The sequence below is a fragment of the Rutidosis leptorrhynchoides genome, chromosome 2, assembly GCF_046630445.1.
Source record: "Rutidosis leptorrhynchoides isolate AG116_Rl617_1_P2 chromosome 2, CSIRO_AGI_Rlap_v1, whole genome shotgun sequence".
In the NCBI taxonomy this organism is placed as follows: domain Eukaryota; kingdom Viridiplantae; phylum Streptophyta; class Magnoliopsida; order Asterales; family Asteraceae; genus Rutidosis; species Rutidosis leptorrhynchoides.
The window spans coordinates 285,105,931-285,178,019 of NC_092334.1; the positions used below are offsets into that span (position 1 = coordinate 285,105,931).

The 72,089-nt window shown below is 33.8% G+C and overlaps 3 protein-coding genes across 3 annotated transcripts; all 3 read right to left on the reverse strand.

Annotated features, from left to right (window-relative positions):
• Positions 1 to 22,828: 22,828 nt before the first annotated feature.
• LOC139888704 (secreted RxLR effector protein 78-like) lies at positions 22,829 to 31,550 on the reverse strand. The gene is made up of 2 exons (XM_071871698.1): positions 31,078 to 31,550; positions 22,829 to 22,856 (listed from the first exon to the last, which is right to left on the reverse strand). The coding sequence occupies exons 1-2, from the start codon at positions 31,548 to 31,550 to the stop codon at positions 22,829 to 22,831; spliced, it is 501 nt and encodes a 166-aa protein (XP_071727799.1).
• A 102-nt stretch (positions 31,551 to 31,652) lies between these two features.
• LOC139888705 (uncharacterized) lies at positions 31,653 to 32,675 on the reverse strand. Its single transcript, XM_071871699.1, has 2 exons — positions 32,451 to 32,675; positions 31,653 to 32,336 (listed from the first exon to the last, which is right to left on the reverse strand). Exons 1-2 carry the CDS (start codon positions 32,673 to 32,675, stop codon positions 31,653 to 31,655), a joined length of 909 nt encoding a protein of 302 aa, XP_071727800.1.
• Positions 32,676 to 32,705: 30 nt separating this feature from the next.
• LOC139888706 (uncharacterized) lies at positions 32,706 to 35,113 on the reverse strand. Its single transcript, XM_071871700.1, has 2 exons — positions 35,012 to 35,113; positions 32,706 to 33,491 (listed from the first exon to the last, which is right to left on the reverse strand). The coding sequence occupies exons 1-2, from the start codon at positions 35,111 to 35,113 to the stop codon at positions 32,706 to 32,708; spliced, it is 888 nt and encodes a 295-aa protein (XP_071727801.1).
• Positions 35,114 to 72,089: the final 36,976 nt, after the last annotated feature.

Genomic DNA, 72,089 nt, shown 5'->3' on the forward strand with positions numbered 1-72,089 from the left:
ATCAAACTTGTTAAGACTTGATTAATTGAAATAGGTTACATATAGACAATTGACCACCCAAGTTGACCGGTGATTCACGAACGTTAAAACTTGTAAAAACTATACGATGACATATATATGGTTATATATATAGTTAACATGATTTTATTATAAGTATGTATCTCATTAGGTATTTTAACAATGAGTTATATACATAAAAATGAGACTATTAATTTAAGAAACTCGAAAACGATATATATAACGATTATCGTTATAACAACGTCTTACTAGGTACATATGAATCATATTAAGATATTGATACACTTGGTTAATTATTTTAAATTATAAGTAAATATATTATTAAGTGTATTAACAATGAAATACATATGTAAAAATAAGACTACTAACTTAATGATTTCGAAACGAGACATATATGTAACGATTATCGTTGTAACGACATTTAACTGTATATATATCATACTAAGATATATTATATATCATAATATTCATGATAATATAAAAATTTAACATCTCATTTGTTATAATAAACAATGGGTTAACAACATTCAACAAGATCGTTAACCTAAAGGTTTTAAAACAACATTTACATGTAACGACTAACGATGACTTAACGACTCAGTTAAAATGTATATACATGTAGCGTTTTAATATGTATTCATACACTTTTGAAAGACTTCAAGACACTTATCAAAATACTTCTACTTAACAAAAATGCTTACAATTACATCCTCGTTCAGTTTCATCAACAATTCTACTCGTATGCACCCGTATTCGTACTCGTACAATACACAGCTTTTAGATGTATGTACTATTGGTATATACACTCCAATGATCAGCTCTTAGCAGCCCATGTGAGTCACCTAACACATGTGGGAACCATCATTTGGCAACTAGCATGAAATATCTCATAAAATTACAAAAATATGAGTAATCATTCATGACTTATTTACATGTAAACAAAATTACATATCCTTTATATCTAATCCATACACCAACGACCAAAAACACCTACAAATACTTTCATTCTTCAATTTTCTTCATCTAATTGATCTCTCTCAAGTTCTATCTTCAAGTTCTAAGTGTTCTTCATAAATTCCAAAAGTTCTAGTTTCATAAAATCAAGAATACTTCCAAGATTGCAAGTTTACTTCCAAGTTTTCTAAATCCATTCCAAGTAATCATCCAAGATCAAGAAACCTTTGTTACTTACAGTAGTTTATCTTTCTAATACAAGGTAATAATCATATTCAAACTTTAATTCAATTTCTATAGCTATAACAATCTTATTTCGAGTGGAAATCTTACTTGAAATTGTTTTCGTGTCATGATTCTGCTTCAAGAACTTTCAAGCCATCCAAGGATCCTTTGAAGCTAGATCCATTTTTCTTATTTCCAGTAGGTTTATCCAAAAACTTGAGGTAGTAATGATGTTCATAAGATCATTCGATTCATACATATAAAGCTATCTTATTCGAAGGTTTAAACTTGTAATCACTAGAACATAGTTTAGTTAATTCTAAACTTGTTCACAAATAAAAGTTAATCCTTCTAACTTGACTTTTAAAATCAACTAAACACATGTTCTATATCTATATGATATGCTAACTTAATGATTTAAAACCTGGAAACATGAAAAACACCGTAAAACCGGATTTACGCTGTCGTAGTAACACAGCGGGCTGTTTTGGGTTAGTTAATTAAAAACTATGATAAACTTTGATTTAAAAGTTGTTATTCTGGGAAAATGATTTTTATTATGAACATGAAACTATATCCAAAAATTATGGTTAAACTCAAAGTGGAAGTATGTTTTCTAAAATGGTCATCTAGACGTCGTTCTTTCGACTGAAATGACTACCTTTACAAAACGACTTGTAACTTATTTTTCCGAGTATAAACCTATACTTTTTCTGTTTAGATTCATAAAATAGAGTTCAATATGAAACCATAGCAATTTGATTCAGTCAAAACGGATTTAAAATGAAGAAGTTATGGGTAAAACAAGATTGGATAATTTTTCTCATTTTAGCTACGTGAAAATTGGTAACAAATATATTCCAACCATAACTTAATCAACTTGTATTATGTAATCTTGAGATACCATAGATACGTATACAATGTTTCGACCTATCATGTCGACACATCTATATATATTTCGGAACAACCATAGACACTATATATGTGAATGTTGGAGTTAGCTATACAGGGTTGAGGTTGATTTCAAAATATATATAGTTTGAGTTGTGATCAATACTGAGATACGTATGCACTGGGTCGTGGATTGATTCAAGATAATATTTATCGATTTATTTCTGTACATCTAACTGTGGACAACTAGTTGTAGGTTACTAACGAGGACAGCTGACTTAATAAACTTAAAACATCAAAATATATTAAAAGTGTTGTAAATATATTTTGAACATACTTTGATATATATGTATATATTGTTATAGGTTCGTGAATCAACCAGTGGCCAGGTCTTACTTCCCGACGAAGTAAAAATCTGTGAAAGTGAGTTATAGTCCCACTTTTAAAATCTAATATTTTTGGGATGAGAATACATGCAGGTTTTATAAATGATTTACAAAATAGACACAAGTACGTGAAACTACATTCTATGGTTGAATTATCGAAATCGGATATGCCCCTTTTTATTAAGTCTGGTAATCTAAGAATTAGGGAACAGACACCCTAATTGACGCAAATCCTAAAGATAGAACTATTGGGCCTAACAAACCCCATCCAAAGTACCGGATGCTTTAGTACTTCGAAATTTATATCATATCCGAAGGGTGTCCCGAAATGATGAGGATATTCTTATATATGCATCTTGTTAATGTCGGTTACCAGGTGTTCACCATATGAATGATTTTTATCTCTATGTATGAGATGTGTATTGAAATATGAAATCTTGTGGTCTATTGTTACGATTTGATATATATAGGTTAAACCTATAACTCACCAACATTTTTGTTGACGTTTAAAGCATGTTTATTCTCAGGTGAATACTAAGAGCTTCCGCTGTTGCATACTAAAATAAGGACAAGATTTGGAGTCCATGTTTGTATGATATTGTGTAAAAACAGCATTCAAGAAACTGATTTCGATGTAACATATTTGTATTGTAAACCATTATGTAATGGTCGTGTGTAAACAGGATATTTTAGATTATCATTATTTGATAATCTACGTAAAGCTTTTTAAACCTTTATTTATGAAATAAAGGTTATGGTTTGTTTTAAAAATGAATGCAGTCTTTGAAAAATGTGTCATATAGAGGTCAAAACCTCGCAACGAAATCAATTAATATGGAACGTTTTTAATCAATAAGAACGGGACATTTCATCCGAAATTGTATATATATATATATATATATATATATATATATATATATATATATATATATATATATAATAATCTTGGTACATTCCATGACAATAAGTATACAATACGTTTGGATAAATCCAAAGACAATAAATATACAATACGTTTTGATAAATTCTAAGACAATAAGTATACAATACGTCTCTGGGTTGATGCAAAGACAATACGTATACAATACGTCGTGGGGTAATTCTAAGATTATATATATACCGATTATTGGACTGTTGGATATTTCGGACTATTTTGGACTACTAACAAAGGACTACTAACATAAAAATGTTAAAAATTAATATATAAGTATTCTATAAACTTATTTTATTTTATTCACATGTCGTATTATTATATGAATCATTATTATTGTTATAGGTTCGTGAATCCAAGGACGACGGCCATATTTTTAATAAGCTGAAAACTTTTTATTAATATACTTTTACTACCGTGAGTATATAGTCCCATTTTTTAACTCTAAAAATATTTTGGGATGCGAATACATGCATTTTATGTTTTACGCCATGGACACAAGTACTTAAAATATATTCTACATTAAGTTGTACCACCTTGCATATCTTCCCTAATAGCTTGGTAACTAATATTTACATGTTGTAAGAACATGTAAGCGCGAATCCTATTGATAGATATATCGGGTTTGACAACCCCAACCTGGCTAGTCACTCTAGTATCGTAAACAGTTGCATAGTACTTCATTTTTACTACACTTGGTACAGTGTAGGGAGTTTTCATAATAAAGGGAATATGCTACATTAATGGTTAGGTATGGTTACCGAAGCGCTCAACAACTTATAGAATACTTTTATACACTTGCGAGTGTACATATATTTATAACTATGAAATCTTGTGGTCTATATTTATATCGATGCTAAACCTATATATCTCACCAACCTTTGTGTTGACTGTTTAAGCATGTTTATTCTCAGGTACTTAAGAAAGTCTTCCGCTGTTGCATTATCTGAGCAAGCTGTGCATGGAGTCATATGCTTTTAATTAAATAAAGTATTACATTCAATAAAACCTTTGTCATGTATTATATTTGACTGTTTTGTCAAGTGTGTAGTATTTGAAAATCGATGTATTATGGGGATTATTCCTTAAATAATCGCCCAATTGTTTAAAACATGCATTATGTATAATAATGGTGTGCTTTTTATGAAACGAATGCAATATTTTCTAAAACGTATCATATAGAGGTCAAACACCTCGCTATGGGACCAATGAATAACGTACTGCGTTTATAGTAATATGGACGGGTTGTTTTAGTTGGTAACAGAGCGGTGGTCTTAGCGAACCAGGTCTGCATTAGTGTGTCTAACTGATAGTCGTTAGGATGCATTAGTGAGTCTGGACTTCGACCGTGTCTGCATGTCAAAAGTTTTGCTCATCATTTTTGTCAGAAATTACCTGCTTATCATTCTTAGTCTACACACATCTTATTGCATTGATTACATGAATAGTGTATAAACAAAATTCATATCTTAGCATATCTGCTAATTCATATTTTAGCGTATCTGTTACTGTAAACTTTGCCTGACAGAATCCGTAAATTCCTCCGTAATCTATGAAACCTTTTGTAGTGACCCGAACTTTTCCATTTTATATATATTAATTGAGATTGATATTTACATGATTAAATGTTTCCAACATGTTAAGCAATCAAACTTGTTAAGACTTGATTAAATGAAATATGTTTCATATAGACAATTGACCACCCAAGTTGACTAGCGATTCACGAACGTTAAAACTTGTAAAAACTATATGATGACATATATATGGATATATATATAGTTAACATGATACTATGATAAGTAAACATATCATTAAGTATATTAACAATGAACTACATATGTAAAAACAAGACTACTAACTTAATGATTTTTAAACGAGACATATATGTAACGATTATCGTTGTAAAGACATTTAAAGTATATATATCATATTAAGAGATATTCATACATGATAATATCATGATAATATAATAATTTAAAATCTCATTTGATATTATAAACATTAGGTTAACAACATTTAACAAGATCGTTAACCTAAAGGTTTCAAAACAACACTTACATGTAACGACTAACGATGACTTAACGACTCAGTTAAAATGTATATACATGTAGTGTTTTAATATGTATTTATACACTTTTTAAAGACTTCAATACACTTATCAAAATACTTCTACTTAACAAAAATGCTTACAATTACATCCTCCTTCAGTTTCATCAACAATTCTACTCGTATGCACCCGTATTCGTACTCGTACAATACACAGCTTTTAGATGTATGTACTATTGGTATATACACTCCAATGATCAGCTCTTAGCAGCCCATGTGAGTCACCTAACACATGTGGGAACCATCATTTGGCAACTAGCATGAAATATCTCATAAAATTACAAAAATATGAGTAATCATTCATGACTTATTTACATGAAAACAAAATTACATATCCTTTATATCTAATCCATACACCAACGACCAAAAACACCTACAAACACTTTCATTCTTCAATTTTCTTCATCTAATTGATCTCTCTCAAGTTCTATCTTCAAGTTCTAAGTGTTCTTCATAAATTCTACAAGTTCTAGTTACATAAAATCAAGAATACTTTCAAGTTTTCTAGCTCACTTCCAATCTTGTAAGGTGATCATCCAACCTCAAGAAATCTTTGTTTCTTACAGTAGGTTATCATTCTAATACAAGGTAATAATCATATTTAAACTTTGGTTCAATTTCTATAACTATAACAATCTTATTTCAAGTGATGATCTTACTTGAACTTGTTTTCGTGTCATGATTCTGCTTCAAGAACTTCGAGCCATCCAAGGATCCGTTGAAGCTAGATCCATTTTTCTCTTTTCCAGTAGGTTTATTCAAGGAACTTAAGGTAGTAATGATGTTCATAACATCATTCGATTCATACATATAAAGTTATCTTATTCGAAGGTTTAAACTTGTAATCACTAGAACATAGTTTAGTTAATTATAAACTTGTTCGCAAACAAAAGTTAATCCTTCTAACTTGACTTTTAAAATCAACTAAACACATGTTCTATATCTATATGATATGCTAACTTAATGATTTAAAACCTGGAAACACGAAAAACACCGTAAAACCGGATTTACGCCGTCGTAGTAACACCGCGGGCTGTTTTGGGTTAGTTAATTAAAAACTATGATAAACTTTGATTTAAAAGTTGTTATTCTGAGAAAATGATTTTTATTATGAACATGAAACTATATCCAAAAATTATGGTTAAACTCAAAGTGGAAGTATGTTTTCTAAAATGGTCATCTAGACGTCGTTCTTTCGACTGAAATGACTACCTTTACAAAAATGACTTGTAACTTATTTTTCCGACTATAAACCTATACCTTTTCTGTTTAGATTCATAAAATAGAGTTCAATATGAAACCATAGCAATTTGATTCACTCAAAACGGATTTAAAATGAAGAAGTTATGGGTAAAAGAAGATTGGATAATTTTTCTCATTTTAGCTACGTGAAAATTGGTAACAAATCTATTCCAACCATAACTTAATCAACTTGTATTGTATATTATGTAATCTTGAGATACCATAGACACGTATACAATGTTTCGACCTATCATGTCGACACATCTATATATATTTCGGAACAACCATAGACACTCTATATGTGAATGTTGGAGTTAGCTATACAGGGTTGAGGTTGATTCCAAAATATATATAGTTTGAGTTGTGATCAATACTGAGATACGTATACACTGGATCGTGGATTGATTCAAGATAATATTTATCGATTTATTTCTGTACATCTAACTGTGGACAACTAGTTGTAGGTTACTAACGAGGACAGCTGACTTAATAAACTTAAAACATCAAAATATATTAAAAGTGTTGTAAATATATTTTGAACATACTTTGATATATATGTATATATTGTTATAGGTTCGTGAATCAACCAGTGGCCAAGTCTTACTTCCCGAAGTAAAAATCTGTGAAAGTGAGTTATAGTCCCACTTTTAAAATCTAATATTTTTGGGATGAGAATACATGCAGGTTTTATAAATGATTTACAAAATAGACACAAGTACGTGAAACTACATTCTATGGTTGAATTATCGAAATCGAATATGCCCCTTTTATAAAGTCTGGTAATCTAAGAATTAGGGAACAGACACCCTAATTGACGTGAATCCTAAAGATAGATCTATTGGGCCTAACAAACCCCATCCAAAGTACCGGATGCTTTAGTACTTCGAAATTTATATCATATCCGAAGGGTGTCCCGGAATGATGGGGATATTCTTATATATGCATCTTGTTAATGTCGGTTACCAGGTGTTCACCATATGAATGATTTTTATCTCTATGTATGGGATGTGTATTGAAATATGAAATCTTGTGGTCTATTATTATGATTTGATATGTATAGGTTAAACCTATAACTCACCAACATTTTTGTTGACGTTTAAAGCATGTTTATTCTCAGGTGAATACTAAGAGCTTCCGCTGTTGCATACTAAAATAAGGACAAGATTTGGAGTCCATGTTTATATGATATTGTGTAAAAACTGCATTCAAGAAATTGATTTCGATGTAACATATTTGTATTGTAAACCATTATGTAATGGTCGTGTGTAAACAGGATATTTTAGATTATCATTATTTGATAATCTACATAAAGCTTTTTAAACCTTTATTTATGAAATAAAGGTTTTGGTTTGTTTTAAAATGAATGCAGTCTTTGAAAAACGTCTCATATAGAGGTCAAAACCTCGCAACGAAATCAATTAATATGGAACGTTTTTAATCAATAAGAACGGGACATTTCAGTTGGTATCCGAGTGTTGGTCTTAGAGAACCAGAATTTTGCATTAGTGTGTCTTATCGAGTTTGTTAGGATGCATTAGTGAGTCTGGACTTCGACCGTGTTTACTTGAAAAATGATTGCTTAACAAATTTTGTTGGAAACTATATATTTTTAACATGTGAATATTATGTGATATAATAATCTCTTAACGCGTTTGATATTATGTGATAGATGTCTACCTCTAGAACAAGTCCCATTGACTCACCTAATAATAATGAAGAGTCAAATGTAAATTGGAATGATTCGTGGACTGATTCACAAGTTCCCGAAGAGGAACCGGAAGAAGAGTCGGAAACAGAAGAAGAATCGGAACCGGAAGAAGAATCGGAACCGGATGAAGAAATAGAACCGGTGGGGGAAATAATAAAACGGTTAAGTAAAAGAAAATCCTCAACCAACCGACCAAGGTTAATTATGGTCAATGGTGTTTCCGCCAAGGAAGCAAAATATTGGGAGGATTACCAATTCTCCGATGAATCGAATTCCGACGAGAATTCCGATGATGTTATAGAAATTACCCCAACTGAATTTAAAAAGGAAAAAGAAAATAATAAGGGAAAGGGCATAAAAATAGAGAAATCTAATTCCAACCCCGATGAACTTTATATGTATCGTCAACCCCCGAAGTCCTTAAGTTGTAACAATGACCCGGGAACCTCTAAACCACCAGGTTTTTCTAAACCAATGTGGAAAACGACGGCTCGTATTAGGGGAACATCATATATCCCTAGAAACTTGGCAAAACGAACCAAAAACGAAGAAGAAGAAACAAGCGAGTCGGAATAAGATAGTTGTATTCGTGTGGTGTAATATATGTAATATAGTGTGCTTATGCTTTATGATATATGTAAAAATTGCTTGTATTAATAAGTATTTTTTTTATGAATCTAACTCTTGTCTATTTTACAGTATAAAAACACAAAATGGATAGACAACCCAATATTTTAAGAGACCTACCCGGAGACATGATTGATGAAATCTTGTCTAGAGTCGGTCAGAATTCTTCGGCACAACTATTTAAGGCGAGATCAGTTTGTAAGACATTCGAAGAACGTTCCAAGAATGCCTTGGTTTATAAAAGGCTTTCGTTCGAAAGATGGGGGATATCACATTGGGAAATCCATAAGTTACGATGTGTTTACTTTGACGCATATATTGCGGGGAACCCAAATGCTATTTTACGCAATGGGTTAAGAAATTATTTTGACTCAATATATCCGAATATTGGACTTCGTGATTTAGAAAAAGCGGCTAACATGCAACATAAAGAAGCATGTTATGCTTACGGATTAGTAATGTTCGCTTCTCACCAAAGTGAGAACAAGAACATCGGGCTACAACTATTAAACAAAACGTTCCCACAAGTGACGGAGTCGGTAATTGGGGTAAGAAATGAGGTTTTTAGATTGTAACAGGACTGTTGGACATTACGTAACCCTCGTCCCTTTGACGACGTTACAACACGCTGTCTTATCAACGGCCATAACGGTTATGTTCCACAAGACCAAGGATGAGAAGTAATCCTAGTAAAACCAGAATGCATGACTTGTTTCTGGACGTATGAATTACGTGTCTTTATTGCCTTTGCTGAACGACTTGTGTACTAGCTAGAATTATCTTCACAACCATCTTGTATCAAATTTATTGTGTGCTATATTTCATGCTATATGTAAAATAAGCGGTATTGTAAGTTTGTAAAATATTATGTAAAAGTTTGAACGCGAAATATTATTATAATCAGTTTTTCATATAGAATTGTAGTAGTTGAATTGTATATTAGCTACTAAGTATGAACTTAACCGAATTTAAACTTATAAAACGCTAATATGAAGAAAAAGCTTTTATAAATGAGTTCATATTATGCTACGAAATACTATTAACTACTCTTAATATTCTGTATGATTAACTTGTTCCATTTGACTATTTTGAAGGAAATGGCACCGACTACTCGACACACCGTGAATATGAATGAAGAGGAATTCCGTACTTTTCTAGCTTCAAACATAGCCGCAGTACAGGCTGCGCTACATACCAACAATAACCTTGGATCTGGCAGTACAGAAAATCGTGTAGGATGTACCTACAAAGAATTCACTGCCTGCAAACCTTTAGAATTTGATGGAACCGAAGGACCGATCGGATTGAAACGGTGGACCGAGAAGGTCGAATCGGTGTTTGCCATAAGTAAGTGTACTGAAGAGGACAAAGTGAAGTACGCTACGCATACCTTCACAGGTTCTGCGTTAACATGGTGGAATACCTATCTAGAGCAAGTGGGACAAGATGATGCTTACGCACTACCGTGGTCAGCATTCAAGCACTTGATGAACGAGAAGTACCGTCCCAGAACCGAGGTCAATAAGCTCAAGACAGAACTTAGAGGGTTACGAACCCAAGGATTTGATATTACCACGTACGAAAGACGATTCACAGAATTGTGCCTATTGTGTCCGGGAGCATTCGAAGATGAGGAAGAGAAGATCGACGCGTTTGTGAAAGGATTACCGGAAAGAATCCAAGAAGATATAAGTCCACACGAGCCCGCCTCCATACAACAGGCATGTAGAATGGCTCACAAACTAGTGAACCAGATTGAGGAAAGAATTAAAGAACAGACAGCTGAAGAGGCCAATGTGAAGCAAGTCAAAAGAAAGTGGGAGGAAAACGGTGATAAGAATCACCAATACAACAATAACAGCAATTACAATAATAATCGCAACAATTATCCCAACAATGGCAACATCAATCGCAACTACAACAAACGGCCCAATAACAACAACAACAACAACAACAACAACAACAACAACAACAGCAACTACAACAATCATCCCAACTACAATAACAACCGCAACAACAACAACAATCAGAAGCAGCTATCCCAACGGTGATTGTTGTTGTTGTTGCGGTTATTATTGTTGTTGGGATGATTGTTGTAGTTGCTGTTGCTGTTGTTGTTGTTGTTGTTGTTGTTGTTGTTGTTGGGCCGTTTGTTGTAGTTGCGATTGATGTTGCGATTGTTGGGATAATTGTTGCGATTATTGTTGTAATTGCTGTTGTTGTTGTGTTGGTGATTCTTATCACCGTTTTCCTCCCACTTTCTTTTGACTTGCTTCACATTGGCCTCTTCAGCAGTCTGTTCTTTAATTCTTTCTTAAATTTGGTTCACTAGTTTGTGAGCCATTCTACATGCCTGTTGTATGGAGGCGGGCTCGTGTGAACTTATATCTTCTTGGATTCTTTCCGGTAATCCTTTCACAAACGCGTCGATCTTCTCTTCCTCATCTTCGAATGCTCCCGGACACAATAGGCACAATTCTGTGAATCGTCTTTCGTACGTGGTAATATCAAATCCTTGGGTTCGTAACCCTCTAAGTTCTGTCTTGAGCTTATTGACCTCGGTTCTGGGACGGTACTTCTCGTTCATCAAGTGCTTGAATGCTGACCACGGTAGTGCGTAAGCATCATCTTGTCCCACTTGCTCTAGATAGGTATTCCACCATGTTAACGCAGAACCTGTGAAGGTATGCGTAGCGTACTTCACTTTGTCCTCTTCAGTACACTTACTTATGGCAAACACCGATTCGACCTTCTCGGTCCACCGTTTCAATCCGATCGGTCCTTCGGTTCCATCAAATTCTAAAGGTTTGCAGGCAGTGAATTCTTTGTAGGTACATCCTACACGATTTTCTGTACTGCCAGATCCAAGGTTATTGTTGGTATGTAGCGCAGCCTGTACTGCGGCTATGTTTGAAGCTAGAAAAGTACGGAATTCCTCTTCATTCATATTCACGGTGTGTCGAGTAGTCGGTGCCATTTCCTTCAAAATAGTCAAATGGAACAAGTTAATCATACAGAATATTAAGAGTAGTTAATAGTATTTCGTAGCATAATATGAACTCATTTATAAAAGCTTTTTCTTCATATTAGCGTTTTATAAGTTTAAATTCGGGTAGTACCTACCCGTTAAGTTCATACTTAGTAGCTAATATACAATTCAACTACTACAATTCTATATGAAAAACTGATTGTAATAATATTTCGCGTTCAAACTTTTATACAATATTTTACAAACTTACAATACCGCTTATTTTACATAAAGCATGAAATATAGCACACAATAACTTTGATACAAGATATTTGTGAAGATAATTCTAGCTAGTACACAAGTCATTCAGCAAAGGCAATAAAGACACGTAATTCATACGTCCAGAAACAAGTCATGCATTCTGGTTTTACTAGGACTACTTCCCATCCTTGGTCTTGTGCAACATAACCGTTATGGCCGTTGGTAAGACAGCGTGTTGTAACGTCGTCAAAGGGACGAGGGTTAGGTAATGTCCAACAGTCCCGTAACAATCTAAAAACCTCATTTCTTACCCCAATTACCGACTCCGTCACTTGTGGAAACGTTTTGTTTAATAGTTGTAGCCCGATGTTCTTGTTCTCACTTTGGTGAGAAGCGAACATTACTAATCCGTAAGCATAACATGCTTCTTTATGTTGCATGTTAGCCGCTTTTTCTAAATCACGAAGTCCAATATTCGGATATATTGAGTCAAAATAATTTCTTAACCCGTTCCGTAAAATAGCATTTGGGTTCCCCGCAATATATGCGTCAAAGTAAACACATCGTAACTTATGGGTTTCCCAATGTGATATCCCCCATCTTTCAAACGAAAGTCTCTTATAAACCAAGACATTCTTGGAACGTTCTTCGAATGTCTTACAAACTGATCTCGCCTTAAATAGTTGTGCCGAGGAATTCTGACCGACTCTAGACAAGATTTCATCAATCATGTCTTCGGGTAGGTCTCTTAAAATATTGGGTTGTCTATCCATTTTGTGTTTTTAAACTGTAAAATAGACAAGAGTTAGATTCATAAAAAAATACTTATTAATACAAGCAATTTTACATATGTCATAAAGCATAAGCACACTATATTACATATATTACACCACACGAATACAACTATGTTATTCCGACTCGCTCGTTTCTTCTTCTTCGGTTTTGGTTCGTTTTGCCAAGTTTCTAGGGATATATGATGTTCCCCTAATACGAGCCGTAATTTTCCACATTGGTTTAGAAAAACCTGGTGGTTTAGAGGTTCCCGGGTCATTGTTACAACTTAAGGACTTCGGGGGTTGACGATACATATAAAGTTCATCGGGGTTGGAATTAGATTTCTCTATTTTTATGCCCTTTCCCTTATTATTTTCTTTTGCCTTTTTAAATTCAGTTGGGGTAATTTCTATAACATCATCGGAATTCTCGTCGGAATCCGATTCATCGGAGAATTGGTAATCCTCCCAATATTTTGCTTCCTTGGCGGAAACACCATTGACCATAATTAACCTTGGTCGGTTGGTTGAGGATTTTCTTTTACTTAACCGTTTTATTATTTCCCCCACCGGTTCTATTTCTTCATCCGGTTCCGATTCTTCTTCCGGTTCCGATTCTTCTTCCGGTTCCGACTCTTCTTCCGGTTCCTCTTCGGGAACTTGTGAATCAGTCCACGAATCATTCCAATTTACATTTGACTCTTCATTATTATTAGGTGAGTCAATGGGACTTGTTCTAGAGGTAGACATCTATCACATAATATCAAACGCGTTAAGAGATTAATATATCACATAATATTCACATGTTAAAAATATATAGTTTCCAACAAAATTTGTTAAGCAATCATTTTTCAAGTAAACACGGTCGAAGTCCAGACTCACTAATGCATCCTAACAAACTCGATAAGACATACTAATGCAAAATTCTGGTTCTCTAAGACCAACGCTCGGATACCAACTGAAATGTCCCGTTCTTATTGATTAAAAACGTTCCATATTAATTGATTTCGTTGCGAGGTTTTGACCTCTATATGAGACGTTTTTCAAAGACTGCATTCATTTTTAAACAAACCATAACCTTTATTTCATCAATAAAGGTTTAAAAAGCTTTACGTAGATTATCAAATAGTGATAATCTAAAATATCCTGTTTACACACGACCATTACATAATGGTTTACAATACAAATATGTTACAACAAAATAAGTTTCTTGAATGCAGTTTTTACACAATATCATACAAGCATGGACTCCAAATCTTGTCCTTTTTTAAGTATGCGACAGCGGAAGCTCTTAATAATCACCTGAGAATAAACATGCTTAAAACGTCAACAAAAATGTTGGTGAGTTATAGGTTTAACCTATATATATCAAATTGTAACAATAGACCACAAGATTTCATATTTCAATAAACATCCCATACATAGAGATAAAAATTATTCATATGGTGAACACCTGGTAATCGACATTAACAAGATGCATATATAAGAATATCCCCATCATTCCGGGACACCCTTCGGATATGATATAAATTTCGAAGTACTAAAGCATCCGGTACTTTGGATGGGGCTTGTTGGGCCCGATAGATCTATCTTTAGGATTCGCGTCAATTAGGGTGTCTGTTCCCTAATTCTTAGATTACCAGACTTAATAAAAAGGAGCATATTCGATTTCGATAATTCAACCATAGAATGTAGTTTCACGTACTTGTGTCTATTTTGTAAATCATTTATAAAACCTGCATTTATTCTCATCCCAAAAATATTAGATTTTAAAAGTGGGACTATAACTCACTTTCACAGATTTTTACTTCGTCGGGAATTAAGACTTGGCCACTGGTTGATTCACGAACCTATAACAATATATACATATATATCAAAGTATGTTCAAAATATATTTACAACACTTTTAATATATTTTAATGTTTTAAGTTTATTAAGTCAGCTGTCCTCGTTAGTAACCTATAACTAGTTGTCCACAGTTAGATATACAGAAATAAATCGATAAGTATTATCTTGAATCAATCCACGACCCAGTGTATACGTATCTCAGTATTGATCACAACTCAAACTATACATATTTTGGAATCAACCTCAACCCTGTATAGCTAACTCCAACATTCACATATAGAGTGTCTATGGTTGTTCCGAAATATATATAGATGTGTCGACATGATAGGTCGAAACATTGTATACGTGTCTATGGTATCTCAAGATTACATAATATACAATACAAGTTGATTAAGTTATGGTTGGAATATATTTGTTACCAATTTTCACGTAGCTAAAATGAGAAAAATTATCCAATCTTGTTTTACCCATAACTTCTTCATTTTAAATCCGTTTTGAGTGAATCAAATTGCTATGGTTTCATATTGAACTCTATTTTATGAATCTAAATAGAAAAAGTATAGGTTTATAGTCGGAAAAATAAGTTACAAGTCATTTTTGTAAAGGTAGTCATTTCAGTCGAAAGAACGACGTCTAGATGACCATTTTAGAAAACATACTTCCACTTTGAGTTTAACCATAATTTTTGGATATAGTTTCATGTTCATAATAAAAATCATTTTCTCAGAATAACAACTTTTAAATCAAAGTTTATCATAGTTTTTAATTAACTAACCCAAAACAGCCCGCGGTGTTACTACGACGGCGTAAATCCGGTTTTACGGTGTTTTTCGTGTTTCCAGGTTTTAAATCATTAAGTTAGCATATCATATAGATATAGAACATGTGTTTAGTTTATTTTAAAAGTCAAGTTAGAAGGATTAACTTTTGTTTGCGAACAAGTTTAGAATTAACTAAACTATGTTCTAGTGATTACAAGTTTAAACCTTCGAATAAGATAGCTTTATATGTATGAATCGAATGATGTTATGAACATCATTACTACCTTAAGTTCCTTGGATAAATCTACTGGAAAAGAGAAAAATGGATCTAGCTTCAATGGATCCTTGGATGGCTCGAAGTTCTTGAAGCAGAATCATGACACGAAAACAAGTTCAAGTAAGATCATCACTTAAAATAAGATTGTTATAGTTATAGAAATTGAACCAAAGTTTGAATATGATTATTACCTTGTATTAGAATTATAACCTACTGTAAGAAACAAAGATTTCTTGAGGTTGGATGATCACCTTACAAGATTGGAAGTGAGCTAGCAAACTTGAAAGTATTCTTGATTTTATGAAACTAGAACTTTTGGAATTTATGAAGAACACTTAGAACTTGAAGGTAGAACTTGAGAGAGATCAATTAGATGAAGAAAATTGAAGAATGAAAGTGTTTGTAGGTGTTTTTGGTCGTTGGTGTATGGATTAGATATAAAGGATATGTTATTTTGTTTTCATGTAAATAAGTCATGAATGATTACTCATATTTTTGTAATTTTATGAGATATTTCATGCTAGTTGCCAAATGATGGTTCCCACATGTGTTAGGTGACTCACATGGGCTACTAAGAGCTGATCATTGGAGTGTATATACCAATAGTACATACATCTAAAAGCTGTGTATTGTACGAGTACGAATACGGGTGCATACGAGTAGAATTGCTGATGAAACTGAACGAGGATGTAATTGTAAGCATTTTTGTTAAGTAGAAGTATTTTGATAAATGTATTGAAGTCTTTAAAAAGTGTATAAATACATATTAAAACACTACAAGTATATACATTTTAACTGAGTCGTTAAGTCATCGTTAGTCGTTACATGTAAGTGTTGTTTTTAAACCTTTAGGTTAACGGTCTTGTTAAATGTTGTTAACCCAATGTTTATAATATCAAATGAGATTTTAAATTATTATATTATCATGATATTATCATGTATGAATATCTCTTAATATGATATATATACATTAAATGTCTTTACAACGATAATCGTTACATATATGTCTCGTTTAAAAATCATTAAGTTAGTAGTCTTGTTTTTACATATGTAGTTCATTGTTAATATACTTAATGATATGTTTACTTATCATAGTATCATGTTAACTATATATATATATCCATATATATGTCATCATATAGTTTTTACAAGTTTTAACGTTCGTGAATCACCGGTCAACTTGGGTGGTCAATTGTCTATATGAAACATATTTCAATTAATCAAGTCTTAACAAGTTTGATTGCTTAACATGTTGGAAACATTTAATCATGTAAATATCAATCTCAATTAATATATATAAACATGGAAAAGTTCGGGTCACTACATATGAGGCAGCGTAGGTGGATTGAATTATTGAATGATTACGACTTTGAGATTCGTTACCACTCGGGGAAGGCAAATGTGGTAGCCGATGCCTTGAGCAGGAAGGACAGAGAACCCATTCGAGTAAAATCTATGAATATAATGATTCATAATAACCTTACTACTCAAATAAAGGAGGCGCAACAAGGAGTTTTAAAAGAGGGAAATTTAAAGGATGAAATACCCAAAGGATCGAAGAAGCATCTTAATATTCGGGAAGACGGAACCCGGTATAGGGATGAAAGGATTTGGGTACCAAAATTTGGAGATATGAGAGAAATGGTACTTAGAGAAGCTCATAAAACCAGATACTCAATACATCCTGGAACGGGGAAGATGTACAAGGATCTCAAGAAACATTTTTGGTGGCCGGGTATGAAAGCTGATGTTGCTAAATACGTAGGAGAATGTTTGACGTGTTCTAAGGTCAAAGCTGAGCATCAGGAACCATCAGGTCTACTTCAACAACCCGAAATCCCGGAATGGAAATGGGAAAACATTACCATGGATTTCATCACTAAATTGCCAAGGACTGCAAGTGGTTTAGATACTATTTGGGTAATAGTTGATCGTCTCACCAAATCAGCACACTTCCTGCCAATAAGAGAAGATGACAAGATGGAGAAGTTAGCACGACTGTATTTGAAGGAAGTCGTCTCCAGACATGGAATACCAATCTCTATTATCTCTGATAGGGATGGCAGATTTATTTCAAGATTCTGGCAGACATTACAACAAGCATTAGGAACTCGTCTAGACATGAGTACTGCCTATCATCCACAAACTGATGGGCAGAGTGAAAGGACGATACAAACGCTTGAAGACATGCTACGAGCATGTGTTATTGATTTCGGAAACAGTTGGGATCGACATCTACCGTTAGCAGAATTTTCCTACAACAACAGCTACTATTCAAGCATTGAGATGGCGCCGTTTGAAGCACTTTATGGTAGAAAGTGCAGGTCTCCAATTTGTTGGAGTGAAGTGGGGGATAGACAGATTACAGGTCCGGAGATTATACAAGAAACTACCGAGAAGATCATCCAAATTCAACAACGGTTGAAAATCGCCCAAAGTCGACAAAAGAGCTACGCTGACATTAAAAGAAAAGATATAGAATTTGAAATTGGAGAGATGGTCATGCTTAAATTTGCACCTTGGAAAGGCGTTGTTCGATTTGGTAAACGAGGGAAATTAAATCCAAGGTATATTGGACCATTCAAGATTATTGATCGTGTCGGACCAGTAGCTTACCGACTTGAGTTACCTCAACAACTCGCGGCTGTACATAACACTTTCCACGTCTCGAATTTGAAGAAATGTTTTGCTAAAGAAGATCTCACTATTCCGTTAGATGAAATCCAAATCAACGAAAAACTCCAATTCATCGAAGAACCCGTCGAAATAATGGATCGTGAGGTTAAAAGACTTAAGCAAAACAAGATACCAATTTTTAAGGTTCGATGGAATGCTCGTAGAGGACCCGAGTTCACCTGAGAGCATGAAGATCAGATGAAGAAGAAATACCCGCATCTATTTCCAGAAGATTCGTCAACACCTTCAACAACTTAAAATTTCGGGACGAAATTTATTTAACGGGTAGGTACTGTAGTGACCCGAACTTTTCCATGTTTATATATATTAATTGAGATTGATATTTACATGATTAAATGTTTCCAACATGTTAAGCAATCAAACTTGTTAAGACTTGATTAATTGAAATATGTTTCATGTAGACAATTGACCACCCAAGTTGACTAGCGATTCACGAACGTTAAAACTTGTAAAAACTATATGATGACATATATATGGATATATATATAGTTAACATGATACTATGATAAGTAAACATATCATTAAGTATATTAACAATGAACTACATATGTAAAAACAAGACTACTAACTTAATGATTTTTAAACGAGACATATATGTAACGATTATCGTTGTAAAGACATTTAATGTATATATATCATATTAAGAGATATTCATACATGATAATATCATGATAATATAATAATTTAAAATCTCATTTGATATTATAAACATTGGGTTAACAACATTTAACAAGATCGTTAACCTAAAGGTTTCAAAACAACACTTACATGTAACGACTAACGATGACTTAACGACTCATTTAAAATGTATATACATGTAGTGTTTTAATATGTATTTATACACTTTTGAAAGACTTCAATACACTTATCAAAATACTTCTACTTAACAAAAATGCTTACAATTACATCCTCCTTCAGTTTCATCAACAATTCTACTCGTATGCACCCGTATTCGTACTCATACAATACACAGCTTTTAGATGTATGTACTATTGGTATATACACTCCAATGATCAGCTCTTAGCAGCCCATGTGAGTCACCTAACACATGTGGGAACCATCATTTGGCAACTAGCATGAAATATCTCATAAAATTACAAAAATATGAGTAATCATTCATGACTTATTTACATGAAAACAAAATTACATATCCTTTATATCTAATCCATACACCAACGACCAAAAACACCTACAAACACTTTCATTCTTCAATTTTCTTCATCTAATTGATCTCTCTCAAGTTCTATCTTCAAGTTCTAAGTGTTCTTCATAAATTCTACAAGTTCTAGTTACATAAAATCGAGAATACTTTCAAGTTTGCTAGCTCACTTCCAATCTTGTAAGATGATCATCCAACCTCAAGAAATCTTTGTTTCTTACAGTAGGTTATCATTCTAATACAAGGTAATAATCATATTCAAACTTTAGTTCAATTTCTATAACTATAACAATCTTATTTCAAGTGATGATCTTACTTGAACTTGTTTTCGTGTCATGATTCTGCTTCAAGAACTTCGAGCCATCCAAGGATCCGTTGAAGCTAGATCCATTTTTCTCTTTTCCAGTAGGTTTATCCAAGGAACTTAAGGTAGTAATGATGTTCAGAACATCATTCGATTCATACATATAAAGTTATCTTATTCGAAGGTTTAAACTTGTAATCACTAGAACATAGTTTAGTTAATTCTAAACTTGTTCGCAAACAAAAGTTAATCCTTCTAACTTGACTTTTAAAATCAACTAAACACATGTTCTATATCTATATGATATGCTAATTAAAAACTATAAAAAGTTTTTATTCTGAGAAAATGATTTTTATTATGAACATGAAACTATATCCAAAAATTATGGTTAAACTCAAAGTGGAAGTATGTTTTCTAAAATGGTCATCTAGACGTCGTTCTTTCGACTGAAATGACTACCTTTACAAAAACGACTTGTAACTTATTTTTCTGACTATTAACCTATACTTTTTCTGTTTAGATTCATAAAATAGAGTTCAATATGAAACCATAACAATTTGATTCACTCAAAACGGATTTAAAATGAAGAAGTTATGGGTAAAAGAAGATTGGATAATTTTTCTCATTTTAGCTACGTGAAAATTGGTAACAAATCTATTCCAACCATAACTTAATCAACTTGTATTGTATATTATGTAATCTTGAGATACCATAGACACGTATACAATGTTTCGACCTATCATGTCGACACATCTATATATATTTCGGAACAACCATAGACACTCTATATGTGAATGTTGGAGTTAGCTATACAGGGTTGAGGTTGATTCCAAAATATATATAGTTTGAGTTGTGATCAATACTGAGATACGTATACACTGGATCGTGGATTGATTCAAGATAATATTTATCGATTTATTTCTGTACATCTAACTGTGGACAACTAGTTGTAGGTTACTAACGAGGACAGCTGACTTAATAAACTTAAAACATCAAAATATATTAAAAGTGTTGTAAATATATTTTGAACATACTTTGATATATATGTATATATTGTTATAGGTTCGTGAATCAACCAGTGGCCAAGTCTTACTTCCCGACGAAGTAAAAATCTGTGAAAGTGAGTTATAGTCCCACTTTTAAAATCTAATATTTTTGGGATGAGAATACATGCAGGTTTTATAAATGATTTACAAAATAGACACAAGTACGTGAAACTACATTCTATGGTTGAATTATTGAAATCGAATATGCCCCTTTTATAAAGTCTGGTAATCTAAGAATTAGGGAACAGACACCCTAATTGACGCGAATCCTAAAGATAGATCTATTGGGCCTAACAAACCCCATCCAAAGTACCGGATGCTTTAGTACTTCGAAATTTATATCATATCCGAAGGGTGTCCCGGAATGATGGGGATATTCTTATATATGCATCTTGTTAATGTCGGTTACCAGGTGTTCACCATATGAATGATTTTTATCTCTATGTATGGGATGTGTATTGAAATATGAAATCTTGTGGTCTATTATTATGATTTGATATATATAGGTTAAACCTATAACTCACCAACATTTTTGTTGACGTTTAAAGCATGTTTATTCTCAGGTGAATACTAAGAGCTTCCGCTGTTGCATACTAAAATAAGGACAAGATTTGGAGTCCATGTTTGTATGATATTGTGTAAAAACTGCATTCAAGAAATTGATTTCGATGTAACATATTTGTATTGTAAACCATTATGTAATGGTCGTGTGTAAATAGGATATTTTAGATTATCATTATTTGATAATCTACATAAAGCTTTTTAAACCTTTATTTATGAAATAAAGGTTATGGTTTGTTTTAAAATGAATGCAGTCTTTGAAAAACGTCTCATATAGAGGTCAAAACCTCGCAACGAAATCAATTAATATGGAACGTTTTTAATCAATAAGAACGGGACATTTCACCTTTTGCTCTATATATATATATATATATATATATATATATATATATATATATATATATATATATATATATATATATATATATATATATATATATATATATATATATATATATTCTATGTAATTAGAATACTACCCGATAGCCAGAAAATCATTTCATATCGAAAAATCCTTTATTCAATCGTACGAAATGGAATTCGTCATTAGTTCAAGTCCCTCGAATTCTGAAATGGAATCCCACTCAAGCTTCGAAAGCATTGTGACTGGAATGGATCAACCAATCATCCATCATCTATTCTGGATGAATTGGGGATGGGTTCGTAGCCTCTTTAATCATTGGAGACAAGAAGAAGGCGATCCTTTCCATCCACCACATTGCCCTCTTGGCGAAGAACCTGAAGCACTTACCGGCGAACCTGTCCGAAACACCATTTTCTCTCTCATTTCCAGAGTATCTCGTCACGATTATATACTATACCAAATTCTAGATTTTATTTATCCGCTCGTCCGAACCGACAATCACCCCGGTGTAATAGAAGAAGTCACCGAGCTTCGCGCTCGAATATTGACTTTGGAGAATATGGTGCAAAGGTTACAAGCACCAGCAACATCACCGGCAGCAACAGTACCACCATCAGCAACACCAACAGTACCATCACCACCACCAACAACAATATCCGCATCCCACACCTCAACATCACAAACGGTACCTCGAGCATCAACGTCACACACACCATAGATATCAAGGAATACCAGCAACATCTGTAACACTACAAACTCCCACAGTTAAATAACGACAAACGATATAAACACCACAATCACCTATGGATATATTGAAATAATGAGTTATGAAGTATTAACTCATTATTTCCAAAGAATTTATATATTATATAAATTTTGGAAACACAATATATCTTTTCGTATTAAGCTATTATGTATGAATTGAAAAAGGGGTAGATACTACTCGGTTAATTCATATTCATATGATTAATATGCTATAATGTACATCCTTCGTTAGCAACTCAATAATCATTAACTATAATCTCTGTTTCAAATTAAATGGATTCCATTTCATAATAAACTAAGTATATTATTCAATTACATATTTGATTTTACACCTTCGATATACTCGAAACTTTCTAGACAACATCATTCGTACCTTGCGAAGTTCACAAGAATCCCACGAACACCAACATCGTTCACTGAGTAAATATCAATAAAAATGAATAATGAAGTATTGATTCATAATTTCATTTACGTTGAAGTGATATTCCATGAAGATTAAGAAATTTCTAAAGTTTTAGAGATTATTCATTTCTAGTTTTAGCTGAAAATCAAATGAGCTTAATATGATATTAATTCATTAAATCTGTAATACATCTGAAGAAAATATACACATATTTGCATAAAGACTGTAATAAAATTCTATTGTACAAAATATTACTTGTGAATTTTTTTAACGGGTAGGTAATACCCGAGAGATATATAAATTCACAATTAATATGTCACATTCTTCGATTCTGATTCAACAATCATCAACTATACTCATTACCTTCACAACGATGCACATTCTTTCATAGAAATCAAAACAACCATACTCATTCAAATCTAATTACATATTCTGATTTTGAAATCTCAGAATTCAATTCGAGATATAATTGAAATCATCACTCTTAGATTCCTACATCTTTCAAAACTATAATTTGACTTCAAAACTGTACTAGAACATCATTTCTATTCATGGAACCCACAAAAATATTTGTAACATTCAAAATCCTAGAACATCATATGTATATTAACAATTACAATCTGTGTTCAAACCCTTCGAAATTCTTGAAGACAATCGAAATGATGATCCAACCACATGTTACCCGCAGTCTTGTACCTGAAAAAAAACCCTCGAAACTAAAGTCATAGTTTAACACGTATCCGTGTCAGACCCTTTGGCATTTATTAGCTAAACTAACTTTTCAATCTCTTTTCAAAATAGACAGTTTTTTCACAGCTCCAGCAAATCACCTTCAATTGTTCATCGAATAAGCCTTATTATAACGATTACCCCTTCATCATTGTTACCGGGGAACCTTTCATATCTCGCCACATTAGCAGTAAACTTATCAACAACTTCATTGACCTTTAAGCCTCTTCGAAAAATCACGATACTTATTCATTGAAACTTTATCAAGTACTCATCTACAACTTATAACAATAATTGTCATACCAACTACTGGGAATTAGCAATCAGTATTTTGAATTTCGCAGCAATTTTACGCCAACAGTTATATATACATATAACGTCTACCTCCAAGACTTACAGACTTCGAATGTGAAGTTTCTAAAAAAAACCCTAAACTGCGAACTAGTTCTCCGAATTTTGGAAAAATGCTGATGAAGCAGCAAAAATTATAAAACGACCTTAACAGTCAAAAGTTTGATGATAAAGAATAGTATGTTGGTAAAACTCAGAAAAAGAGAAGGTTTGGAACTGGAAAACGGATTGAGCAAACTATGAAGGAGGCTGTGGAAAAATCACACAGATGAAATCTACCTTCAAAGAATCAAAATGATTCAGTGTCTGTTGAAATCCTTAGCAAATACCTTGCTCCTTACTCTAAAACCCCTGCGGACAATATTCTTCATCATCCTCTTATCTTAAATATTCTAAGATATCATCGTATCTTCCATTATAAATATCCTCCATATTTCTGAAGATATTTTCATAACCATTCTTATCTGAAATCATTTATCCCCTCGTGTTATCTGTAGCACATCATAAAGGAAACTGTTTTAGTTTCTAAACATCTGAAACCTCTGAGTGTAAAGTATGAATGTTTTTGAAGTAATGTTGGGAACTGAAGCATGAGTTAGTATAATATAATGACACTTGATCAACGTGATTATATTACAGTAAGTAATGCTGAGTTTCTAATAGGACATGACGATTCACAGACCATACCGTCATCATGTGCCATGTTACACGACTTTAGTATTCTATTTAACCTCTAAAAATATCAAGAAAATATTTTCTTGATGATTCAGTCTTTTCCGGATATTCTGGTAATTTGATAAATCAAGATTTTGCCATTACAATTTCTTTCTTAGAACATTAATTATGTTCATTCTGAAATTCATACCTACGAATTCTGGACCATTATTTGCTTGATTTAAAGTCGGGAAGTGAAAACAAAAGAATGAATCTCCGAAATAGAAATGAATCTCCGAAATAGAAATGGGGGTATAAATCGCAGCAAATAGAAGAGAACATTAACTGTGGATGACAATGATTATAGAAGAAAGAAGCAGGGACTTTGAAATATAAGGGAAGATATAAAGCCCAACAACAACTCATAAATTACAAACCGTGTATATCGATGCACATAGCAATATAAAGACACAGGAGGACTAAAAACACTATAAAACCAAGAGTATAGTAGAAGTAAATAGATTATTTCGGCGGCAGAGGAAAAAGAAGAATGACAGATATGAAGGTTAGGAGTATATCAAGAATCAGCATTGGATGGAGCATATTGACGAATACTTTAAAGTATGAGATGAGAGAGAAATAATAGAAGGTGTGAGTTGTAAGGAAACGAAGGGTGTGGATTTATAGTAAAATATCCGGCAGAGCAATCAAAACAGATGATCGCATTTAAAGCGGATCCTAATTCACTTGATTACCGAAGAATCAAATCTTATTACGAAGATTTTCTCCAAATCTCTTGAACTTGGAAATCAATCCTATCTACGTCAAGAGATATGACGAATCTACACCTACTCATTTCACTCTTTTGTGGTAGCTTCACTCGTACTCTTCACATAAACACATTGTTTTATCCATATTACTTAATGACAATAAAACTCTAATTTTCAACTCATAAGAGTCATGAAAACATACTTATTGTCAGCCATGACCATCCCAATCAAATTTCGAGACGAAATTTCTTTAACGGGTAGGTACTGTGACAAACCGGAAATTTCTGACCAAATTTATACTTGATCTTTATATGTTTCCGACACGATAATCAAAGTATGTAATGTTGAAATCTCAAAAACTTTGAACTGTGTTCATGTATTCATTTACCCATCGACTGCTCTTGACGATTCACGAACAATTATGTGTAAAATGACCCGAATTTTTTCGTTAATATATATGAGATTAATATTTACACAATTAAATATTTCCAACATGTTAAGCAATCAAGCTTTTTAAGACTTGATTAATTGAAACGAAATTTATGTAAACGTTTGACCACCCAGTTTGACCGATGATTCACGAACGTCATAACTTGTATTAATATATGTGTATATATAATATACGTGTATATATATATATATATATATATATATATATATATATATATATATATATATTTTACTTGAAAATATGATAATTAAATATCTCATTAAGTATATTAACAAAGTATTATAAGTTATGCTTGGAATAGATTTGTTACCAATTTTCACGTAGCTAAAATGAGAAAAATTATCCAATCTTGTTTTACCCATAACTTCTTCATTTTAAATCCGTTTTGAGTGAATCAAATTGCTATGGTTTCATATTGAACTCTATTTTATGAATCTAAACCAAAAAAGTATAGGTTTCTAGTCGGAAAAATAAGTTACAAGTCGTTTTTGTAAAGGTAGTCATTTCAGTCGAAAGAACGACGTCTAGATGACCATTTTAGAAAACATACTTCCACTTTGAGTTTAACCATAATTTTTGGATATAGTTTCATGTTCATAATAAATATCATTTTCTCAGAATAACAACTTTTAAATCAAAGTTTATCATAGTTTTTAATTAACTAACCCAAAACAGCCCGCGGTGTTACTACGACGGCGTAAATCCGGTTTTACGGTGTTTTTCGTGTTTCCAGGTTTTAAATCATTAAGTTAGCATATCATATAGATATAGAACATGTGTTTAGTTGATTTTAAAAGTCAAGTTAGAAGGATTAACTTTTGTTTGCGAACAAGTTTAGAATTAACTAAACTATGTTCTAGTGATTACAAGTTTAAACCTTCGAATAAGATAGCTTTATATGTATGAATCGAATGATGTTATGAACATCATTACTACCTTAAGTTCCTTGGATGAACCTACTGGAAAAGAGAAAAATGGATCTAGCTTCAATGGATCCTTGGATGGCTCAAAGTTCTTGAAGCAAAATCATGACACGAAAACAAGTTCAAGTAAGATCATCACTTGAAATAAGATTGTTATAGTTATAGAAATTGAACCAAAGTTTGAATATGATTATTACCTTGTATTAGAATGATAACCTACTGTAAGAAACAAAGATTTCTTGAGGTTGGATGATCACCTTACAAGATTGGAAGTGAGCTAGCAAACTTGAAAGTATTCTTGATTTTATGAAACTAGAACTTTTGGAATTTATGAAGAACACTTAGAACTTGAAGATAGAACTTGAGAGAGTTCAATTAGATGAAGAAAATTGAAGAATGAAAGTGTTTGTAGGTGTTTTTGGTCGTTGGTGTATGGATTAGATATAAAGGATATGTAATTTTGTTTTCATGTAAATAAGTCATGAATGATTACTCATATTTTTGTAATCTTATGAGATATTTCATGCTAGTTGCCAAATGATGGTTCCCACATGTGTTAGGTGACTCACATGGGCTGCTAAGAGCTGATCATTGGAGTGTATATACCAATAGTACATACATCTAAAAGCTGTGTATTGTACGAGTACGAATACGGGTGCATACGAGTAGAATTGTTGATGAAACTGAACGAGAATGTAATTGTAAGCATTTTTGTTAAGTAGAAGTATTTTGATAAGTGTATTGAAGTCTTTCAAAAGTGTATAAATACATATTAAAACACTACATGTATATACATTTTAACTGAGTCGTTAAGTCATCGTTAGTCGTTACATGTAAGTGTTGTTTTGAAACCTTTAGGTTAACGATCTTGTTAAATGTTGTTAACCCAATGTTTATAATATCAAAAGAGATTTTAAATTATTATATTATCATGATATTATGATGTACGAATATCTCTTAATATGATATATATACATTAAATGTCGTTACAACGATAAACGTTACATATATGTCTCGTTTCAAAATCATTAAGTTAGTAGTCTTGTTTTTACATATGTAGTTCATTGTTAATATAATTAATGATATGTTTACTTATCATAATATAATGTTAACTATATATATAACCATATATATGTCATCATATAGTTTTTTTTTTACAAGTTTTAACGTTCGTGAATCACCGGTCAACTTGGGTGGTCAATTGTCTATATGAAACCTATTTCAATTAATCAAGTCTTAAAAAGTTTGATTGCTTAACATGTTGGAAACATTTAATCATGTAAACATCAATCTCAATTAATATATATAAACATGGAAAAGTTCGGGTCACTACATTATATATATATATTTTCATACTACTAATTTAAAGAGTTTTTGAACAATATATATGTTACTCTTTAAACGACATAATTAACTTATGTTAAAATGTATTTACATATAATGTATTACGAGTGTAAATACATCCTTACAAATATTGAATACACTTCATAATATACCAATACATATAAAGGATAGCTATACTCGTATTTTCATTAAATTTTCTCAAGAATTCTACTCGCATTCATACGACATTTTTACCAGTATTATACACAGCTTCTAGAAGTATTTACTATTGGTATATACCAATAGAAATATGCAATTATTTGTGTAATATGTCATCTATGACCTAATCAATTTAATATGTCATCCATGACTTAATACATTTTAACTTATACTAGATATTTTCACTAAAAAACAAATTTTCAAGCCTATAAATAAGCACCATTTCTAACTTATTTTTACACATTCATTTTCCAAATTTTACTTCCAATTTTCACACACACTTGCAAGAACTCTCTCAAGTTTTGTTCTACTACTTCTTTCCAGCAACTTTACATTCTAAACTTGAGGTAAAAACTCTACTTCAACTCTTGTTCAATTCATATGTTTATAGGTATCTATATAAGAGTTTATAAACTAGAATATAGTTTAGTTGATTCTAAACTTGTTTGAAGAACTAATCTAATCTTTCTAACTCAACTATAATAATACTTATTTATATGTATTATGATGTTATATTAAGTTAATATAAGAACTTATAACTTGAACATATGAAGAACACCTTGAAATTTAACATATATCGTTTAATCTCCATTCGGTAAAAAGCGGGCTGTTTTGGGTTGGGAATTAAAAACCTATATTAGACTTTGAGTTAGAGGCTAAGACTTTGGAAATATGTTAATATATGTAAATAAGACTTCCAGTATTTATTTCATGATTTTAGACAATGTAGAAGTATTTTATCAAAAATCATATATTGGGTGGGTGCCGGGATTCTTCCAAATCTGTCCACCGGCACAAAAAGAGGGTAACACTCTGAATATTAATATATGGGCTGAAATTTTTGAATTGTTTTTGAAAAATTAACTTCTTAAGGAATCCATAGCAATTTGATTCACTTTAAACAGAGTTGTAATGAATATTTGGCGAGCAAAACAAAATCTGCTAAAATTAACGTTGTATGGATGAAATTTATATTGTAAAAACTATATTAACCATATCCTTGCTAACTTTTCCTATATCCTATATATATTTTTATATTTTATCATTAGTATAACAAAATATTATAATCTTAGTTAATTCCGAGATTGTATATATATATATATATATAATAATCTTGGTACATTCCATGACAATAAGTATACAATACGTTTTGATAAATCCTAAGACAATAAGTATATAATACGTTTTGATAAATTCTAAGACAATACATATACAATATGTCTCTGGATTGATGCAAAGACAATACGTATACAATACGTCGTGGGGTAATTCTAAGATTATATATATACCGATTATTGGACTGTTGGACATTTCGGACTATTTTGGACTACTAACAAAGGACTACTAACATAAAAATGTTAAAAATTAATATATAAGTATTCTATGAACTTGTTTTATTTTATTCACATGTCGTATTATTAAATGAATCATTATTATTGTTATAGGTTCGTGAATCCAAGGACGACGGCCATATTTTTAATAAGCTGAAAACTTATTATTAATATACTTTTACTACCATGAGTATATAGTCCCATTTTTAAACTCTAAAAATATTTTGGGATGAGAATACATGCATTTTATGTTTTACACCATGGACACAAGTACTTAAAATATATTCTACGATGAGTTGTACCACCTTGCATATCTTCCCTAATAGCTTGGTAACTAATATTTACATGTTGTAAGAACGTGTAAGCGCGAATCATATTGATAGATCTATCGGGTTTGACATCCCCAACCGGGCTAGTCGCTCTAGTATCGTAAACGGTTTCATAGTACTTCATTTTTACTACACTTGGTACAGAGCAGGGAGATTTCATAATAAAGGGAATATGCTACATTAATGGTTAAGTATGGTTACCGAAGGGCTCAATAACTTATAGAATACTTTTATACACTTGCGAGTGTACATATATTTATAACTATGAAATCTTGTGGTCTATATTTATATCGATGCTAAACCTATATATCTCACCAACCTTTGTGTTGACTGTTTAAGCATGTTTATTCTCAGGTCCTTAAGAAAGTCTTCCGCTGTTGCATAATTTGAGCAAGCTGTGTATGGAGTCTCATGCTTTTAATTAAATAAAGTGTTGTATTTAATAAAACCTTTATCATGTATTATATTTGACTGTTATGTCAAGTGTGTAGTATTTGAAAATCGATGTATTATGGGGATTATTCCTTAAATAATCGCCCAATTTTTTAAAACATGCATTATGTATAATAATGGTGTGCTTTTTATGAAACGAATGCAATATTTCCTAAAACGTATCATATAGAGGTCAAATACCCCACTATGGGACCAATGAATAAGGTACTGCGTTTATAGTAATATGGATGGGTTGTTTTACTAAATATCTAAACAAATCTTGTGGATACAAGATCTGGTCCCCAATGCTGATATTAACTCCAGCATTATGTTCATCCTCAACCCTGTCAAAATCACACCTAAGATATTCCGTCTTTTGTCTACTGATTCGTAGACCATTTTGTTCTAAGGCCTCCCTCCATTGTTCTAGTCTTCGATTAAGCTCATTCTTGGAATCCGCTATAAGCACAATATCATCAGCAAAAAGTAGACTCCAAGGGATGTTCCCTTGTATATCTCGAGACAGCTCATCTAGGATCAAAGCAAAAAGGAAAGGGCTAAGGGCAGATCCCTGGCGCAGGCCTAATTCAATCGGGAAATAATCAGTGTTTCCCACCGGCATCCGAACGCAGGACTTCACCCCATCGTACATGTCCATAATAGCTTTAATATATCTACTTGGGATAACTCTAATATTAAGAGTCTTCCAAATCAACTTTCGCGGAACACAATCATAAGCCTTTTCTAAGTCTAAAAAGACCATCTCTAAGTTCTTTTACTTTTCCCTATACTTCTCCATAATGCTTCTTATAATATGAATTGCCTCCATCGAAGAGCGCCCTGGCATGAAACCAAATTGGTTTTCCTAAACCGTAGTTTCACGACAAAGTCTAGTCTCAATCACTCTCTCCCATAGTTTCATGGTATGGCTTAGTAATTTTATGCCTCTGTAGCTACCGTAGATTTGGGCATCTCCCTTATTTTTGAAGATGGGGATAATCTCGCTTCGTCTCCATTCCGTGGGCATTTTATAGATTCTAAACATCTTATTGAAGAGACACGCCAACCACCTAACACCATCCTCACCAAGGCACTGCCACGCCTCTATTGGGATCTGGTCTAGTCCAACAGCTTTGTTTCTACCCATATTTAGTAGTGCCATTCTTACTTCTTCATGACTGATCCGCCTACATAAATTATTATTCTGAAATTTTCCTATGCCCCCGTCCCGCGAATCATCTTGGCGCCCTGGTCCTCCACCAACGAAAAGAGATGAGAAATACCCTTCCCATCTTTTCCTTATTTCTTCTTCCTTCACTAGGGTTTGACCGGCTTCATCTTTGATAAACTTGATTATATCTATATCCCTCCTCCTATGCTCTCTAGCTTTTGCAATCTTGTAGATATCATTAGCTCCTTCTTTAGAATCTAGTTTCCTATACAAATCTTCATACGCTTTATCTTTTGCACGTGCAACGGCCTTCTTAGCTTCTCTTTTTGCTTCTTTATATCTCTCTACTTCCCTAGTTCTATCCTCTCGAGTTCCCTCCTGGCATGTAATGATCTCCCGAAACCTCCGTTGTTTAAGCACAACTTTGGTTTGAACCTCCTCACTAATCCACCATGATTCTCTACTAGACTTGTGTCCTCACGATGTTCCTACTGCCACACCTAAGGCTTCCTTGGCTACATCTCTAATAATGGATGCTAGACTATTCCACATCTGATCTGCTTCACCATGAGTAGCAGTTTCCACTCCTGCCTCTACTCTTTCCAAAACCAAAGCTTTAAAAGTTTCGGCTTTCTCTCCATTCAGATTCTTCCAAAGGATCCTAGGTTGGACGGGTCTCGCGCTCCTAGTAACCCACCTTCGCAGAACCAAGTCCATGACCAATAATCTGTATTGGGTGGAACAGGTTCAGGTAGTCAAGACTCTGCAGTCTCTGCAAGCCCTAAGGTCCCCTTTGTGAAGCAGCAAATAGTCGATCTGGCTACTATAGCCCCCTCTGTGGAAAGTTGCTAGTTGAGCTTCCGTCTTACTGAAGAAAGAGTTTGCAACAACTAACTCGTGGGCAACAGCAAAATCGAGAATAGAGCATCCTCCTTCATTTCGAACTCCGTACCCAAAGCCACCATGGACTCCCGTAAAACCATCTGAATCAGTTCCTGTATAACCATTAACGTCTCCCCCAATAAGTAAACGATGATCAGCAGGGCAACTCCTCACAACCTCATCTAACGAAACCCAAAAGCGTCTTTTATCTTCTTCTCCTAACCCAGCATAGGGTGCGTAAGCACTAATGACCATGTAAGTCACCTCCCGGATAACTAACATAACCGACATAATCCTATCACTACACCTACCCACACCCACAACAAGCTCCTTATATGGATGTCCTAAAAGTATTCCTACCCCGTTTCTAGCTACACTAGAACCCGTAAACCACAACTTGTAGTCGCCTATGACAACCGCCTCTTGTCCCCTCCATCTAGTCTCCTGGACACACAATATGTCCACTTTAATCTTTAGTAAAGTATCAACAAGCTCAAGGGATTTGCTAGTCAATGTCCCTACGTTCCAACTCCCTACTCTAATCTTAACTGGGTTCACTAATCTATTGCCACTACTAGACCCTCTAGGCCTACCCGCCACTACGCTCGAAGGACATGACCTCAAGTAACCATCACGTCGAGAAGTGTCTATCTTATTGTATAAAAGAAACCAATATAAAGGGAGTATATATGAGTATATTAATATTTAATGTTATACAAATATCGTTTTAACAGATAATAATTAATATATTATTACTAAAATAATAACATAGGTCATAGAAATGACGTGGCATGAATATCAATTAAAGGGCATTAAATAATAAACGGTATAAGATAACGGAAAAAGTAGGGTCGTGACAGTACCTTCCCGTTATGGAAATTTCGTCCCAAAATTTAAGCAGGTGCAGGGGTTGACTTGTCATCTGGGAACAAATGCGGGTACTTCTGCCTCATCTGATCTTCATGCTCCTAAGTGAACTCGGTACCGCATCTGGCGTTCCATCTAACTTGAACAATAGGAATTCTGCTTTGCTTGAGCGTCTTAACCTCTCGATCCATAATCTCAATAGGTTTCTCAATAAAATGGAGTTGTTTATCAACATGAAGCTCCTCAAGAGGAATGGTTTCAGCGGCCTCAGCCAAACACTTCTTCAAATTCGATATATGAAATACGTCATGAATAGCACTGAGTTCTTGTGGCAATTTCAAACGATAAGCCACGGGTCCAACTCTCTCGGTAATCTCAAAAGGTCCAACAAAATGAGGATTCAACTTTCCCCTCTTACCAAAACGTACCACACCTTTCCAAGGTGATACCTTCAACATAACACGGTCACCAACTTGAAATTCTATATCTTTCCTTCTCTTATCGGCATAACTCTTTTGTCGACTTCTGGTAGTTTTCAATCTTTTCTTAATCTGTACGATCTTCTCAGTAGTCTCATGAATAATTTCTGGACCTGTGAGTTGAGCATCCCCAACCTCATTCCAACAGATAGGAGACCTACACTTTCTACCATACAGAGCTTCAAACGGTGCGGCTTTAATACTTGCATGATAGCTGTTGTTATAAGAAAATTCAGCTAGTGGCAAATATTTATCCCACCCATTACCAAAATCAATAACACACTCTCGTAACATATCTTCTAACGTTTAGATGGTCTTTTCACTCTGACCATTCGTCTGAGGATGATAAGCAGTGCTCATATCCAACTTAGTTCCCAAAGCTTCCTGTAAGGATTGCCAAAACTTCGATATAAATTGACTGTCTCCGTCTGAAATAATAGATACAAGAACACCATGTCTCAAAATAATTTCCTTTATATACAAATGAGTAAGCTTCTCCATCGAATATGTTTCCTTAATTGGCACGAAATGAGCTGATTTTGTGAGTGTGTCAACAATCACCCAAATGGTATCATAACCACCCACAACTCTCGGTAGCTTCGTAATAAAATCCATTGTAATACAATCCCACTTCCACTCGAGAATCTCAGGTTACACCAAAAGTCCAGACGGTTTCTGATGTTCAGCTTTAACCGTAGCACAGGTCAAACACTTAGCCACATAAGTAGCCACATCAGTTTTCAAATTAGGCCACCAATACAGCTCCTTAAGATCATGATACATCTTTCTTGAACCAGGATGAATAGAGTACCTTGACTTATGAGCCTCATCCAAAATAAGTTGCCGCAGATCACCAAATTTCGGAACCCAAAGACGTCCCACAAAATACCGAGTACCCTCGGTTCGTATCTCAAACTTCTTAGCCATGCCTCTAACTTTCTCGTTCACAAAATTCTCCTCCTTTAAGGTTTCTTGTTTTGCCACAAGAATCTGCCTAGCGAGGTTTGTTCGAATTGTCATATTCAAGGCTCTAAACCTGCGAAGTTCAGCCCTTTCTTTACGACTTAACGCATCGGCCACAACATTAGCCTTTCCCGGGTGATATAAAAGATCGCAATAATAATCGTTCAACGTCTCAACCTATCTTCGTTGCCTCATATTCAACTGTTTCTGATCAAGGATATGTTGAAGACTTTTGTGATCAGTGTACGCTGTACTTTTGACCCCATAAAGATAATGTCTCCAAATCTTAAGCGCAAACACAACAGCTCCCACCTCTAAATCATGGGTCATATAATTCTTCTTGTGAATCTTCAACTGACGTGATGCGTACGCAATAACTTTCTTTCTTTGCATCAAAACACAACCAAAGCCCTGATGCGAAGCATCACATAAACAATAAAATCATCATTACCCTCAGGTATTGACAATATCGGAGCGGTAGTCAACTTCTTCTTCAGGGTTTGAAAAGCAGTCTCTTGTTCATCCTTCCACTCATACTTCTTCCCCTTGTACGTTAATGCAGTCAGAGGTTTCGCTATACGAGAGAAATCTTGAATGAACCTTCTATAGTAACCTGCTAACCATAGAAACTAACGAATCTGAGTAGGATTTTTCGGAATTTCCCACTTCTTAATTTCCTCAATCTTGGCAGGATCAACTTGTATTCCCTGTTCACTAACAATATGTCTAAGGAATTGAACTTCTCTTAGCCAGAAAGCACACTTAGAGAACTTAGCATACAACTCCTCTTTCCTCAACAAATCAAGCACCAACTTCAAATGTTCTTCGTCAATGAAGACAATAATGAATTTGTCCAGATCGGGTCTACACACACGGTTCATGAGGTCCATGAACACGGCAGGTGCATTTGTCAATCCGAACGTCATAACAAGGAATTCGTAGTGACCATAACGGGTGCGAAAAGCGGTTTTTGGAACATCAGATTCTTTAACACGCAGTTGATGATAACTGGAACGAAGATTGATTTTAGAATTAATAGATGAACCTTGAAGCTGATCGAACAGATCATCAATTCTAGGAAGAGGGTGTAACGACCCGACCTTTTCAACTTTTATTTATATTTATTACTTTCACGAAACTACGTATTTGTGCGTACTAATTTAGATTTTATTCTGGGATTATTAATTATGTTAATTACCTTCGTTAATTCCTTACAATGTGTTTTTAAGTATTTAGTTACTTCACATGATCCTTGATTGCTTTTACGACCGTTAGTGTCACTTATCGCTTTAAACGATATACGTACTTGGTACACGGCAAACATTTGTCATAATTGGGATATTATGACTACGTAAATGTTAGTATGATTTTCTGTATAGTGGCTGTAAGGTACTAGTACAAAAAATTAGCTGCACAGACCCGGAACACAGATGTAAGATCTGTGGGGTGGCCTCAATCAATCTTTGGATCAAACTCTAATGATCCGTCTAGCACACTGCTGCTAAGCGGCTAATGTATGTTTAGAGTGAGAAAGAACTGTGTGAGAGAGAAAGTGTACTTCTCTCTGACTGAAGTTCAGATTAGAATGATGTGAAATGTGGTGACCCATGGGGTCTATTTATAGGCGTAGAATGTCTAAAATTCACGAGATACACGTGTCAATCACTGAATGGTTCTGTTACGTGAAGTATTCGAAATGTCGGTGGCGTGTGCTGACGTGGCTGCGTGCCGTTCACACGCTGAGTTAAAGGGCTTATGCATAGAAGCTTCCTGCAGGGCTTACGTTTGACGCTGGGCGGCCTGTTAGACGCTGGGCGGCATACTCTGAAAACTGCCAAATTTAGTTATCTTTTGTGTTCTCTGATCGAGTTTTCTGTATGAAAATGATTCTTTTATGCGTGTATCTCCTAGGATACACCATTAAGTTCTCCCCAGTTTAATGTCTTTATTTTTGTAAAAAATAAAGTCATTAAACTAAAAAATAAAAGATGCCTATGTCCTCGAAGACACAAAACTGCTATAGCCGTCTGTTTTCTGCTCTGGCATCACATATCTAATTATGAATTTGCCCCCAAAATCGTGTTGATTTATTTTCAAAATTCAAATTGTTTTGTTCATTTAATCTGATCCATACACGTGTCTCAATCTCATCCATTTGTCATCCATCAGTTGTATTAATCGTTTTAGCAAAGCTATTAAGTGCGAGGTTAGTACAATTATTCATTACTCGTCTTCTTCTCCTTTTTATTTTTCCACTACCATGGCTGAATCCAGCAGCACCTCATCTCAAAGAGATAACCGAGATGTGAGCACTATTTCGTCGAGTATCACTGAAGCCGAAATAGATAGACTATGTATAGATCATAGGAACCTTAGATTGTTGAACCCCATGGTTCCTTCTCCTGATGATAGGGCAAACAAACAACTGAAAAAGATGATTACACTGTATAAGCTCCAACTTACAATAGGTAACCTTCGTATTCCTCCCACCGCTTTCTTGCAAGAACTTCTATCTCAATATAGGATCGGCCTTAGTCAAATTCACCCACTTGGTTTGCAAAAAATTGTGCTTTTTGAATTGTACTATAATGCTGTTGGGAAAATTCCAAGTATAAACGTTTTTCACGAGTTGTTTAGAACTCGATTGGTGAGCAAATGCTGGTACACTTTTGATTATAAAGTTAATAAGGCCTTTACCCGAACAAAAGAAACCTCCTTGAAAAGATGGAAAGAACCATTCTTTTTTGTTAACGAAAGAGTTATACAGGACAATTGGGCAAACATTCAAAAGTGGAGGAAAACTAAAATAGGAATAAGTAAATTAATTATTTTTTCTGATGATTAGAGAACAACTGTTGAAGAGTGGAAATGGTTGGAACTACCACAACGTTCATATGCTGATAACGAAGTCATTTTAGCGCGTTGTGGGATGAGTGATAATTGGCGTGCTGGATATGTACCAGTGCAGTACTGGAAAGGCTGTGGTAGGCAATTTATAAATATGCCTTATTTGCACTATGTCATTGTAGAATGCATTCTTACTGTTATGCATTTAATGTGTCTGGTTTTTGCAGAAGAAGAGATGCAGGTCTTTAAAGTATTTAAGAAGGCCAATCTGGATTCTCTTACTGTTACTGAACGGCCAAAGACTGCTGCTGAACTTGAGGCCGATAAAGTGAAAGACACTATTTTTGAAGAGCAACTAAATAGCCCTGAACGGCCTATGGAAGGCGGTAATGATGATACTGCACAGCCCTCTTCATCTGATGTGGAGATTACTAAGACTAATCCAAAACCGCCTACCGCCAAGAAAACTGGGAAACACACAAAGCGTCTATGGAAGCGTGCAACTGGCAATGCTTCTCAACAAGCAAAGAAAAGGAGTATGTTTTCAATATTGTCTTCTGCTTTGACATAATATGTATAATATATGTTAATGCTTATTCTGGAAAGTTGGTTATCTTCAATGCAGAACCAACTTTGTCAACAGGTGGTGATGAAACTACTGCTAGTAGTGATAAGAGTGGTAAAGCTGCTAATGCTGAAGATGATAATGATGAAGAAGGAGAGAATGAAGGAACCGATGAGGATAACATTGTCAAAACTCCTCCGTTCACCAATCCAATAACTTCCATAAAAATAGGTGCAACACAGTGTTCATCATCTTCTCAGCCGCCTCCCGTTGTCCCTCTAGCCGGCTTAAGAAGCTTTGTGGAAGATCCCGTTAACAAATCTGACAGCTTTGTTAATTTTCTGAAGGTACATTTCACCAGTTGACTCATGAAAATCTATTTGTATTGACTATATTGTTTGTGATTTCTGAATATGTAGTTTATTTTTGTAGGGAAATATGATTGCTGATCTTTTGACATCCTTATCTGCAATGACCCTTAAACAAAGTTCCCAATCAACTACTGCATCACTGGTGCTTCTGAATCAGCATGTTCTTCATGGTCTGAAAATGCAAGAGGCTCAATCAACTCTTGTTGATAATGCTCTCCAGAATGCCAGCAAATTGAAAAGGATGGAAGTTAAGCTAAAAGATGTTAATCTGAAGTGGAAAACAGCAGTTGACTTGGCTCAAAAGAAGGAAGAGGCACTCCAATCAATTGAGAAAAAATGTGTTGCTGAAAGGACTGAAAAAGAGAAAGTGATGGAGGAGAAGGATGAATTATTAAAGGAAGTTGAAAAGTTGAAAAAGTTAGTTGAACAAGAAAAGTGTCGTGCAGATAAAAAAACTATTGCTGCTTCAGAGAAGAATTTTATTGATTTAAAGAATGGGATTCCTGCTCTTGTGCAGAGGGTGTTGAGCTCTCCTCTTGTTGATCAGACTTTTCATAGATATCTGGAGGCATCTACGGAGAGTGACCTTTCAGATATTATGGTGGAAATTTTGAATGCTCTTCCTGTAAGACTTGACCCTTTACCAACTGCAATCTCAAAACATATCAAACCTGATGCTAATGCCAAGCTGCAAGTAGCCATCAATGAAGTTACCTCTCTGAAGATTAACTCTTTAGAGGAATTATGTGCTAGGGAAGATGTGTCTGTTAAGGACATCTTGAATGTGCCTATTTGAAAAGATAACTAATCTGTAATAACAATGTGTAGCATCTTTATACTGATATTATGTATATATCCAGCCTTTTTGGTTAATGTTGGTATTTTTGTTGCTTTCCATGATTGACGCATCACTGCTATATGGTTTAACCTTTACAAGCTTGTTCAAAAGCTTAGATTTGCATATATCATATGAAATGATTTTTGTCTTAAACTGATTTTTGAATTTGTACATGAATTGAACTGTCATCCATCATCCGCTTTCCGTAATGCATAATTCCTCTTTATGAATCAGAGGTGTACTGCTACATAAATGGTATTATGTATATAGGCTATTAAAATTGTACATCTGTTTTGTATTTCCATTTAGTCAAAACAAGTTATGTAGAACGTTGTTATTGATGTAATGAATATATCGAACAATTTATCCGTTTTCCATTATGTATCAAAGCATATGTTTTGTAAAGAGGTTTTGAGAACTCTCAAACTACTTTGTGAAGTAGGATATGAATGAATCATAATGCTATTATTGTCAAGACCCGTCCTAATCCATCCGGACGAAGTCCATATCGATTATAAACGATTCACAACAGTTGATTACATCGCGAGGTACTTGACCTCTATATGATACATTTTACAAACATTGCATTCGTTTTTGAAAAGACAATCTTTCATTACATCGAAAGTTGACGGCATGCATACCATTTCATAATACATCTACCTATAATTGACTTAATAATAATCTTGATGAACTCAACGACTCGAATGCAACGTCCTTTGAAATATGCCATGAATGACTCCAAGTAATGTCTCTAATATGAGCTAATGCACAGCGGAAGATTTCTTTCATACCTGAGAATAAACATGCTTTAAAGTGTCAACCAAAAGGTTGGTGAGTTCATTAGTTTAACATAAATAATCATTTCATAATTTTAATAGACCACAAGATTTCATATTTCCATTTCTCATAAACATACGTCCCATGCATAGAGACAAAAATATCATTCATATGGATTGAACACCTGGTAACCAACATTCACAATATGTATATAAGAATATCCCCATCATTCCGGGATCCACCATCAGACATGATATAAATTTCGAAGTACTAAAGCATTCCAAATTCCAGAATGGGGCTTGTTGGGCCCGATAGATCTATATTTAGGATTCGCGTCAATTTGGGGGTCTGTTCCTAAATTCTTAGGCTACCAAGCTAAAAAGGGGCATATTCGGCTTCGATCATTCAACCATATAATGTAATTTCGATTACTTGTGTCTATTTCGTAAAACATTTATAAAAATTCGCATGTATTCTCAGCCCAAAAATATAAAGGGTAAAAAGGCAAATGAAACTCACGCATATAATTATTGTAAAACAGTTAATAAAACATTTGCTTGTATTCTCAGCCCCAAAAATGTAAAGAGTAAAAGGGATTAAATGAAACTCACCGTATTGTATTTTGTAGTAAAAATACATATGACGACATTGAACAACTAAACAATGCAAGGTTGGTCTCGGATTCACGAACCTATATCAAGTATATATATTAACACGTAGTATTAATTAACTATGTTTATGATGTATTAAGATTAATTTTTACATGTATAATCATATTACTATCTATATTGTATAAGATATTTATATATTATGTATTACTTAATAGAAATAATATTTTGTTTAAAAAAATACAAAACTATGTAATATTAGTATAGGTATGTAGTAAATATATTTTAGATAAATAATGTTTGTTGTATTAATAATAAGAATATTAATAGTGATATATAATAATAATGATAGGGTTAATGAAAATCAAGTGATAAATTTAGTAAATATGATAATTTTTCTAATAATGATATTTTTAACAATAAGAATACTTTTAATAAAAAATATATAATAATAATAATAATAATAATAATAATAATAATAATAATAATAATAATAATAATAATAATAACAATAACAATAATAATAATAATAATAATAATAATAATAATAATAATAATAATAATAATAATAATAATAATAATAATAATAATAATAATAATAAGCAAAATAGGCTACCTTTAAGCTTTAAAAAAAAATAGCGACCGCCGGGCTCGAACCCGTGACCTTCCGCTCAATAAACACCCACCCAAACCAATGGACTACGTGATACATTTCTGTTTTACTTCCTGATTCAGTTTATTTACCGCATTTTTACAGTGATGTCCCTTCCAACTTCAACCTCGGCCCAATCTGCTTATACGACACAACAACAATGTTTGGCCCTATAACTAAATTAAACACAACAACTAAATCAAACCCAATCCTTATTTAATGGGTTTGTGAATTAGAAATCAGGAAGAAAAAAAAATAATACCGCTGTATATAAAAAAAATAACCCATACGGTTTCATCTTCTTAATATCATCAATCCTAATTATCATTATCATCTACACGCACAGCATCATCATCATTAAAATCATTCACGATCCCTACCATATATCAACATCTTGATCTCCATTCAATCTCCTATATTTCGCTCACCACCTATCATCATGATAATCATCATCATCATCGCCTAATCAATTATCATAATCGAATATCTAACCTTATTTAACAACTCCATCAATATCACGACATCATCAATCATTATTTATGTCATAAACAAATCGATTTTATGACATCCTACACAATTATTAGTCAAACTTCTTGAGTAATATAATAGACAAAACAAATATGTAGGGTTTTACGTACACAAAGGATCCGAGATTGGCTCCACATATATTCGGTTTCCTCCACCACAAAAAGAAGGTAATATATTATCGACCCACTAGTCATGAACATATCCAACTTTTCATTATACTTTTTAATCCACCAAGGCCCTACATATAATTACAGCAAATACGAATAATAAATCTCATCCAAGTGGGTTGTTTTATTTACTTGTTGTCAGCCCTCAAAAGAAAAAGAAACGTGTGTAGTATATTAGGATTGCCATTTGGAAAACCGAATTCGAGCTGTAATTGTAGTAGGTGTAAGGTAAGGTGGCGGATTGTGAGTTGGTTTGATCAACGGATTGCAGCAACAATTTAGCAGCTTTTGCTAGTGGTTTGGTGGGTTGCATTTTACATAAAAGAAAAATAATCAAACAGCAAAGTTGTAGCAACAGTTTCTTCATGGGTCTTCATCATATTTGTTGCATAGTAAACAGAAACACAGGTGGGTGTTCTTCTAGCCAAAACAGAAAATAAGAAGATATTGTAGTTGTATGTTCGAAAAATAGAAAACCCAGCTAGGTTTCGGTTTCTCTTTGTTCTTCATCTATAATTAAATTCGAAATGCTGTAGTGGTTTTAGAGATGATTCTGAATGATTGACGTAATAACGAGATTTGATTGCAGTTTGTATTATAGTGTTGATTAAATCGACCAACTCTCACGGGTAGAAAGAAAAAGGACAGAAAAAAATAACCAATTGATAGGGATAGGAAGTTGAACATACACGTTTTTATATATATCTATAAGTGTACTTTCTATTTATAATTTATAAATATAATCATATTAGTAATAGTATTATTATTTATATATATAATAATAATGATAATAATACTATTAATAACATTGATAATGTTAATAATCATAATCATAATGTTAATAATAATAATAATATATAGTAACAATAATGATTCTTAATGATTGTACTGAATAATAGTACTGATTTCCTAATATATACTTCTGTATATATCTATTTGTTTTTATGTCTCTCTGAGTTTGTATCTCTTACATTTATTTATTTCTATAGATTATAATTACACTTAATATTAAAAGAAGACAAATTTATAACAATAATATTAATAATGATAATGATAATAATTACCATAAAATGTATAACAATAATATTACTAATAACAAATATATTGATTATAATAATACTAATATTACTAATAATAACCATAATATTAATAATAATATTATTATATCAAATTATATATATCCAGTTCGTATATGTAAATTTTATATTTAACTAACACTAGTCTTGATATTAATATTGGAAGTAATAACTATATTATTATAACAACTATATTTTTGTATAGTATTTTACATTTTAAGTTTTGAATTAATAACTTTTTATAATTTCTAATACTTACATTTATAAATATATATATATATATATTTATTTATTTATTTATATATTTTTATTTATATCTATTTAATTAGTTGTTTACAAACCATTGTTCGTGAATCGTCGAGCACAGTCAAAGGGTAGTTGAATACATAAACATTATTCCAAAATTTTTTGAGACTTAACATTATAGACTTTGCTTATCGTGTCTAAATCATATAAGATTAAGTTTAAATTTGGTCAGAAATTCCCGGGTCATCACAGTACCTACCCGTTAAAGAAATTTCGTCCCGAAATTTGAGTGAGGTGATCATGGCTAACAATAAAAATGTTTTCATGACGAATATGAGTTGGTAAATTGAGTTTTATTACTGTTTAGTAATACAGATAAGATAATTCAATTACTCGGAGAGTACGAGTGAAGTTATTAGAAAAGAATGAAATAAAGGAGTAAGGATTTAGCTTTTGACGTAGTCAGGATTGAATTCCGGAATTCAAGAAATTTAAAGAAAATCTTCGAAATCTAAAGATTTGATTCTTCGGGATTTATGGAAATTAAGATCTTTTTAATTAAATGTGATCATTTGTCTCGATTGCTCTGTCAGGTATTTCCATTATAAATGAATTTCTTCCGTTCCATTATTTTCACCATTCCAATACTTTCCTTCTTAGTTCGTACATCCAAAGGATTGTGAAAATGCTTAATCCAGTTCTAATCCTTGATATTTTCCTAATTATCATTTCTGTCATCCTTCTTTTCAATCTTCCACCAGAAAAATCTATTTACTTCTACTATTATCTTGGGGTGCTAGAGCTTTTAATCCTCCCGTGTCTTTATGTTGCTATAAACATTGATATACACGATTTGTAATTTATGTGTTGTTATCGGGCTTTATATCTTCCCTTATACCTTGAAGTCATTGCTTCTGTTTTCTATAATCATTGTCATCCCTAGTTAATACTTCCCCCCTTATTTGCTGCGATTTATACTCCAATTTATATTTCGAAGCTTTGTCCCTTCGTTTCTTCTTCTTCTTACAATTTTACATCTCTTGTAATGGTCCAGAATTTGTAGATATAGAGTTTCGAATGATTATAACGTTCTAAGCAGGAAGGAATATGATAGCACGATTTGATTTTTTTTTTTTTAAATTTATCAACATCACGGAAGATAGAACCATCAATAATACATTTTCTTGATTTGTTCTAGAGTTAAGTAGAATGAAAGAGTTATGTAACATGGCACATGATGATGGTATGTTCTGTGAATCATCACGTTCCATTAGAAACTCATCATGACTTACTGTAATATAATCACGTTGATCAAGTTTCATTATATTATACTTACTCATGCATCAGTTCCCAACATTACTTCAATAACTTTCATTTTTTTTTTAAGCTCGAAAGTTTACAGAATATAGAAACTAACAATTGCTATATGATGTAACACTGGTAGTACGAAGAGATTAATGATTTCAGGTAAGAATAGTTATAAAAATATCTCCAGAAATATGGAGGATATTTATAATGAAAGATACGATAATATCTCGAAATATCTAAGATCAGAGGATGATACAAACTATTGTCTGCAAGGGTTTAGATTAATGAGCAAGATATTCACTAAAGACCTTAGCAGACATTGAATCATTCTGATTCTTTGAAGTCAAACTTATTCTTTGTGATTTGTCCACGGCTTTCTTCATAGTCTAGCATAATCTGCTTTTCGGTACTAATTTTCTATTGAATGTTTCCATTATAATGATGCACAGGAAGCACAAAGAGGTATATAATTTTGAACGAGAATATTTATGAAAATATCCTCAGAAATATCGAAGATATTGATGATGATATTTTGGAATTTCTAAGTTCGATGGTTGATGAAGAAAAATTTTCCACAAAATTTTAACATGAACCCAGAGCAAGATATTCTCTAAAGATTTCAACGAATTCAGAATTATCTGGATTCTTTGAATATAGGGTATGGTTCTTGTATTTGTCCTTGGTCTCCTTCATGGTTAGCTCAATCCGTTTTCCAGTTCCAACATTTCTGAGCTTTTCCAACATACTATTCTTTATCATCAAACTTCCGATGACTAAGGTCGTTTACGGTTGCCTACAGTTTCTGCTACTTCATTCATCTTTTTCAACATTCAGAGTATCAATTCATAAACTGGGTGCCTTTTCACAATTTCAGAATTGAAGATCGTAATTCTAGGAGATAATTGTTATATGTATACATATAACTATTGATGTAGGAATGCTACGAGATTCGAAATACTGATAGTTGATTCTCGGTAATTGGTATTGCAATTATTGTTACAGGGTATAGATGAATACAAGATTGTGTTTCAATGAATATAATGATTTTTCGGAAAGTTCAAATTCACTGAAGTTGCTGGTAATTTTACTGCTAATGTGGTGAAATATAAACAGTTCTCCGGTAACGATGACGACAGGCAAACTTATATATCGAGGTTATAAAAAGGCTAATTCGAATGGAAGTTGAAGTTGATTTGCTGAAGCTGTGATAAAATTGGCTAATTTGAAAAAGAGTTGCAAAGTTATTTTGGGTAATAATAACACTAAGAAATTAACATAGCTACGTTTTAAACGTTTACTCAGTTGCCGAGAGTTCCTCAGGTGATAAGTTATATGCATCAATCTTTTCTTCCGTAGATGAAATGCGGTTGGTTCATCTTCTCGATTGAGGTGTTTGCAAGAATTACGAAAGGTTTGGACGCAGATTGTAATCGTCAAGATACAATGAGGTTTAAGATGAGATCAAGTGGCAAACTTGAAGAATTATTTAGTTTCATATGTTATAACCAATATTTTAATTCATTTTATTTGTCCAATGTCATTAGTCCACAGTCGATAGTCCACAATAACAGTCCAATAATTCATATATAGTTTAATATACAATATTCGAATTAATTAATACGTTTCGTGACCCGTATACGTCTCAGACTCGATCACAACTCAAACTATATATATATATATATATATATATATATATATATATATATATATATATATATATATATATATATATATATATATATAGATGGGTCAATATGATATGTCAAAACATTATATACGTGTCCCGATATTTAAAATGCATAAATAACAGAATGACGATAAATAAAGTGCGTAAAGTAAATAACAGAAATTAAATGACGATAAATAAAATTGCGAGAATATAAATTGCGATAATTAAATTGCGATAAATAAACTGCTATAAATAAAATTTAATCAGTTAGCTAGGAACGGTTAGCTAGGATCTTGTTAGCGTGTTCTCTTAACAAAATTTCATATTGTTAATTAGTCTGTTTCTAATCAATTTTTATTGTGTTCATTATTTCTTCATTATGCCACTTGTTGGATTCTGGTAAGTCAAAATACAAATATGAAATTGAATTTGAACGAAAATGGTTATTCTGTGGTGAACGGATTCGTATATCGGTGAATGTAAGTAGGATAGTAAACGACTGTTGAATCAGCTTCGAAGAATATATAGTGTAACTTATTAATGTGAAATTTAAATATTCCTCGGGTATTACCTACCCGTTAAAATATTTTCACCATTAACAGTTTGTATAAAAGAATTTTTAATTACAATCTTTATGAAAATATATTTACATATATACTTTCTTCAGATATAATCATGGATTTAATGAGTTAATATGATATTAAACTCATTTGATTTACCGTTAGAACAAGAATATATAATCACTAAAATATTAGAGATTACATAATCACCATTTCGAACGAAGATAAATAATATAGAACGTCATGTAGAACGATGGTTATGCTCGAGGTACAGAATGAGATGTTGAGACATGGATTATTGATGGTACTGGTGCTGTTACTGATGGTACTGTTGGTGCCGGTGGTGTTGCTGAAGCTGGTACGTTTTGCACCATATTCTCCGAATTGATTATTCGAGCGCGAAGTTCGTTGACTTATTACTCCAGGATGATTGTCGGTCGGAACGAGCGGATGAATAAGGTTCAGAATTGTGGATAGAATATAATCTTGTCGAGTTACCCTGGAATTGAGACTGAAAATGGTGTTTCGGATGGGTTCGCCGGTAAACGCTTCAGGTTCATTGTCAAGAGGTGAATTCGGTTAGTGGAAGGGATTACCTTCTACGCGTTTCCATTAATTAAGTCGACTACGAACCCATCAGATGAATTGGTGATGGATGATTGGTTGATTCATCCTGGTGACACCGCTTCGGAGCTTAGGTGAATATCTATGTCGGAATAGTTATCGGAATAACTATCGGAATAGCTATCGAAGTCTAAGAGACTCGAAATGGTTGAGGGATTCATCTCGTATGATCAGGTGAAGGATTTTCGATAAGCAATAGATTATAGGATGTAGATTAGTACCCTGCAATACATAATTTACATATGCATATATAATACTAAAATCCTATAAATTACGGAGGAATCTACGGAAGCTGTCAGGCAAAGGTAACAATAAAAGATACGTTAAGATATGAATTTATCTATACACTGTCTATGCAATAGAGGCAGTAAGACATGTCTAGACTAAGAATGATAAACAGGTAATTTCCTAAGGATGATAAGCAGATGATTTTCGACTAGAAATGATAAGCAAAACTTTTGACATGCAGACACGGTCGAAGTCCAGACTCACTATTGCATCCTAACGACTTATCAGTTAGACACACTAATGCAGACCTGGTTCGCTAAGACCTCTGCTCTGATACCAACTGTCAAGACCCGTCCTAATCCATCCGGACGAAGTCCATATCGATTATAAATGATTCACAACAGTTGATTACATCGCGAGGTACTTGACCTCTATATGATACATTTTACAAACATTGCATTCGTTTTTGAAAAGACAATCTTTCATTACATCGAAAGTTGACGGCATGCATACCATTTCATAATACATCTACCTATAATTGACTTAATAATAATCTTGATGAACTTAACGACTCGAATGCAACGTCCTTTGAAATATGCCATGAATGACTCCAAGTAATGTCTCTAATATGAGCTAATGCACAGCAGAAGATTTCTTTCATACCTGAGAATAAACATGCTTTAAAGTGTCAACCAAAAGGTTGGTGAGTTCATTAGTTTAACATAAATAATCATTTCATAATTTTAATAGACCACAAGATTTCATATTTCCATTTCTCATAAACATACGTCCCATGCATAGAGACAAAAATATCATTCATATGGATTGAACACCTGGTAACCGACATTCACAATATGTATATAAGAATATCCACATCATTCCGAGATCCTCCATCGGACATGATATAAATTTCGAAGTACTAAAGCATTCCAAATTCCAGAATGGGGCTTGTTGGGCCCGATAGATCTATCTTTAGGATTCGCGTCAATTTGGGGGTCTGTTCCCAAATTCTTAGGCTACCAAGCTAAAAAGGGGCATATTCAGCTTCGATCATTCAACCATATAATGTAATTTCGATTACTTGTGTCTATTTCGTAAAACATTTATAAAAATTCGCATGTATTCTCAGCCCAAAAATATAAAGGGTAAAAAGGCAAATGAAACTCACGGATATAATTATTGTAAAACAGTTAATAAAACATTTGCTTGTATTCTCAGCCCCAAAAATGTAAAGAGTAAAAGGGATTAAATGAAACTCACCGTATTTTATTTTGTAGTAAAAATACATATGACGACATTGAACAACTAAACAATGCAAGGTTGGTCTCGGATTCACGAACCTATATCAAGTATATATATTAACACGTAGTATTAATTAACTATGTTTATGATGTATTAAGATTAATTTTTACATGTATAATCATATTACTATCTATATTGTATAAGATATTTATATATTATGTATTACTTAATAGAAATAATATTTTGTTTAAAAAAATACAAAACTATGTAATATTAGTATAGGTATGTAGTAAATATATTTTAGATAAATAATGTTTGTTGTATTAATAATAAGAATATTAATAGTGATATATAATAATAATGATAGGGTTAATGAAAATCAAGTGACAAATTTAGTAAATATGATAATTTTTCTAATAATGATATTTTTAACAATAAGAATACTTTTAATAAAAAATATATTAATAATAATAATAATAATAATAACAATAACAATAACAATAATAATAATAATAATAATAATAATAATAATAATAATAATAATAATAATAATAATAATAATAATAATAATAATAATAATAATAATAATAATAATAATAATAATAAGCAAAATAGGCTACCTTTAAGCTTTAAAAAAAAAATAGCGACTGCCGGGCTCGAACCCGTGACCTTCCGCTCAACAAACACCCACCCAAACCAATGGACTGCGTGATACATTTATGTTTTACTTCCTGATTCAGTTTATTTACCCCATTTTTACAGTGATGTCCCGTCCAACTTCAACCTCAGCCCAATCTGCTTATACGACCCAACAACAATGTTTGGCCCTACAACTAAATTAAACCCAACAACTAAATCAAACCCAATCCTTATTTAATGGGTTTGTGAATTAGAAATCAGGAAAAAAAAAATACTACCGCTGTATATAAAAAAAATAACCCATACGGTTTCATCTTCTTAATATCATCAATCCTAATTATCATTATCATCTACACGCACAACATCATCATCATTAAAATCATTCACGATCCCTACCATATATCAACATCTCGATCTCCATTCAATCTCCTCTATTTCGCTCACCACCTATCATCATGATAATCATCATCATCATCGCCTAATCAATTATCATAATCGAATATCTAACCTTATTTAACAACTCCATCAATATCACGACATCATCAATCATTATTTATGTCATAAACAAATCGATTTTATGACATCCTACACAATTATTAGTCAAACTTCATGAGTAATATAATAGACAAAACAAATATGTAGGGTTTTACGTACACAAAGGATCCGAGATTGGCTCCACATATATTCGGTTTCCTCCACCACAAAAAGAAGGTAATATATTATCGACCCACTAGTCATGAACATATCCAACTTTTCATTATACTTTTTAATCCACCAAGGCCCTACATATAATTACAGCAAATACGAATAATAAATCTCATCCAAGTGGGTTATTTTATTTACTTGTTGTCGGCCCTCAAAAGAAAAAGAAACGTGTGTAGTATATTAGGATTGCCATTTGGAAAACCGAATTCGAGCTGTAATTGTAGTAGGTGTAAGGTAAGGTGGCGGATTGTGAGTTGGTTTGATCAACGGATTGCAGCAACAATTTAGCAGCTTTTGCTAGTGGTTTGGTGGGTTGCGTTTTACATAAAAGAAAAATAATCAAACAGCAAAGTTGTAGCAACAGTTTCTTCATGGGTCTTCATCATATTCGTTGCATAGTAAACAGAAACACAGGTGGGTGTTCTTCTAGCCAAAATAGAAAATAAGAAGATATTGTAGTTGTATGTTCGAACAATAGAAAACCCAGCTAGGTTTCGGTTTCTCTTTGTTCTTCATCTATAATTAAATTCGAAATGCTGTAGTGGTTTTAGAGATGATTCTGAATGATTGACGTAATAACGAGATTTGATTGCAGTTTGTATTATAATGTTGATTAAATCGACCAACTCTCACGGGTAGAAAGAAAAAGGACAGAAAAAAATAAACAATTGATAGGGATAGGAAGTTGAACATACACGTTTTTATATATATCTATAAGTGTACTTTCTATTTATAATTTATAAATATAATCATATTAGTAATAGTATTATTATTTATATATATAATAATAATGATAATAATACTATTAATAACATTGATAATGTTAATAATCATAATCATAATGTTAATAATAATAATAATATATAGTAACAATAATGATTCTTAATGATTGTACTGAATAATAGTACTGATTTCCTAATATATACTTCTGTATATATCTATTTGTTTTTATGTCTCTCTGAGTTTGTATCTCTTATATTTATTTATTTCTATAGATTATAATTACACTTAATATTAAAAGAAGACAAATTTATAACAATAATATTAATAATGATAATGATAATAATTACCATAAAATGTATAACAATAATATTACTAATAACAAATATATTGATTATAATAATACTAATATTACTAATAATAACCATAATATTAATAATAATATTATTATATCAAATTATATATATCCAGTTGTATATGTAAATTTTATATTTAACTAACACTAGTCTTGATATTAATTTTGGAAGTAATAACTATATTATTATAACAACTATATTTTTGTATAGTATTTTACATTTTAAGTTTTGAATTAATAACTTTTTATAATTTCTAATACTTACATTTATAAATATATATATATATTTATTTATTTATATATTTTTATTTATATCTATTTAATTAGTTATTTACAAACCATTGTTCATGAATCGTCGAGCACAGTCAAAGGGTAGTTGAATACATAAACATTATTCCAAAAAATTTTGAGACTTAACATTATAGACTTTGTTTAACGTGTCTAAATCATATAAGATTAAGTTTAAATTTGGTCAGAAATTCCCGGGTCATCACAATTATGCTATGTTATAAATATTGATAAGTCTGTTAAAGAAATTTTTTTTATGGAATTAACGTGTTCCGTTTAGCGTGATGCTCTTAGGTTTTGTGTGGCTTACAAAATACACTTGTATTTCAATTTTTTCTGTTTTCAAGATATATATGGATTTATGCCGTTGTGATAAACCATTATGTATGTCATGACATTATGAGATCTTTAGTTTTGCCTCGGTGCCCTCTTGCGAAGTAAACACTTTACGCTAGCCGATCCCTTGTGCCTATAATGTTGACACAAGAGCCTCTACCATCGGGGGCATAAAAATTCCTTGCCTTATGTGGGTAGGAATGAATGCTATGCTTTACATTAGTAACGCGTAACGCTGTGCGTAAGAAAAATTTAAAATTTCATTGATAACACTGTCACTCATACAACATTTTTGTGTAATATCTTCGTATGGGGTGATCAAGTCCCAATCAGAAAATTACAAAAAGTGTATTGTGTTATTGTCTGAACTGATGGAAATTAGAAATAAGATAAAAACTGTTCTGTAAAATTCATGTTATTATACTGTCATCCGTTCAACGTTCTGCATCTTGCTGTTAGTGTTCCCATATTTTGGGTGGTTTGAAATACCCATTTACATCATTTCTACTGAACAACTGCCTCGATGATTCCTTCCTGACAAAATTTCCTGGAGCTTCATAAACAACTGATCTTTCTTCTACAGGCCCCACATACTCAGAGTGTACTCCTGTTACACAATTTGGTGTTGGGAATCGTATTTCTGCATGTGGTGTGGAAGTAATTTCTCCAAATTTGCGAAGAGTTCGCCTACCGAACAATGCATTGAATCTTGATCTGCCAGCAAGAACTGTAAAGTCCACAATTTTTGTTCGGACTAAAGGGTGTGTTCCCAATGTTACATCCAGCTTCACTTTACCAACTGCCTTCACTGATTCTCCCGTAATGCCAGCAATTTTCACAGTCGTGTAGCGAAGCCTATCCTTTCCGCTGAATGAATAACTTTTGAAACAATGTAAATATAAAATATCTGCCTCACTACCTGTGTCAGTATAAATTCGATTGATGTTTCTGTTTGCAATTATAGCTGAGATGACCATAGGCTCTTCTGGCAGACGCCAATTTGGAATGGTATGAAATATGATTGGAGCATACATCTAGGTCTCCGTCCTACGTTCTCCGTCTATTTCATTTTCCTCTGTCTCATTCCATATAACCTTGATGTGCATTTCAGGGGTTGGATCCCTTTCATCATTCCTTTATTCTCTTCTGTTCCTGTCACGCCGTCCACCGTGACACATTTTTCCCTGCCAAGCAAAACGTTTGTTTGGATCATTTCTTCGATAGTTTTTTCCTGGTAAAAAAAATTTAATTCTCCAGCTTTGATCTTTGCAATGATCTCTCTCATCCGTGACTTGCAATTATCAGTGTCATGCCCATATGCTTCATGGAAATCACACCATTTGTCACTTTGTGGTCCCTGACACTCTTCCATCGGCGGTGGAGGGGAGGGGTGAAAATCGTACTAACAGATGGCGCCATCTGTTAGTACGATTTTCCGTATAGCGGCTGTAAGGTACTAGTACAGAAAATTAGCTGCTCAGCGTATGGCGTAAAATGTTGATTGTTGTTTGCCCTTGAGAAATAATCTCTGCAGACCCGGAACACAGATATAAGATCCGTGGGGTGGCCTCAATCAATCTGTGGATCAAACTGTAATGATCCGTCTAGCGCACTACTGCTAAGCGGGTAATGTATGTTTAGAGTGAGAAAGAACTGTGTGAGAGAGAAAGTGTACTTCTCTCTGACTGAAGTTCAGATTAGAATGATGTGAAATGTGGTGACCCAGGGGGTCTATTTATAGGCGTAGAAAGTCCGAAATTCATGGGATACACGTGTCACTGAATGGTTCTATTACGTAAAGTATCCGGAATGTCGGTGGCGTGTGCTGACGTGGCTGTGTGCCGTTCACGTGCTGAGTTAAAGGTCTTATGCATAGAAGCTGCATGCAGGGCTTACGCTTGACGCTGGGCGGCCTGTTAGACGCTGGGCGGCAAACTCTGAAAACTGCCAAATTTAGTTATCTTTTGTGTTCTCTGATCGAGTTTTCTGTATAAAAATGATGCTTTTATGCATGTATCTCCTAGGATACACCATTAGTAAACTTAATTGTTATTTATTATAACAGTTACTTAGCTTAAAGGCTTATTTAATTATGCTTAGTGGTTACTAATGCTTACTAGTTACCTTAATGGACTTCACCTTAGTGGACTTCCAAGGCCCAACCTACTTACTTGATGGACTCACTAAATGGACTAGTTAATGGACTAAATTAGACCATGAAGCATAATACAAAACCCAATTAGAGTGTAAGACAAAGTTAAGCATGCTTGGTACTACTACTTACATGTTTTAGCATTTTGTTCCATGCCACTCAACATGTACATCCACCACCATGTACTACCACCCAATAGCAAGCAAATGGTCCCCCCACCACCCCATGAACTGTCAGCCTTCAAGGGCACCCACCACATAACCATTTCATTTCAAACACTCTCATTTCATTTCAAAAATACACACTTCTTTTCTCTCAAATTTCTCTCTAACTTTTCTCTCAACTTTTCTTGAAGAACTTGAAGGTTTAAACACTTTTCTCTCTTCTTTTTCTTCTTTCAAAACCGTAATCATCATCATCTTCATTTGTTTTTGGATTTTGGCTCTTATAACTCAAATCCTCATGTTATCTTGCAATCTTTTGTCACATCAAGTATTTTTCCGTTAAATTATTTTAACGCCCGTCTTTTTATTTTAATAATATCCTTCGTATCTAGATTCGTATCCTCCGTTAGCTAACATTCTTAATATTTTTGTTATTGGATTATAACGTATCCCGTACTCTCGTGTAATTCAAAATATTCGTTTGACTAATTCTCGCACCCGACTACAAACTTGAGGGACTAGTTTTGCCATTTAACCAAAAAGATGACTAGAGGTTGAATAAGTCAACCACCTCCCACCATTTTCCACCATTCATCTCTTTCTCTTTTCTTTTTCCACTTTCTAAATACTTCCTCCAAAACTCTCTCAAACACCAAAACAAGAATTCATCATCTAAATTCGGATTTGGGAGCTAACATCAAAAAAAATTACATATTTGGAATCCTCTCTTCATCCTCTACAACTTGATACCAATTTCATCTCATTTGGGTAACTTTCTAAAATCACTAGATTTTGTGTTCTTGATGTTTTTGATTTATAAAGTTGTTAATTAGTGTCTATGGCTCAAGTCTAACATGAATATATGATTTATATGCTCGATTTGTTGTTTTGGAGTAACTAGCATGAACTTGAAAATGGGTATGCTTAATCTTTGATTTTGGATGAGTTAATGTTGTTAAATTGTTTAAGTTCATGTTTTAATTGTGTTACTAGTATCACTAGCTTCGTTTTGATGCATAGGTTGATTAAGAAAACTTCAAATACATGATTATTGATTTTTGTGATTTTTGGTTAGGGTTTGATAAGCCTAAAACGAACTTTTGATGTTTTGAATGCCATGAAATGTTAATTGTAAGTGTGTAGTTGTAATGTACGTTTCATTACCTTCAAAACGGCATATCATATGTGTGAATTGGATTCCCGAAACTTAAAATGCATTTTGTGAACTTGAAACTTGAAAATGGACTTTTAATGATCACTTGACGAGAAATCGGTTATTGAAATTGATGTTTTTGTTTGATGAAATGCGTTTAGTTGTATTCTTCTTTAAATTACCTTTCCAACGATATAAGATACGTGTTTTGAATGTTTACGGTTCATAAGTTACGTTTGTTTGAAGTTTTGATCGAGCCTACACTTAAAATCAGCACAGGTGTCCTGTCATGCTTTAGCCCGCGGCGCGACTCCTCTAGCCACGGCGCGGCTTAACACTAACTCAGATGTCTGAAACCATCAAAATGCTCGACCTTCAAAACTAGTGTTAGCCCGCGGCGCGGGTCTTCCAGCCGCGGCGCGGCTTAAAACGTGGGCAGATGGTTATTCACTTTTCAACTTTCATTTGAATTCTAACTATGAAACTTGGCCACCATGCTTATATATGATTTCTAAACTTATAAAAATTGTCCGAGACCCGACCCAAACACGTTGACTTTTTCGTTGAATTTGACTTTGACCAAGTTTGACTTTTAGTCAAACTTAACCAAATACGTATGCAATCGTTCTAAATTGCTTTTATACTTGTATTATGCATGAAACTTGACAACGTGATTCACATGCTATATAATTGAGTCGTAACGAGCCATAGGATTAATTGAACATCTTTGACCAACCGTGTTTACCATTATTGATACAACCTATTTGTTTAGGTCAAGACTAGCATTGTTCTTTGCACTTTTACTTGCTGAAGTACTGCTACACTCTTGCACTCAAGGTGAGATCATAGTCCCACTTTTACTCTTTTGAACTTACATTTGGGATGAGAAAACATAAACATTACTTTTAAACTAAGTGAACACAAGTAGAGGAAAACAAACATTCTACATACGAGTTTAGAACGAAATCCTCAATTTGATTATCATTAGTTACTCTTGCAGTGTGTAAGTGTAGGCATGAACTTATGTTGTATGGCCATATGGGTTTGACAAACCCTTATCTAGGACGGTTCGCTACCGTCTACGGATGAAATATATTTTCGGGAAACAGTGTTGTTCTAGCACTATTAATGGGGTATCAACGGACGGAATGTTAAGCCTTGATAATTGGGTGCTCATGAATATAAACTTTTAGAATGTATTACTATTTTATCAATGTTGAAAATCTTGTGGTTTGACTTACTTTTACTCACTTACTTATTTAAACCTATGATTTCACCAACGTTTTCGTTGACAGATTTCTATGTTTTTCTCAGGTCTTTGAACGATATGTGAAACATGCTCCCGCTCATTATTTGATACTTGCATTGGATGTCGAGTATATGTGCATACATGGAGTGTCTATTGACTTTATTTAAAACTGTGTCGCCTAGATTTCATTTGTACTTATAACTTTGTAACGAAACTTTTGGTTGAACAATTATTGTAAACTTGGGAACAATCTTTATTTAAGAAATGAAGGCGACATGTTTTGGTCAAACGTCATTTTAAAGACTTACGACCATGCAATGGGACCTAAGTAGTCGGCGCTGTCAATGACGATTTGGTCAGGTCGCTACAGATGGTATCAGAGCCTTGGTTGTAGGGATTTAGAGTTCATTGGTGTCAACCCCGAGTCATAGGGTACATTAGTGAATCTAGACTACAACCGGCATATAGACTTGAAGTAGGAATTACTTGACTATTTGTGCATTTATGCTCGAACGTTTCTACTCATATTTAACTCTTGCTTCATCTTGATCTCACGTTGTTTAATTTGATTGACGCGCCACCTTGACTTTGTGAAATAATGTCGAATGCACATATGAATTAGGGTAATATAATTGCCGGGATTATATTACAGTGACTCATATGAACGTTCCGACATTGTGACATAAAGAATTTAAGGCGAGTCAAGGAAAATTTTCTCTTCATCATTATTCCATATCACGATTAGTATTGTTAAGAATACTAATAAACGATATTCTTGTGTCATGAAGGAACAATGGCTCACCAAGGTCAACACAATACTTCTTCCGAAACTCTAGAACAAGCTTTTCAAAGAATGATAACCACCGTCGTAGGTGCGGCCGTGGCCAATCACTTCTCCAACGACAACAACAATCGTGGGCCCGGTAATTCAAACGAAGGTTGCTCCTACAAAAACTTCATGAAGTACAATCCTCCCACTTTCGATGGAACCGGGGGACCGGTTGCTCTCACCCGATGGTTTGATCAAACGGAATCCGTTTTTAGCATAAGCGGTTGTCGGGACCAAGATAAGGTCAAGTTTTCCACCCTCACTTTGCCCGACATCGCTCTTTCATGGTGGAACAAGTACGTACAATCGGTGGGTATCGATGAAGCCCACACACTCTCCTGGACCGAATTAAGAGAAAAAATGATCACCGAATACTTCCCTCACGACGAGACTTGAAGGCTCGAACAGGGGCTAAGAAATTTAAAAACGGTCGGGAATGACCTCGAAGCTTATAATCAACGGTTTGCCGAACTAGCCTTAAGTTGTCCGAACCTCATGACTCCCGATTCCCTAAGAGTTGAACTTTACATGGATGGCCTTCCTAAGAGCATTCAACACGGGGTAATGTCATCTAAACCCGCCAACCTACAAGAGGCTTTAACGATGGCCCGCCAATATATAAAAACGGTGGAGAAAATTGAAGCGCCGGCACCAACGGCCGAGGACCAACCGGGTAACATCAAAAGAAAATGGGAAGCTCTCCATCGAGTAACTACAACAACAACTTCACCAAGAAGTCCTTCACCCCCGACGGCAAGAAAGGTTACGCCGGGTACCTACCTTATTGTAACAAGTGCCACAAACATCACTTTGGTGAATGTGGCAAGCTAATTTGCCGCCGATGCCAAGGAAGGGGTCATATGGCCAAACATTGTGGAAGTGCCACCCCCGTCACACAAAAGGGACCCAACACACAAAAGTCGGTCACTTGCTACGCATGTGGCCAAACGGGTCATTTTAGGAATGCGTGCCCAAAGAAGAAAGCCAACCCCAACGCACGCCGTTGAACTTTCAACATCGACACCTAGGATGCCCGAGACGACGATGGACTAGTCACGGGTATATTTCTTCACAACAACCCGCATATTTCATACTTATTCGATTCGGTTACCATTAGATGTTTTATAACCAAGGCTTTGACTCGTACTCTTTGCACTCCACCTTTTCCCCTTGATACTATTTAGGCAATTCAAGTGACCAACGGAAAAATATTGAGTACCTATAAATTTTATCGGAGGATATACGTTAAACTTATTGTGGGGATAATTTGAATTTTGACTTGACACCTATAGAACTAAGGAGCTCAAAACCTATTCGTTAAGGAGAAATTGTTTCCCTACAATTATGTATAGATTATTGTGAACTAAGTAATTTTCGGTTGGAAACCGATACCCTCTTCCTCGTATCCATGACCTCATGATTATTTACATGAATCTCGCGTATATTCCAAATCAACCTCTGTTCTGATTATTATCAATTGAGAGATCAGGGAGAAGATGTCTCCTAACCTACTTTTAGAACTCGCTACGATAGTTGTAAACTTCTTTTAGTACCGATCGATTATCTAGGCCTCCGCCAGTATTCATAAGCCTCCTGAACAGCGTTTGTAAACTTATCTAGATGAATCTGTTATCGTGTTTATAGATGATGTCTAAACCTATTCAAGTAAAGAAGAAAATGAACAACATCTCCGTCTTACGCTCGAACTCTTGAGAAAAGAGCAACTCTACGCCGAATTCTCCAAGTGAGAATTTTGGTTAAACGAAGTCCAATCTTTTGACCATGTTGTTAGTGGTCAAAGTATTTCAATACGTTTCACAATCGGAACCACACGTAATCGGGAAACCCTCATTGAAATGTCCCGTTCTTATTGATTAAAAACGTTCCATATTAATTAATTTCGTTGCGAGGTTTTGACCTCTATATGAGACGTTTTTCAAAGACTGCATTCATTTTAAAACAAACCATAACCTTTATTTCATCAATAAAGGTTTAAAAAGCTTTACGTAGATTATCAAATAATGATAATCTAAAATATCCTGTTTACACACGACCATTACATAATTGTTTACAATACAAATATGTTACAACAAAATAAGTTTCTTGAATGCAGTTTTTACACAATATCATACAAGCATGGACTCCAATTCTCGTCCTTATTTAAGTATGCGACAGCGGAAGCTCTTAATAATCACCTGAGAATAAACATGCTTAAAACGTCAACAAAAATGTTGGTGAGTTATAGGTTTAACCTATATATATCAAATCATAATAATAGACCACAAGATTTCATATTTCAATACACATCCCATACATAGAGATAAAAATCATTCATATGGTGAACACCTGGTAACCGACATTAACAAGATGCATATATAAGAATATCCCCATCATTCCGGGACACCCTTCGGATATGATATAAATTTCGAAGTACTAAAGCATCCGGTACTTTGGATGGGGTTTGTTAGGCCCAATAGATCTATCTTTAGGATTCGCATCAATTAGGGTGTCTGTTCCCTAATTCTTAGATTACCAGACTTAATAAAAAGGGGCATATTCGATTTCGATAATTCAACCATAGAATGTAGTTTCACGTACTTGTGTCTATTTTGTAAATCATTTATAAAACCTGCATGTATTCTCATCCCAAAAATATTAGATTTTAAAAGTGGGACTATAACTCACTTTCACAGATTTTTACTTCGTCGGGAAGTAAGACTTGGCCACTGGTTGATTCACGAACCTATAACAATATATACATATATATCAAAGTATGTTCAAAATATATTTACAACACTTTTAATATATTTTGATGTTTTAAGTTTATTAAGTCAGCTGTCCTCGTTAGTAACCTACAACTAGTTGTCCACAGTTAGATGTACAGAAATAAATCGATAAATATTATCTTGAATCAATCCACGACCCAGTGTATACGTATCTCAGTATTGATCACAACTCAAACTATATATATTTTGGAATCAACCTCAACCCTGTATAGCTAACTCCAACATTCACATATAGAGTGTCTATGGTTGTTCCGAAATATATATAGATGTGTCGACATGATAGGTCGAAACATTGTATACGTGTCTATGGTATCTCAAGATTACATAATATACAATACAAGTTGATTAAGTTATGGTTGGAATAGATTTGTTACCAATTTTCACGTAGCTAAAATGAGAAAAATTATCCAATCTTGTTTTACACATAACTTCTTCATTTTAAATCCGTTTTGAGTGAATCAAATTGCTATGGTTTCATATTGAACTCTATTTTATGAATCTAAACAGAAAAGTATAGGTTTATAGTCGGAAAAATAAGTTACAAGTCGTTTTTGTAAAGTTAGTCATTTCAGTCGAAAGAACGACGTCTAGATGACCATTTTAGAAAACATACTTCCACTTTGAGTTTAACCATAATTTTTGGATATAGTTTCATGTTCATAATAAAAATCATTTTCCCAGAATAACAACTTTTAAATCAAAGTTTATCATAGTTTTTAATTAACTAACCCAAAACAGCCGGCGGTGTTACTACGACGGCGTAAATCCGGTTTTACGGTGTTTTTCGTGTTTCCAGGTTTTAAATCATTAAGTTAGCATATCATATAGATATAGAACATGTGTTTAGTTGATTTTAAAAGTCAAGTTAGAAGGATTAACTTTTGTTTGCGAACAAGTTTAGAATTAACTAAACTATGTTCTAGTGATTACAAGTTTAAACCTTCGAATAAGATAGCTTTATATGTATGAATCGAATGATGTTATGAACATCATTACTACCTTAAGTTCCTTGGATAAACCTACTGGAAAAGAGAAAAATGGATCTAGCTTCAATGGATCCTTGGATGGCTCGAAGTTCTTGAAGCAGAATCATGACACGAAAACAAGTTCAAGTAAGATCATCACTTGAAATAAGATTGTTATAGTTATAGAAATTGAACCAAAGTTTGAATATGATTATTACCTTATATTAGAATGATAACCTACTGTAAGAAACAAAGATTTCTTGAGGTTGGATGATCACCTTACAAGATTGGAAGTGAGCTAGCAAACTTGAAAGTATTCTTGATTTTATGAAACTAGAACTTTTGAAATTTATGAAGAACACTTAGAACTTGAAGATAGAACTTGAGAGAGATCAATTAGATGAATAAAATTGAAGAATGAAAGTGTTTGTAGGTGTTTTTGGTCGTTGTTGTATGGATTAGATATAAAGGATATGTAATTTTGTTTTCATGTAAATAAGTCATGAATGATTACTCATATTTTTGTAATTTTATGAGATATTTCATGCTAGTTGCCAAATGATGGTTCCCACATGTGTTAGGTGACTCACAAGGGCTGCTAAGAGCTGATCATTGGAGTGTATATACCAATAGTACATACATCTAAAAGCTGTGTATTGTACGAGTACGAATACGGGTGCATACGAGTAGAATTGTTGATGAAACTGAACGAGGATGTAATTGTAAGCATTTTTGTTAAGTAGAAGTATTTTGATAAGTGTCTTGAAGTCTTTCAAAAGTGTATGAATACATATTAAAACACTACATGTATATACATTTTAACTGAGTCGTTAAGTCATCGTTAGTCGTTACATGTAAATATTGTTTTGAAACCTTTAGGTTAACGATCTTGTTGAATGTTGTTAACCCATTGTTTATTATAACAAATGAGATATTAAATTGTTATATTATCATGATATTATGATATATAATATATCTCAGTATGATGTATATACAGTTAAATGTCGTTACAACGATAATCGTTACATATATGTCTCGTTTCGAAATCATTAAGTTAGTAGTCTTATTTTTACATATGTATTTCATTGTTAATACACTTAATAATATATTTACTTATCATTTAACATAATTAACCAAGTGTATCAATATCTTAATATGATTCATATGTACCTAGTAAGACGTTGTTATAACGATAATCGTTATATATATCGTTTTCGAGTTTCTTAAATTAATAGTCTCATTTTTATGTATATAACTCATTGTTAAAATACCTAATGAGATACATACTTATAATAAAAACATGTTAACTATATATATAACCATATATATGTCATCGTATAGTTTTTACAAGTTTTAACGTTCGTGAATCACCGGTCAACTTGGGTGGTCAATTGTCTATATGAAACATATTTCAATTAATCAAGTCTTAACAAGTTTGATTGCTTAACATGTTGGAAACATTTAATCATGTAAATATCAATCTCAATTAATATATATAAACATGGAAAAGTTCGGGTCACTACACTCATGACTCTGACTTGTATTCGTAAAATCTTAGACCTCGCCAGTTGTTACAAAAAAATTCATTTCCGACTTTTCTCGTGTTGCTCGTCCTTTAACCTCGTTAACTCACTAAGGGAAGAATTAAACCTCTCTGTGTCCGAACTTTGAACGTGATCATTCACACAAACCTTACTAGCTAAATTCGTTTAGCACACTGGAACTCAAATATGGAAATATTTCTACTTGAACGCCCGAAAGGCATACTCTCTCGACTCGAAATTAAGGAAACTGAAATTCGTTAATTTGCTCGAAAAATCTGAATACTTAATCATGGACCCGATCAACTTTCTCGTCAACACGTGCCACGTTACATAGCTCTGTTATTTCACCATTTTCCGCCTGATATTACTGGAACTTAAGATAACACCCAATCCAAGGATACTTCACTCTTCTTTGACTTATCATACAACTACGTGTACTATCTCGTTATCTCACCAGGCCTCAACATTCGACCACTAAGTGCGCGACATGGTTACCTCAAGGTGTGAACTCATCCTGTTCTAAGTCCTCATTTCACTCCTATATTTTTCGCTCGTACTTTCGTATAAGGAAATCTTTTATTCTAAATTTCCCCATGGAGGGAGAGACTCATCACGTTACACCGGTATTCGCCATAAGGGTGAATAGTCCTAACGAACATTTTCCAGAACTCGATAAGAAACTTGCTGTAGCGAACGTTTTCAAAAATCGATAAATCTTCCGCGGCGCGGGAGTCCTTGAGAAATAAAAACTTGTCCCAATCAACATTTTCGAACCCTAACCAACTTGTTCGAACATATCTTAAGAAATTCTACTCCCACACGGTGTACCATTGTCAACTACCTCGGATCGAAATACTCGTTTCACTTCTAGTGTTACAAGAAGCCTTAGGGACACGTTTAAACATGAGTACCGCGTATCATCCACAAACTGACGAAACAAGCAAACACACGATTCAAATCTTGGAGAGAAAGATTACCAACTCGTATTGTCGCTTTTAGTTGATTCCTCTTACTACGGTAGTTACCATTCGTGTATTATAGTCGCACTCCCGAAACCCTATATGACCGCAAATGTCAAACACCTATTCGTTGGACCAAAGCATGTGGCAAGCAAATCACCAGATCCGAACTCATACAAGAAACAACAGTCAAGATCGTTCAAGTCCGAGAAGGACTCAAGACGACCCGTAGTCGCCAAAAGGGCTATACCGATACTCGATGTAAACCTCTCGAATCCCAAGTCAGTAACCGTGTAATATTGAGAACCCGCACCTTGGGAAGGTGTAATCCATTTCGGGAATCAGGGAAAGTTAAAACCGCGATATATTAATCCTTTTGAAACCTTGGGGCGTATTGGAACCGCTCCAACCGTTTAGAACTTCCGACTCAATTAAGTTTCCGTTTACCCTACGTTCCATGCTACAAACTTAGAGACGTGTCCTACGGGACGGGAACGTGCTATTCTCCTAGATAAACTTACTATTTATGGCAAACTCCCCTTCATGGGAAACTGGTTGAAATTGTGGATCGTAAAACCAAGTCTTAATACAAACTGAAATCTCGACTGTCAAAATTGATGGGAATGCCCAAGGACGTATCTTCACTTATTCATAGCATTGACAACGCAAGGTCTCAAGGAAGAGACATCGACTATTACTTCCAACTAAATTTCGGGACGAAATTTCTTTTAAGGTGTGGGTAATGTAACATCCCGCATTTTTCCGTTAAATTATTTTAACGCCCGTCTTTTTATTTTAATAATATCCTTCGTATCTAGATTCGTATCCTCCGTTAGCTAACATTCTTAATATTTTCGTTATTGGATTATAACGTATCCCGTACTGTCGTGTAATTCAAAATATTCGTTCGGCTAATTCCTGCACCCGACTACAAACTTGAGGGACTAGTTTTGCCATTTAACCAAAAAGATGACTAGTGGTTGACTAAGTCAACCACCTCCCACCATTTTCCACCATTCATCTCTTTCTCTTTTCTTTTTCCATTTTCTAAATACTTCCTCCAAAACTCTCTCAAACACCAAAACAAGAATTCATCATCTAAATTCGGCTTTGGGAGTTAACATCAAAACAAATTACATATTTAGAATCCTCTCTTCATCCTCTACAACTTGATACCAATTTCATCTCATTTGGGTAACTTTCTAAAATCACTAGATTTTGTGTTCTTGATGTTTTTGATTTATAAAGTTGTTAATTAGTGTCTATGGCTCAAGTCTAACATGAATATATGATTTATATGCTCGATTTGTTGTTTTGGAGTAACTAGCATGAACTTGAAAATGGGTATGCTTAATCTTTAATTTTGGATGAGTTAATGTTGTTAAATTGTTTAAGTTCATGTTTTAATTGTGTTACTAGTATCTCTAGCTTCGTTTTGATGCGTAGGTTGATTAAGAAAACTTCAAATACATGATTATTGATTTTTGTGAATTTTGGTTAGGGTTTGATAAGCCTAAAACGAACTTTTGATGTTTTGGATGCCATGAAATGTTAATTGTAAGTGTGTAGTTGTAATGTATGTTTCATTACCTTCTAAACGGCATATCATATGTGTGAATTGGATTCCCGAAACTTAAAATGCATTTTGTGAACTTGAAACTTGAAAATGGACTTTTAATGATCACTTGATGAGAAATTGGTTATTGAAATTGATGTTTTTGTTTGATGAAATGTGTTTAGTTGTATTCCTCTTTAAATTACCTTTCCAACGATATAAGATACGTGTTTTGAATGTTTACGGTTCATAATTTACGTTTGTTTGAAGTTTTGATCGAGCCTACACTTAAAATCAGCACAGGTGTCCTGTCATGCTTTAGCCCGCGGCGCGACTCCTCTAGCCGCTGCGCGGCTTAACACTAACTCAGATGTCTGAAACCATCAAAATTCTCAACCTTCAAAACTAGTGTTAGCCCGCGGTGTAGTGACCCGAACTTTTCCATGTTTATATATATATTAAATGAAATTGTTATTTACATGATTAAGTGTTTCCAACATGTTAAGCAATCAAACTTGTTAAGACTTGATTAATTGAAATAGGTTTCATATAGAAAATTGACCACCCAAGTTGACCGGTGATTCACGAACGTTAAAACTTGTAAAAACTATACGATGACATATATATGGTTATATATATAGTTAACATGATTTTATTATAAGTATGTATCTCATTAGGTATTTTAACTGAAAGGACCCGTCCTAATCCATCCGGACAAAGTCCACATCGATTACAAACGATTCACAATAGTTGGTTACTTCGCGAGGTACTTGACCTCTATATGATAGATTTTACAAACATTGCATTCGTTTTGAAAAGACAAACTTCCTTACATCGAAAATTGACGATATGCATACCATTTCATAACATATCTAATTATAATTAGCTAAATAATAATCTTGATGAACTTGACGACTCGAATGCAACGTCTTTTGAAATATGTCATGAATGACTCCAAGTAATATCTTTAAAGTGAGCAAATGCACAGTGGAAGATTTCTTTCATACCTGAGAATAAACATGCTTTAAAGTGTCAACCAAAAGGTTGGTGAGTTCATTAGTTTAACATAAATAATCATTTCATAAATTTTAATAGACCACAAGATTTCATATTTCCATTTCTTGTAAACATACGTCCCATGCATAGAGACAAAAATATCATTCATATAGATTGAACACCTGGTAACCGACATTCACAATATGCATATAAGAATATCCCCATCATTCCGGGATCATGCTTTGAACATGATATAAATTTCGAAGTACTAAAGCATCCGGTACTTTGGATGGGGCTTGTTGGGCCCGATAGATCTATCTTTAGAGTTCGCGTCAATTAGGGTGTCTGTTCCCTAATTCTTAGATTACCAGACTTAATAAAAAGGGGCATATTCGATTTCGATCATTCAACCATATAATGTAGTTTCGATTACTTGTGTCTATTTCGTAAAATATTTATAAAAACGCATGCATTCTCAGTTCCAAAAATATATATTGCAAAAGAATTTAAAGGGGAGTAATGAAACTCACGCATATAAATATTGTAAAACAGTTAATAAAGCATTTGCATGTATTCTCAGCCCAAAAATGTAATGAGTAAAAAGGGAATAATGAAACTCACCTAATGTATTTTGTAGTAAAAATACATATGACTATATTGAACAATTGAACAATGCAGGGTTGTCCTCGGATTCACGAACCTATATCATTTGTATATATATTAAAACATATACTTGTAGTTGAACAAAGATATATATATATATATATTATTATTAGTGATACAATTTTTATATTAATAACTTATATTCATTTTATATAAAAACATTAAGTTTCGTTATGTTATATGTAATAAATATATTTATATATATATATATTTATATATATATATATTTGTTAGTTAAAATGGTACTTTAATTGTAGCGACCCCGACAAATCGTCAAGTGACGGCGTCGGCTACGTGGGTCCCATTACCTGATTATAAGTCTTTTAGATAACTTTTGACCAAAATATGTCGCCTTCATTTCAAAATAAAGATTGTTTCAAAGTTTACAAGAATTGTTCAACCAATAGTTAAGTTACAACGTTATAATACGAATGAAGTCTAGGCGGCACGGTTTAAAGTAAAGTCAAAAGATGCTCCATGAAATGCACGTATACTCGACATCCAATGCAAGTATCAAATAATGAGCGGAAGCATATATCACCTAAGTTCAAGGATCTGAGAAAAACATAGAAAATCTGTCAACGAAAACGTTGGTGAAATCATAGGTTTAAATAAGTAAATGAGTAAAAGCAAGCTGAACCACAAGAGTTGCAATATTGATAAAGTCATAGTACATTCTAAAAGTTAATATTCACGAGCACCCAATTATCAAAGCTTAACGTTCCGTCCGTTGAATACCCCATCAATTAGTGCTAGAACAACACTGTTCCCGAAAATATATTTCATTCGTAAACGGTAGCGAACCGTTTGAATGAGGGTTTGTCAAACCCATATGGCCATATAACATAAGTTCTCGCTTACACCATCTGATGTAACTAATGATAATCGGATTGAGGATTTTCGTTCTAAACTCGTATGTAGAATGTTTGTTTTCCCGTTCTTGTGTTCACTTAGTTCAAAAGAATCGTTTATGTTTTCTCATCCCAAAAGTAAGTTCAAAAGAGTAAAAAAAATTGGGACTATGATCTCACCTTGTATGCACGAACCAAAAAGTACTTCGACAAGTAACGTGTGCAAAGAACAATGCTAGTCTTGACCTAAACAAATAGGTTGTATCAATAACGATAGTCACGAAGGGTAAAGATGTTCAATTAGTCCTATGGCTCAATACGACTCGATTATGTAGCATGTGCAATCAAATTGTCAAGTTTCATGCAAGGTACAAGTATATAAACAAGTTAGGAGGGTTGCATAATCATTTGGTTAAGTTTGACAAAAAGTCAAACTTTGGTCGGTCAAAGTCAACAAAAAGTCAACACGTTCGGGTCGGGTCTCGGACAAATTTTCTATGCTAGTTATTCATATATAAGCATTTTAAAACAAGTTACATGTAAATTGGGGGTCTAGAACATGCCAAACATTTTTCGTCAAAAGGTCAAGCAAACAGCCAGTTTTAGGCAAACGGGACGGCGTCCCAAATGGCTAGACGGCGTCTCGATTAAAGGAGTGGGACGGCGTCCCCAATACCTAGACGGCGTCTAGGTTAGAAAAGTGGGACGTCGTCCTGGGTATCTGGACGGCGTCCTGAGGTGTTTCCAGGCCCTGGTTGCTGAAACTCCTAAGTGCACGAATCAAAACTCAACCCGACACAATTTACAAACCGCAAACATTCAAGGCATGCATTTTATATCACCGGAAAGGTATTTTGACAAGGAACGCAACTATGCACTTTTCATCAATCAAACTTTCATTTACAACAACCAAAAACCGCAATCAATGCTCCTCATTCAATGCATACAAGTCATAAACGCCATTTAATGATTCGATAGCCAAATTACATGAACAATATGCCGTTTCGAAGGTAATTAAGCATACAACACAACCTAACACTTACAATTAACATTTCATGTCATTTAATGCATCAAAAATCCATTCCTAGTTCATGAAACCCTAACCAAAAATCACCAAATTTCATAATCAAGTTTAAGAGGTTTCTTAGATCAATCTTTACATCCAAATGAAGCTAATGATACTAGTAACACTTTTAAAACATGCACATTAACAATCTAATAACATTTGATCATCCAAAATCAAGGATTTAGCAAGTAATTTTCATAATGAACTAGTTACATCAAAATATCAAAAACGAGCATACAAATCACATAAACAAACTAGACTCGAGCCATAGACACTAATTAACAACCTTATAATTTAAAAATCTCAAGAACACAAGAATTAGTGATTTTAGAAAGTTACCCAAAATTGATGAAATCGGTATGGAAACGAAGAGGAGATCACGAGGAGTTCAAATATGCAATTTGTTTTGATCGAATCCTTCTTGAACGAATTTGGATGATGATTGAAGGTTTGAGGGTTTTGAGAGAAAAGGTGAAGTAGTAGAATGAAAGAGATGAATGAATGGATGAGAATAAGGGTTGACTCTTTGACCTAGTCAAATGTTTCAACCTTTGGCAAGTTTGGTCCCTCAACTTTAAACCGGGTGCGGGAATTACCTAAACGAGATAATTCAACGCATATTAACGGAATGTGTTATAAACATATAACGGAACTTAAATAGTTAAACGGAAAAGTAAATGGAAAAAGGCGGGATGTTACATTACCTACACCTTAAAAGAAATTTCGTCCCGAAATTTAAGTAGGCGTAGTAGTCGTTGTTTCTTCCTCGAGATCTTGCGTTTCCGAATTCACGAATAGATGAGGATACTTCCTTTGCATTTGATCTTGTCTTTCCCAAGTAAACTCGGGTCCCCTTTTGGCGTTCCAACGGACTTTAACAATCGGGATTCGGCTTTGTTTCAATGTCTTGACGGAGGTGTCCACAATTTCAACCGGTTCCTCCACGAAATGAAGTTTGTCATCAATGGTAAGCTCCTCGAGAGGAATGACGATATCGGGTTCGGCAAGACACTTTTTCAAGTTGGATACATGGAAAGTAGGATGAACGGAGCTCAATTGAGGCGGAAGATCTAAACGATAAGCAACGGTTCCAATACGCTCCAAAATTTCGAAAGGACCAATATACCGCGGATTTAGCTTCCCGCGTTTCCCAAAACGGATTACACCCTTCCAAGGTGCGACTTTTAACATTACTCGGTCACCGACTTGAAATTCAAGATCGTTGCGTCGTTTGTCGGTATAGCTCTTTTGACGACTTCGGGCCGTCCTAAGCCTATCTCGGATTTGAATGATTTTCTCGGTGGTTTCGTGAATGAGTTCGGGTCCGGTGATTTGCACGTCGCCTACCTCGGCCCAACAAAGAGGTGAACGACATTTGCGGCCAAATAGCGCTTCAAAAGGTGCGGCTTTAATACTCGCGTGATAACTATTGTTATAAGAGAACTCGGCGAGAGGTAAGTGCTTGTCCCAAGCTTTTCCGAAATCAACCACGCAAGCTCGTAACATGTCTTCTAAGGTTTGAATTGTACGTTCGCTTTGTCCATCGGTTTGAGGATGATATGCAGTGCTCATGTCTAAACGCGTTCCCAACGCTTCTTGCAATGTACGCCAAAATCTAGAAACGAAACGGCCATCTCGGTCGGAGATAATCGATAAAGGTACACCGTGTCGGGCTACGATCTCCTTAATGTAAAGTTGTGCAAGTTTCTCCATTTTGTCTGTTTCTTTCATAGCAAGGAAGTGTGCGGATTTGGTGAGACGGTCAACAATAACCCAAATGGTATCATAACCGCCCGTCGTTTTTGGTAGCTTGGTGATAAAATCCATCGTTATCCTTTCCCACTTCCATTGCGGGATCTCGGGTTGTTGAAGTAATCCGGACGGTCTTTGGTGTTCGGCTTTGACTTTGGAACATGTCAAACACTTGGAAACATAAGTAGCTACGTCCCTTTTGATGTTCGGCCACCAATATAGTTGTTTAAGGTCGTGGTACATCTTATTGGCACCGGGGTGAATCGAGTATCGTGACTTATGGGCTTCATCTAAAATAAGGCTTCGTAGGTCCCCATAACTAGGCACCCAAATCCTTCCGGCGTAATATCGGAGTCCGGTCTCCCTAATTTCGAATCGAGAGACGTGAATGTTTAAGAGCTCGTGTGAAAGGTTTTCATCCTTGAGAGCCTCATCTTGGGCTACCCGAATTTGGCTATTAAGGTTGGTGTGAATGGTGATGTTTAAAGCTCGGACACGAAGAGGCACCGCTCTTTCTTTTTGACTTAAGGCATCGGCTACTACGTTTGCCTTCCCGGGGTGGTAACGAAGCTCGCAATTATAATCGTTCAAGGTTTCAATCCACCTTCGTTGTCTCATGTTTAGTTGCTTTTGATCGAAGATATGTTGGAGACTTTTGTGATCGGTAAAGATAGTACTCTTGGTACCAAGAAGATGATGTCTCCATAGCTTAAGTGCAAAGATGACGGCACCGAGTTCAAGATCATGTGTCGTGTAGTTTCGTTCGTGAACTTTGAGTTGTCGAGAGGCATAAGCGATGACTTTCTTTCGTTGCATTAATACGCATCCATAACCGTTTTTCGAGGCATCACAATATACAACAAAATCATCATTGCCTTCGGGAAGTGACAAGATAGGAGCGGTGGTT

What these genes read in the sequence shown, in the direction of transcription:
- LOC139888704 (XM_071871698.1), bottom strand. Translation starts at nt 31,550, where the DNA reads ATGGTCTTTTTAGACTTAGAAAAGGCTTATGATTGTGTTCCGCGAAAG. An exon ending in AGCATTGGGGACCAGATCTT is followed by an intron (nt 22,857 to 31,077) that starts GTATCCACAAGA and finishes GGGAGTTTGTAG; the next exon opens with TGTTACAGATGTTGCTGGTA.
- LOC139888705 (XM_071871699.1), bottom strand. Translation starts at nt 32,675, where the DNA reads ATGGACTTGGTTCTGCGAAGGTGGGTTACTAGGAGCGCGAGACCCGTC. An exon ending in AGGAAGCCTTAGGTGTGGCA is followed by an intron (nt 32,337 to 32,450) that starts GTAGGAACATCG and finishes ATTACATGCCAG; the next exon opens with GAGGGAACTCGAGAGGATAG.
- LOC139888706 (XM_071871700.1), bottom strand. Translation starts at nt 35,113, where the DNA reads ATGGCTAAGAAGTTTGAGATACGAACCGAGGGTACTCGGTATTTTGTG. An exon ending in GGCAACTTATTTTGGATGAG is followed by an intron (nt 33,492 to 35,011) that starts GCTCATAAGTCA and finishes TTATACAATAAG; the next exon opens with ATAGACACTTCTCGACGTGA.